The sequence below is a fragment of the Pollicipes pollicipes genome, unplaced genomic scaffold (genome assembly GCF_011947565.3).
Source record: "Pollicipes pollicipes isolate AB1234 unplaced genomic scaffold, Ppol_2.1 Scaffold_4002;HRSCAF=4701_pilon_pilon_pilon, whole genome shotgun sequence".
NCBI classification, from domain to species: domain Eukaryota; kingdom Metazoa; phylum Arthropoda; class Thecostraca; order Pollicipedomorpha; family Pollicipedidae; genus Pollicipes; species Pollicipes pollicipes.
In genome coordinates this window covers 44,786,290-44,858,378 of record NW_023596420.1, presented here as the reverse complement: position 1 = coordinate 44,858,378, position 72,089 = coordinate 44,786,290, and the positions used below count along the sequence as shown (strand labels likewise).

Below are 72,089 nucleotides of genomic sequence, written 5' to 3'. Positions count from 1 at the left end.
GACAATCAGCGTGATGTTTTGTATGGCTGATGGTTTACGGACATGACACTGTCTTAATATTGCCGGCGGGCAAAAGTAGTTATCACCTCAGCTTATCCTTGTCGACGGCGAGGATGAAAGGCGCGTCTCGAAGTTCGTGACGTCAGGGAAGCATATTTCGTGTGTTATTCAAAAGCAACGCTGTCTTCATCAAAATGCTAACGATCTCGAGGTGCGCTTTTGGCCTTTGGCGGCAGATCTGTGCTATACATTATGAAGGCTACAGTTGAGGGACATGAGTATCCACATTCACGGCACGAAGACTTACGCGGCTTGCAGACGGGGCCCGCAGGCGTATCCACACACTTCTCATTCTTTGCACAATTGAGAGTTTTGCACGTGGGTTTGTCTGAAACAGGCAGCATGTCATGTTGAACGAATGCTTATTTTCACACGCTTTCAAAGCAAACATACAGTTCAAAACTAAGGCAGCGCAAAGAACGAGGTTAGCGATAGAAGTCTGCCTTAGCATGACTGGTCGGGTCTGCCCGGTCGCGGGGCTCGGCATTCCCACATCACGGCAGGGACAGAAGTACTTGATCAGCCCGGCGTACACAATCTTTCTGCACCTGTGCTCGTCTTGGCAGCGATTTAGCGTCTGATGAGATAACCGGCAGACTGGTATCCATGGGTGTACATTTTCCTATGCCGCGCGCCACGCGTTTCCCGGCGCCTGGCGTCCGGCTCAGTCGCGGGGTCGTTCGGTGAAGTCGTACCTACCTTTGATGCAGACTTCGCAGCGGCACTGCTGCACTTCGCATGAGTACCCGACGTCGCAGCGCTTGCCGCACCCTGAAATCGACGCAGCGATCAGCTGACGGGAAGCGGCACTCGGTTGTTCGACACGCACGCGAGGACACGCACGACACGCACGCGAGGACGCCCGCAGGGCGCGGGCGGGAAAGGGTGACACCAAGGGGGTTGCCATGCTGCTGCAGGACCGCGGCCTCCAATTCCCTGTCCTCTCCTCTGCATTTACATCCGGCCTCTAAACCCAGCTGACCTTAACCTGCACCCGGCCGCGGGAGGGGAGAGTTGACGTCCCCGTACAGTCTCGTGTGTAGGCCATAATGAACGCTCCTAGCGCCACGAAATTTGTAGTACCTATTCATCTATCAATTTGATGTTCTACTTGATCAGACAGTTTTGATCTACCAAGACCAAAACTTTAGTGACCTAAATTAGGTCAAAGAGTTCGACCTCTCAAAAATGACCGCGCAAAACTTTTTGTGGGTCATTTGCCTTAGGTCAAGGTTGCTATGGTAGTAGAACATGATACTACCTGCGCTTTGCTTAGTTCACATTCTTACAAACAGACGACTTCAGTGACCTGAAGTCAGGTCGAGTTTTGCTATGTTTCGTAAATATTGCAAAGATGTACAGATTTTGTGTAGTTTTGGCGTTTATGTACGAGGAAAAGAGTACTAACTCAGATGCACAGCCGTTGTGTGACCACAGAGCACGTGGTCGTGGGCTAGGTCACGACTTACCTATATCGGTGCACTCCGCAAAACATGCTGAGCTCAAATAGGCGGTTTTATGAGGTGATTTTGGAAGCGGAATTCAAATACTGCACTGAAAACATGTGATATCAATCTAAAGGATAATTGGGTCACGGAGGGTCACGTGGGGACATGTAAGGTCATATAAAGTCATCCAAGGTCAGTGACCTATGTTGTCAGGAGCGGAGATGATAAATGAACGAGTGCAACACGTGCAACCACCTCCTTGTCGTGTTTGTGCAGTTGGTGACGTACAATTTCATGTACCAAAGTGCCTGTTCCCACACTGGCACTAATGCATTGTCAAGCGCCGAAGGAACCGTGCATGATGTAGGCAACAGTTATATTTAATTCCCATTCCAACACCGTCCGACACGTTGGTGCCCCAGCTATCTACTGGAGGGCGATGAATGTCCCCCCCCCCCACCCCCCTCCTCCCGTTTGAGCCGGCCTCGAATAGAAAACGAGCTAGCCGCCTAAAGCGAAAGGACGTGGGACGCGCGCTTGTCGTAACACACATGTCACAACCATCACACCGTACTTGATTATAAATTGATCGATTCTGTAATGCAAATTTCTAGCGCACTGATCATACGCATTTTCGTGGACTGCAAAAGGCGTGTGGATAAATTATCTTCTATTTTGGAGCCTCCCAGGATACTTGTGATATACGTCCGTGGCAAACTCAGCCATTTGCTATCGGGAGCTTTTGTAAGCTGTGCATCGCTATATACTCACTATCACCGGTGCCCCCCAGAGCCAAGGTGACCAGGTCGTTATAATCCTGGGTTTTGACGTAAGCGCAGATTGTAAGGAGCACAAGCAGCCGCATGTTGTCTGTAAAAGGGAGTAGAAGAGTGTTAACCTGCGATGTTCACACATTCACTGTTACATCGACATAAGCCTCAACAATGCACAGATGTTTGAACATGCTGCCTTAATTTGTGATGTGATGTAATGTTACTATTACCTCAGTGGAACGTAGCCGTTCGAAAGCTGTTTACAAGTCCACATGGAAACACGCACGGTCACCTTTATACTCTTTAATTACAAAAAATCAAGTGAACCATTAAAACGAAGGAACTGATAAACACAGTATGTGACTGGCACGCACTTGTTGGTAATGTCTGTAGCATTTTCTGAAGAAAAGGGACAAGGTAGTGCGTAGTGCGTACGTCTAAATCATCATCACTGGCTATGTGACTAGCATTTTTCCAGTTATTACTTTTCCTACGGAGCCGCTTCTTGTTTAACCAGCTGAACTCATCACGTTCATTGGTACAAACAGCGCTTCAAAGGTGAAAATATGCAGATCTTAACCAACTTAACTTGTCTGTGTACAATTATTTATTGTGTATGCATGCACAGTGCATGATGATTATTCTATAAATGCACGCAAATCATGGTAGTTGGGACTTGTGACAAGTAAAAGACCTGCACCTAAATGTGTTCCGCTGTTTCACGTAGCTCAACCATTTTGCACTGGTATACTCATCCACATCGACAGCGCAGACGTCTGGAACACACGGCACCGAGCGCGTCCTCACCAGTCTAACAGTGGCCGGTGTATAGAACTGCTTCTTCCAAAACTTGACTCCTACTGCGAACACCTGACCAGCCCACGAACGCTGCCGGGCCCCGGGTGCGGACGCTCCACCTGTCGTGCCGTCGCCAGCAGACAGCTGGCAGTAGCGCGGTCGCCGGCCTTTTTATATGGCCTCGGCTGGTCGGCGCCCCACTGGCCATGGGGGCGTTCCTGAGCCTTGCGACGGAGGACGCGTGCCAGGCTCCGCCGTGCTCGCGCAGAACATTCCTTGAATCGGTGCACCAGCGAGCCGGGATGGGAAAACGTTTGTTGACTGCGTGCTTCTCCATGCCGGTACCAGGGCCGGACGCCGCGAGCCCGGGCACGGTTCGGACATGCCCGTGTCCGTGCGGCACGCAGGCACGTCCGCGCACGCAGGGTCGGGGTGTTCCTTCGTGGCGTCAGGCAGCTGGCATGTGTCGCCGTGCATGCGTGTTATCCGTTACCCCATGGACTAAGCCCCTTAGCACGTTACTTTCCATACACGGAACTCACAGCAGGCATCCGCCCTTCCAGCGATGTGAAGTGCTTCGCGTCGTCGGCATGTTCACTAAAGGAAAAAATATTTTGATGTTACATAACACTGACGCTTCCGGACTAAGGCAGCACGCTTTCACCAACCGGATGGGCGCGTGTGTTCCCTCATTCGCATGATCCGCGTCCCTCTCTATCGGCTGCACGGAGCCGGCGGCGTGCACTGACGGACGTGCGGCACGGCCCGGACCAGGATCGCTGGGGCTGGGGGAGGGGGGGGGGAGGACTAGCTGCTGCGGTGGAGTGATGGCGGTCGAGGGGTCACCGGCCGCTGGAGACTCCGGCCTGACCTCTTGATGTAAGCGACCTCTCAGGCGCCGGAGCGGGGACAGGAGACGCGCCAAATGCGCAGTACTATGTCCAACGCGGATGCGACCAAAAAATACCCGTACCGTGCCTCTGTTTATAGGTGTGCGGTATTTATAAACTTACAAACCTGAACCTGATCAGCAATAGATGTTCGTTAAATTAAATGATTCTCAACCTTGCACCTCTCAGCACCCATGTAAAAAATGCCAACCACCTCGACCGATCCTCACGGCTGAATTCCAGGCTTGGAATATAATTTGAATACAATTAGAAGTAGAGTTTGGGTGAACTTAAGGCAAGACAAGGCTGCAAAGAGTTTTGTTTCATATCAGAGCTTATTATTTGTTGAAATCACGAGGCATTGAATGTCAATGAAGTTGCATGAAAACCACCCATTTTCTTGTATTAGAGTGCCGCACATACTAAAAGCGCATGGAAACATTGACAAACAAACATAGCGCATTGAGAAAAGCGCTTTAACACTTTTTAGTGCATTAATTCATCATGAAAACGAGTATTGTCGTAATATAGTGTTAACTGGTATTGGTAGCAAGAAGCGCTCTAGTTCCCGGTTCTTCGACGTGAGTTGGTAGTTCTTATGCTGGGCTATCGACCTTCAACATGCCAGGGGTACAGGTCAAACGACGTTATAAAGCAAGTATTGCTCAGATCTATTGCCAAAACTCGATCTTGCAAGCTGTTTAACGTTGTTCAAACCAGTGCCTCCTGCTAAATCGAAGGTCGATGATAGCATGAACGCTGAGAGCTCATAACATCCACGGGCCTCAGTTCACATACCTTCGCAGTAGAACGCGAGGGTCTGAGGTTCTAAACGCATCGATATCATGTCATCATAATTGTACGTCATCATTATCATTATCACATCCGCTTCAAGTGAGATGTCATAGCTGAACTTTAAAACAGCTTTGGGCCGAATAATTTTCACGTTATTATAAATTTGATATCAGGAAGACGAATCGAAGTGGCAGAAATTCAGGGAGAAATCGGAATATAAGTGAAGGTCAGGCCGATTTTTGGTTCAGCCCCCAGTCGATTTTGAAAAATGAACTCCCTCTGCCTCACTACTGTGACCGCCCTTCCCTTCACTATTAATGTCGATGTATATTTCGTGTCAAGTCATGCCCTTCAGGCACCTAATATTTTGATCATGCCAACTTGTTCATGTGTCGGGACAATCTGCAAATGTTTCGCAACTTTTCACATCGTAACACCTGGATTGTGGTGAAGAGCAGTTAGGCGCGATGTGCGGGAACCTCTTAGAGTACCAGGTGGCCTACATAGTTTCCCAAGCAGTGACAAGCGTGTTTACCCCATGATCGTGGCTGTAGTGAGCTTGGTGTCCTTCTATTGTAAATTGAATGACAAAACACGATCAGCGAGAGCGTGGTCATCAGTGATTTCACGCCGGTCAAAAGGTGGCAATAAAAGGTGCTCTAGATGGCTAACGTGCTGCCAGTAGTCAATTATCCGGTTGATCGTTCGCGGTGATGCCCCCAATGTTAAGTCTGAAGGTGGCCTCAAGCTTTTAAAGGTACGCTAGCTTGTCCACATGGACGTAGTTCTTAAGGTTGCCCTACGGAGTCCAGGGGTGACAGGTCGGGCGAGTGAGAAGCCACAGCACGGAGTCCAGGGGCGACAGGTCGGGCGAGTGAAAAGCCACGGTAATCTTACCCTGATGTGCGTCCCAGCGAAGTAGTGTTCAAATGCATCCAGTAAAACCCGCGCCATGTGTGGTGTCACCCCGTCCTGCTGGAGCCATGTGTGGTGTCACCCCGTCCTGCTGGAGCCATGTGTGGTGCCGCCCCGTCCTGCTGGAGCCATGTGTGGTGCCGCCCCGTCCTGCTGGAGCCACTCCTTGCCTCGATCGATCCTGTGAAGTCACCCCAGAGCCGTTCAGAAGGATATCAGAGAGTTGGCGATGTAGCGCTCTAGAGTGGTGTTGACAAGATACTCGTTCTCGTCCTCAAAGAGGCATCTTCTGTGGCGTCATTATTTCATGAATGTGAGAACACTGATGTCTACCGTTGTTTTGCCATCTCTTTTTGCCATTGACCTTCTTCATTGCTCCATTGCTTCATTGCTCCTTCATTCGAATGTCAGCGCAGTCTTAATTTTGCGAGAAACACACCACTTCCCTTATTTGTGGCTAAAGGACTGGGTTCTTAGTAGCCATGGGGTATTCGGAATTATTCTGCAGTATTATAAGGGCGGCTATGAGTTTTTTAAGACTTAGTCCAAACCCTTTGATTGGCTGTGTTTGTGGGATGAGCGCCCACTCTAAGCAGTGCTTGTTTGGCGAGTCATTTTCCGATCACGAAATTCCGGGTGAACGGCAGAATTTAGAGGCGAAGGTTCAGCATACCACAATACTTGGCACGGTCAATCCCGCCCTGTGACTCCACCTGACCCTTAGCGCGGCCGCTACCACAGGCCGCAGGCTACCCCAGTCGGAGACAAATACCAAACGCCTGAAGCGACTCGAACCCACCGCGCCACAGGTCTTTGAATTGGAAGGCAGGCGCCTGGCTAGCTGAGCTATCGGGATGAGCTTAAGTACATTGCTGGACGTGACGATTTAGAGTACTGTTCGGCGGTGTATACTTTATCCGTTGTCGCATACTTTACCTGTAAGTGTACCGTATATACTTTACCTGGTTGGTTCCATAACCAGGTGTCGAGATGTGAAATGGACGCGTCTTTTATGGTGTGTTTCTGAGTGAAAGACATGTCCGGGTGGTGCTGATCGACTTATGCAAAGGAATCTGACCATGGCTTCGAAACATAGCGTTTTCTCAAAATAATCAATGTTTTTATACCTTTTTTAATTACTCCCTTCCGATATGGCGAAGATCGATTCTTTTCAGCATCACAATCTCCAGCTCATCACCCCCAAACCCCAAATTCAAGGCCTTCCTTGCTTATACTGAACTCAAACATGGCTTAAAACACTAGAGAAACTAATTTCAAAACGGCCGTTCCGGGAAATTAATCGTTCACCAGGCTTTTCCCCACTCCGTCCTTTCAGTTATCGGCATGTCTGTTGAGAAGGTAGCACACGTTTAATTCTACTTTCATATATGGCACATCGTGGCAGTGTGATCGATAATTTTCCACAGGCTCTCGCCCTTACGTGTAGGGTCACGCCATTCACCATAAACGGTTTTTTGCGCCTTGGGCCCAGTGATGCAGGCGAGGGGAGGGTTCATGGGTTTTAGCCCCCCCCCCTCCCCCTCCCCCCGGTTCGAACGCGCTTTTTTACCACGACATCACTGGCTATCAGTCCGGAATTTGGTGATCATAGAACCTGTTTTGGTCCAAGACGTCATAAATACTGCCATGCGCAGTGGTATGTTGAGCTCAATAGCCGTGATATAAAAACAAGAATAGCAGATACCCAAGTGAACTTGTATGGAACGCAGCCAGTGATTGTTTAGGCACCAGGGCAAGCTATCACCGATCGCTTAATGACGCGCTGGGTACTGTACCTATGCGTCTGTGGGTTTTGTCTGTTTGCGGTACGTAGGCGCTGTCAGCGGAGCTGAAGCTCGCTCGTAAAACATCAGCCTACCCATGTCACAAATTATGGTAGCCTCCCACGTCGCCAAGTCTGACTGCAACCCAGCCTGGGCCACTTTCGGTGAGCACGGAGCGATGAGCGACACCTTTTTTCGTTGATCACAAAGCCTCGAATTACTAAGCTATTTGTGTCTGTCAATTACACCCCATTCTAAGCTTTTTACACTCCTGCAGCTTCACACCACCTTCCAATGAAAAATAATCCCTCCGCAGCAAAGTAATATTGGAATCTGCGAAATTTTTATCACTTTTTCACGATTTTGACATTTGGAAAACAAAACAAAATTGCCAAAATCAAATTGAGGAATAGGGCACGCCGAAAGCATCTCCATCGATGTCACATAATCAGGAAAGCACATAAAAACTGACCACATGTTCGGTCCCAGCCTTCAGGTTTCTTTTTTACGTACAACCCGAGAGAAAGCTGTGCGAGGGCCTAGTTCAATCACCAAAGTGGAAAATCCTAAGCCGAACCCACGTACTCCAGTATCTCGACGAAATCGCTGGTCGCATCGAAACCAATATCTTTAAGACTTCTCATCCGTGACATAAATTCACGGCGTGTCAAAAAAACGCGTCAGTAGCTTGCCCGCGCACCGCAATCATGGCCATGAACTTTCCAGGCCGGGTTTGTTGATTCGGGGTCTGTTGAGCCGAATGCGGTCATTTTCGCCCGCAAAATCCAGCAGTGGAGAAGCTGTCGGATCGGATCGGAGCAGCCTTGAACATCGCGCGGTATCCGGGAACCAAGTCCGGATCCTCGTCACTGGCGAATAAGACCAGCCTAATTCGAAACTTTTTTGTTTGTCAGGTCACTCAATTATGACATCGTTATCAAAGGCCGGTACGGCGAAAGCGAATTGAAGGCGGGAGCACGACACGGAGACGGGAGCACGACACGGAGACGGGAGCATGACACGGAGACGGGAGCACGACACGGAGACGGAATCACGACACGGAGACGGGAGGACGACACGGAGACGGGAGCACGACACGGAGACGGAAACACGACACGGAGACGGGAGCACGACACGGAGACGGGAGCACGACACGGAGACGGAAACACGACACGGAGACGGGAGCACGACACGGAGACGGGAGTAAGACACGGAGACGGAAACACGACACGGAGACGGGAGCAAGACACGGAGACGGAAGCACGACACGGAGACGGGAGCACGGCACGGAGACGGGAGCACGACAACGAGGCGGGAGCACGACACGGAGACGGGAGCACGACAAGGAAACGGGAGCACAACACGATCCGTCCGTTTATGTGCACCTAGTCCCGCAAAGACGTGCGGAAGGTGACTGTGTCGCGAAGCCGCCGCTCAGCATAGTCTCTGTGTCATGATCGGTAACCCAGGTGCAGCACTTTCGGACAGTGATCGATGAGCTCATAAAATCGAGGTTGAAATTCTGAATAGTTTTTGAAGTTAGCTTTTTGAATGCTTTCCCTGCCGTATTTCAGGCTCTTTGTTAGCATATGAAGTCTGCGTGAGCCCGGGCCCCCAAACGCATGTAGAATATTATTCTTGACATCATATTTCTGTCTCACGATGGAAGCCGTGCTTAGTTTCTCTGGGCACGTCGGTCAAACTTCAGGTTGTCTATTCGTATTTCCCTTTGTTATTTCCTTTTATTATTTCCCTTCATTATTTATCGTTTTTGCGCGCTTATGTTGCATGATTGCGACTAGTAGCAATGCTTGCAATTAATCGTAATGGCGATGAGCTCAGGACACTTGTTGATGCGCCAATAAACCACCTCTAAATTTGACATGGGAAATGTAACGGTCATGTCCCAGTCTGTAACGGAAGTTTTTGCTTGATAATTGTAAAGCGCAGTTCACGCTTGTTCATGGAGCTGCACGAAGCGGCCTTTACAACTGAAGCCTGGGCCACCTTCTCAGAGACCTCGGGTCGCTAATGGCCTTTCATGTCACGGCTTCGACGTTCAGGCAAAACACACGTGCCTCCGCGCAGGGTGATGGTTTGGACGTCGGTTGGGGCTCCTTGCCCGATAAATACAGATGCCTTTGATTTGCACCGAGCCTACGATGCCTTTAACTCCTCAGGAGATGTAACATTGGCTGCTAGTGCAGATCAGCACTGCATCCGTTACGCCAAGGGGGGAATTCATCATGCTTTCAAATGGAAGTAGCTCGAACCACTCAAGCGACTCAGGTTGGTTCCAGGTTCCCGAGATTGAACAGCGGGTTAAGGGGCTTGGTGGGAAAAAAACGGGCTTAAAATCAGAGTTGTCCTGGGGTTTGCCACAGCTGCTCGCGGAATTTCTCATAAACCTCATCAGCGCTGCAATGGGAAGAGACGCAACGCTTAACCCAGATGTTGCCGAACTCTTGACCAGTGGACATTTAAGGCTGTGCCTCACTGTCCCGGGTCTCCAACAGCTTTGATGGATCTCCCACTTAAAACTGTACTAACGGACGAAGGTGCCCAGAATTTGCGAAATGCGACATGGACTCGAACGACGCATCCGGTGCAAAACACACAAAAGAACTTGTTCTTGATGGCACAGCACTGCGTCATCTACGAAGCTTCGCAACAGTTCTGCGCGTTCCTGGACAGCACGACAACGTGTGGTGGTAGTAATTGGTGGGCGCACGCAAGACGGTGGAAAGTTCTATGAATGTGCCGTTTGTCGACTATGCCTTTACACATGTGGAATGTGGAGAGCACTGTAGCCTCAGTCGCCCAGACACGGTTGGACCTCCTCCCAGGACGTGCAGGGACCGCGCGCGGTGGCCAGGGACCCGCGGGAGCAGACATGCCGCGCCTCGACGCGTTACACTGAGGAAGTGTGCACAGCGCCCAACGCGACGGCCAGCGGGTCCAGATACGGCTGTTGCCAGTAGGAGTGTTCATTTTGCCACCGTCATTCTCTTCATCGCTTACATCACTACGATGCCTGGTCGTCGAGATCTGGTCCTGCGGTTTCGACGTGCGTGCTTCAGCCTCTTGTCGACTCGGAATTATTAATTTTGTTTGTTAATTGAGGCGTGCGGCGGACCGGGATGATTAAGCAATGCAGGCATAAAATACTGGAGTAATCCGATCATATGGAAATTCAAGTAGCAGAGACCCCTCCATATCCAAAAGATGAAGTGCAGAAGTCTATTTATATATATATATATATATATATATATATATATATATATGCATATGTATATATATATATATATATATGAATATATATATATATATATATATATATATATATATATATATATATATATGTATATATATATATGCATATGTATCTTAATATATATATATATATGTATATATATATATATATATATATATATATATATATATATATATATATATATATATATATATATATATATATGCATATGTATCTTAATATATATATATATATATATATATATATATATATATATATATATATATATATATATATATATATATATATGCATGAGCCAGACCACGAAGTTGAAACCTTTCTCATAATTTGAGTAAGGCTCACTTCACCTGTAGCCTCGCTCGCAAGCAAACCGGTAACACCCAACCCAAATTACTAATACAGAGAAATTGCGAGCCCGCCCCACCATGCATGCACGCCTAGCACAGTGTGCAACTCGCCATTTGTGTTGATAATGACCAGGCGCGAACTTGACGCAAGCTCCCACGGTCGACTTACTGCCATTCATCGAGACTGACGCAGCTAGGACGCACACAGTTCGCGGTGCAGTGTCCGAAACTTTCGCCGAATAACCGCAGACCGGCCACGGCAGCGCACAGCACGGGCCCAGACAGAGACGGATCGGCAGTGAAACACCCTCGCCGCGGCACACATTTCATTGCTGACGGCGCCGGCGCGGTTCGTGCGTTTGAGCGTATTCCGCGCGCGCCGATGAAGGATGCTGCTTGGAGAGCCGGGAGGCACAGAAGACATGTTAGTATTGAAATCACCCGGTAAGTTTATAGTTTGAGCAGAAAGCGTGCACTGAATCTGAGTGTCGATGCCTTGCAGGTCAACTGTGGGCTGCTGAACCGGTTCCCGGACAAATGGCCCAAAGACGCTTAACCGATAGTGCGAAAGGTTAAAAGGAGGAACTTGTTAAAGTCTATCACTTGTCGTTTGAACCATCTGCAAATTGTGGAAATGTTGCTAGGTAAAAAAGTAATTTGCCGCAAAGCAAATAAGACGAAAGATAACGAACCGCAATGGGATACAGCCAAATGACAATCAAACGAATGAAAAAGCTGAATCAGTCCATGAGGCCTTGATTGTTGCATTGCAAATCAAGCGCAACATCCAAATGTACGTTAGAATCATCTTGAACATTCATGCTTACAATGAAGCTGCAACCAAGGCCCTGCATACCAGGTACAGTCATCCGGCGATTTCGCCGCTAAGTCACATGGTCACGTGACGTCACTGCTCGTCTGCCCGGTTCGGAACTGCGCCGCGAAGTGCGCAGGAGCCGTCTGATTGGATAGGAGTTGACGACGTCAGTGGAATAAGTGGCCCTGTGGTCGTTGTAGGCATGGCAGGAGGCTGGCTGCAACCGATAAGCCACCGCAGATCGTCTGCAATTGTGACGAAAATAAGTCGCGTGCCAGGCATCCAAACATGCAACCAAAATTCCTTGGGATTTCCGTCTACGAAAGACTACACAGCGCGATCAGGCGGGAGATGGGGGAAGAAAACAAATCCTGCGCACAGCAGCGATTTCTGTTGAAACGTATGACACATTCAGCAGGAGGACGATGTAGGCAGATGCATGGTTTATAGCCTGAGGGTGTGTGTGTGTGTGTGTGTGTGTGTGTGTGTGTGTGTGTGTGTGTGTGTGTGTGTGTGTGTGTGTGTGTGTGTGTGTGGTGTGTGTGTGTGTGTGTGTGTGTGTGTGTGTGTGTGTGTGTGTGTGTGTGTGTGTGTGTGTGTGTGTGTGTGTGTGTGTGTGTGTGTGTGTGTGTGTGTGTGTGTGTGTGTGTGTGTGTGTGTGTGTGTGTGTGTGGCGCGCTGAAAAGGCGCTTGTGTGATCAGACATTTAAGCTGGCCGAACGGCTCATTGGAAGAATTCCTTTTGTGAAAATGTGGATATGAAGTATAACCTTTCTCTGAAGTGGCCCCAACTCTCACCCCCAAACAGACCAGAAAGGACCGCCCGTACATGCTATGACGCATTGATGGTGACGTGTTTGGTAAACTATAACCAATAGTGCTAAGGAAATGACGTACCCATAAAACCAATAGAGCAATGAAAGAGAATGGGGTAGAAGTGTCGAATTTGTGCAACCTACTTTATGAACGGCCCATGGAGGTTTCCACCGACGCCTAAACGGAAAGAGATGACGGAAAAGGAAGGAGAGAAAAGAAAAGAAAAGATAAAAAAAGAAAAGGAAAGATAACGGAAAAAATGACGATGATAAACGGAAAGAAATGGAGGGGAACATGTGAGCAGATTGTGAAAGATCACAAGAGTCTAAACATTCTCGTTAGCTTTTCCTGTCTTCCATACCTCGGGTATTTCGGTGGGGTCCGTTTCATCAGCCCGTTGCGGAAAAGTAAGCCGAGCCTCCTGAGTGGCGGATACAGAAATTCTGATCAACGGGGAGCATTTGCTTCCATTCGGGGTGCCTGTGCATGTGCATACCTACCTGCTTAGCCCACCTGGAGAAACAAGCATTCAACCAAAGAACATCTCGGCAGTTATATTCGACTTAAGAGTACCTCGGCGAATCAACGTCCAACCAAAGAATACTCCTTTGGGGTAGCTGGACGGAAGAGTGCCATAGCCATGCGGAGCGCCATGAGCGATTGCCACAGGTCTCCATGCGTTCATGTTGAATGCGGTTGGCAGGACCTTGAGTTAGAACAGCACTGGGCGTGCCGGTACAGGTCTGTACAGACAGTTCCCTGATGTAACGCCGCGGGCTGGGGCGGAGGTCCTGGAGGCGAATCCAGTTGTTAGCACGCGCTCGGGTGGGGTTGGGATGGGGGACAATTCTTCCCCCCGAGGGTTTTTCCAGAATAGTTTTCGAAGAGCATAACGTAAATGCGCCCAACTTGTAAAGTAATAGGCACTTGAATAACCGGTCTTTTGATGACAAATTTAGTTATGGTTCTTTAGGTCACTGACCTAGAGCAGGTCAAAGTCAGGCCATGGCTGTCATTAAGGACAGTTCCTACGCAATCACTCAATATGGTGCGACAACGGAGTGCTAGACGAAGTCATGCAACTTTGAGACGGTCTCTTAGACAGTTGGACAGTTGCAGTTAAGATCGCAGCTAACTCCATTGATACTTTGGGTCGGTTTGGGTATAATACATGAAGGTCAAAACCAAACCATATCACTACTGCACAAATTGTTTTATGCGGCAATTTTGGACGTGTAATTCGAATTTTTGGATTACAGCGATGTTTGAATATTACTTATTTTGTCTTCATGAATGTCAGGGAAGGCCACTTACCTAAATAATCTCACTCAACCTTTCGCTCTGAGGAATGTGCCGTGCATGTAACGCCGATTGTACATCCAAGTATACAAATTCGATGGTTTCTGGTAACTTGTTCTCTTAGGTACCAAACAGGGTCACTGACGTGATATGCTCATCAGTAATCTTTTGCTTATAAGCGGCATATACGTTAAAGATAGCCGTATGGGGATGTCATGAGGGCACCTCGGACACTGAACTGGAGCTTGACATGGTTTTGGGTAATTTGTCCCGAAGGCCACGGCCTACGGACATCAAGTTTTGACACAGATGGGTTCACGTACAGCTTTACCTACCCTGCAAATTTAGTGTGTCTAGCCCCATTAGTCTTACATATCTCGGCGGTCCAAATTGATCTCTTCTCCCGAATGTCTCGCATTCAACCGACCACCCGGGCACATGTTAAGACGGATGATCGGCGGCGGCTTGAGTTGCGTGCTACCAATTGCTCCCATTTTCAAATGCATGCTTGATTAAGTCTGCATTGTAGGGGGGCAAATTGGCTGACCCGGACGACTCAATCCCAGCTGAAATGACTTGGCCAACGTTCGTTTGCCATTGGCGTTTTTTGACATTTTTCGCACACATCAGGTCAAAACGAGTCTAAATGTTGCATTCCATTTGCACAATAAAACCTAACGTGCTTAGGCTCCTGGTAGCGATTTGGAAATACATTTTTACTAAGTGAACGTGACCTAAATGTGCAAACCACGAAGTCTTCTTAGTTCCTGTCAGAACTCTTTTGATGGCCCAACTATGCAGACCACGGAGGCTTCTTTATTCTTGGCAGACCTCTGGAGATAAAGGGAAGACAATTTTGGCATCGGTCTCATGCTACACCATAATATAGGGTTATATTTTTTAGGTTAGACACCACCATAGGGTTGATGATAGATTTTTCCAGCTGTAGGGAGGTAAGTTTTCCACCTGCTTCCTCCGTTTCCTCTAGTTCTCGTTGACAGTTGCTGTGTTATCTCCCCCACTGTTGCCACCAAAAATATTTGAGGGAGCAAGAGGAACAGCGAAGGAAAGGAAAATATCACTGATGCAAGGCTGAGGGCTCTAACTGTGCCGCCAGGGCGTAGCTCAGTGATCAGAAACACCACTGGACGTAAATGGAGTTTTAAAAGGTAGTGCATCATCCAGGCATTGCCATTGGGAGGACGGAGTGCTACACCTACACATTGGTTTTGTATGTCCCTTGACTGCATGCTGGAATTCTATTGCCTCCAATGCAGTGGCCGACTACATCTTCCTTGGCGCTGGTAAGAATTTGATTGCATGGATGGCTTAACCCATGGAATGAGCGTTATGCCTCCCATGGTTATCTGTTCAGGATCCCATAGTAGCACATGCCCGTGGCGTCAAATTCCTGCGAAGTCGTTGGTCCCCAGCCTGTCCGGGCGTTGCAGTGTTGCGAGGCCGCTGTTGTTTAAAGTGGTGGGCCCACGTGCGCAGCAGGTGCATCAAAATGTACCACCTAAGCTGGCTGAGCTGCCCCGTGCCGCCCTGCAGACCAAGTCGAACAATAGCGCCGTAATGCGATGCGCTGGTTTATGTCCAGCTAAAATTTTATCACATTAACCTTGATGCTGCACAGAAGGCTGGGACGTTGCCGTTGCTACCGGGGCAGTCACCTTGTGTCGAATCCCGTATCACAAGGAAGGCGACGGCGGTGGTGAATTTTTGCATTGTTGTTTTTCGTGCGAGCTTCAATTAGCGCCTGGTGGGTAGCGAGACCGGGCTTTGCGCTGTCTCTGGTTAAGGCTGGGACAGAACTGGCGATGACGTCAGCGCCCGCTGTACTGGTTTCGGTACTGTCAGCCGTAATCATCGATCATCTGGCTTCGTTGATACCTGTCTGCTGTTGCCAAAATGTGCAGCGGCCTGGGTAAGACACGAGTCACGTGCCTGCTGCATGCGACGCATTATTTAGACTGCGACAACATAACATGCATGAGGCAGGGGCATTGTTTAAACCATATATGCATGACGCTGAGGGCTGTGTGCTGTTCTTTAGTCCATATGTGCTGTACTATGCTGTCAATGCTGTTTGGATTGTCAATAGGAGGTTGATAGTGATAATAGTGCTGACAGCAAAAGAAAACCAAAGCGGGTGATTTTAAGGCCAGCAAAACAACACCGGACAACTTAGCTGATTTATAATGGCATCGCAATTTATTTCCACTTGCAGATGCAGGGGCCCAACTTGATAATATAGAATAACTCGTGGGGACGGAGTAAAACGTTTCAAAATTTCCCTGATATGAACTACGCTGGAACCTCTCCGCACCTAGTCCATGTAACGCAACCTTCAATCTTTTGTAAACATTTAACGTACGATCCGTATCTCATGTATTCAGTATTAGATTGCGTTGTTTGATGTTTACGGCCAATTTCGATCATATAGTTAGGCGGTGAAATATTTTGTAGTACAGTTTTTCCGAAGTCGGTTTTAACTTTCCTTCCTTGGGTTGCGTCCAATGTCTAGGTTGGCCATACCGATTTCGAGTGTCCATCACGTTGTTTGAATTCGGGTCTTCTGCTTTGATAAATTGCTGCATTAATGTTCAGATCAGAATTAACCGTTGACATAAATCAATTTATTTCCAATTCCGGGACCGATAACTGGTACGGCAGAACTCATACCAAGCGTTGCCATGGTGATACTTTCAAGTAACCCTAACTTCACTAGCTGGATGATTCAAATATTTAACGATTATTGCAAGTGCAACGTCTGAATTCCAAAGTCCTTTTTCGGCGTCCGCTACCTCTGATTTCGTGAAATAGCCAAGTGCTGTCTCTATCCATTTTAGACCGAATGATTATCTGCCATTAGCCCCAGGCGTTCATTGTTCGAAACCAACACCTGTTTTCTACTGTCGCACATGGTGTTATGGTAGGATGGTGTTACTTTATATTCCGTCGGAGGTAGCAGATTTATAGTTCAGCCGAGCATTTGTACTTGGGTTCTAAAGAGCAAAGCACAGCACGCTTGACAAATTTTCCATCGAGCTCCAGATCGCGCTGAAGCCAAACCTGGAACCAGATATGGAACCAAATACAGGAAAAACTTAGGCATCTGAGACGGCCTCCCAAACGTATGGAGACAGGCATGCAAATGAGCGGGACTCAAAGCCAAGATGCATATCTGAGGTCTCAGAACGAAAATCGGTTGATTACTTTAGGATTAGAATGCCTAAACTGCATTTCAGCCACGGCGTTCTTTTGTTCATGATAAAGTTGTGTCCATTTGAGCACTGAATGCATCTTACACGATATGTGATGCAGATGCATCCAGCGATATCTTATAGCGATACATCATGGGAGTAAAGATGCAAGTGACGAATCTAAACGGACCCTGTTGGTACACGCCCGCGAGCTCAGCCAACAAAGCTTCGTTTTCAGATATGCCAGAAAACGCAACGGCCGGTCAAAACTGGCAATCCGCACCTCGTAGTTATCGGAGGAAATGTTTTGCAAGTGAAAAGGTGTTAATCTAGCCTCGAAGGAATAACAGAGTGCGTGAACGGGTTATGTGGCAGGGCCTACTTAAACTTTGCCTGAGCCAAGCCCATCAAGTCGAGCACATTCCCCCTTTACGTGTCCAAAACAGCGCGCCGACAAAATGAACCTGCAGAACAATATTGTTGAATCATCGTGGCGACCAGCATAAAGTCACCAGGTGAGCATACGGAACTTAGACGAACCAGTTTACAGCTTCTGCTGCCAGCTGTGAGATATCAACGACATCTCTGATATGTCTGCCGCCGCCCACGACAGTTAATAACGGATTGGATGAGAAGCACTGGTGCGAAATTTCGCGTGCGCACTGCGTAAGCGTCCATGCTATCGCCGGATCATGTGGGGGTGTTACAATGCGTGGCTGATGACATAGTGCGGATAAGCCCGGAATCACCAGTGATTCACTGGACGAGCAATGCCATCACCTGGCTGCCCGTCCCTGAGACGCGGTCAGTACTGCCACACGGGAGCCGCCGAGGTCATATCGGGGAAGGAACCACAGGTCGCCAGCTGGCAAGACGCGCCGCTGCCGGAAGAGCGGGTCGCGGCAGCTGAATGCCACACTTAGCGTCTCTGCAGCTGCAGCGGTGACCGGCTCCGTAGAGCAATAAAAGATATTGACGACTGCGCCAGCGTTGTCTCCAAACGTGTTGTTGAAGATCGGCTGAGGTCGGCGCAAATGCAGCCTGACAGGCGCCGTGTCGGGACGGCTTAAGCCAGGGGCCCGCGCATTCCACGACTTCATGGCCGGGCGTCGCGAGTTCATCGAGGTCATCGAGGTCATCGTGGCGGGGTCGCGCCGATTTACGAGACGTCAGGTTTCGCATCGACGCCAGGCTGTACCGACGGGAAGACTGATGCGTGGAGGCACAACACCACACCGCACATTTGGATATTTGCGCGCGGCTAGATTGCAGTGGAAATACATTTGCATACCATTTTTTACTCGGCTTATGAAAAGAATGCAAATTTTTGATGGCATTAAGGTAATCGTAAAGATGGCTTTCCCATAAAGCATTGATGGGTTATGTAAGTCGCATGGTTATGCCGCCGATCATTGTGATTATACTATTCCAACCATGGACAGTCACCTGTCATGGGAATCTCATTTAAACTTGTCTCCTGGCATTTCCCTGACGCTTTTCAACCATAGGTTAGGCGCTACTAACGTGTGGCACAGGCGTGACTGACTGACGTCAGTGGCAAAACTGATCATTCGTTGTCATCGACCTTGGCTCGTGGACTTGACTATTTGTCTCCCGTGGCAAACCTGCAAGATGATTTGCATGCATTTGTCATGGACGGACACGAGAAACCTTAAACATTCGTGATGTGTTTAGGCTTGAGCATGCCTGAAAGTGCGACATGACTTAGCCATGACTTACGAACATCAGCATTTTTCTCTTTAACCGCCGCCCATGAAGAGGCAGTCAGAAGTGCCCCCCACTATCCCAGCGACGACGGGACTATGCGTGAATACCGAAGAAGATTATAAAAAACGCGGGGCGGCACGCCCTACTAAGAGGTGGGAAAACGTGTAACAAGGCGCGAAAAGACGAGCGGGACCAGTGTTAGGCATGCGTATAGTGTAACATAACAGAAGGCCGAATACAGTCATTGCTGAAGCCAGAAATTACCGCCCACTAAACCATACCAGGAGATCCACTGCATTCGTCATGTCATTCCATAGTGCACACACGCTCGGGTCAAAGGCGCTGGACTTTCCTAGTCATACTCTTGCTTGGGTGTTGTTTCTGCCGTCTCCAGTGAACCAACTCAGCTAAGCAAAGCTTTCTTCTGGGTGGGTTCAATGAGCTGGCACCGTTTGGAGGTAGCGTTCAACTTTATCATTATAATCGATGAGGTCTCACTATGACCAGTGATGTTGACTATGCATGAGATGCGATGAGGGCTTCTGGTTCTGCAGTAAATGTGATTGTATATTTACTTTCATTCTGAACAGCTTTGTTGTCGTTTAGTTAGACATAAACAATCCACAGGGAAAATAATGCCAGCCCAATTTTTAAAATGATAGATACTCGGTACACACAAAAACCTAGCCACACACAAACACATACGCATCATGCACACAGACACAGCGGTCATCAAAAGAACGCTTGACAAGTGCCAACGGGCCCAAATAAATGATATCGGAAGGATTTCGCTGGCTGGAAGAAGCCGGTTGAGGGAGAGTGTTGTGGGAAACGATCGCAGGCAACGCGTAGTCGTGTGACAAATCCATTTTTAACAGTGTTGACCCTTGCGAATGGCTTGTGGAAAAGACCTGCGTGCCGGAAGCGTCGGGCGGGTATGGCCGGAGCGAACAGTGACGTCAGGTGGGCGCAGCCAAGCCTGTGATGATATACGTTGCACATCAATGAAATGTCAGACTTCGTGAACGTGCCTTGATGGGTTCTGTTTTGAAATAGGCAAGGAAATACATAGAGAAAATACAGTGTTATCTACATGCTCATACTCCAGCGGAGGACACCCGGACTGGGAAACCAGTGTTGAAGTCGCTCGAACCGGGCAGAATGGGAAACGGCAGCACCGCTCCAAATAACGCTACCGTACTCTATCAATGATCTCACATGAGGGCTGAAAGCACACAGCGAGGCTTTATGGTTGAACAGCGCTTGGCGAGGACACGACGGCATTTACACGCTTCCCATGAGAAGACCTTTGAAGGCTTGAGAAGGATTCATTCTGTTTGCCTTTGAGACAGTCGAACCTGTGCGATTGGCAAAGTTGATTTTGGTGTCCAGGAGAACACCAAGATCACGAATCTGCTGGCAGCTATTCAAGTGGTGACCGTCCTGTGCGTATGAGTAGTGAGCAGGTGACGTGCGGATATTGAATGAGGTGGTGTTGCACTTAGCTGGCTCCAATTTCAGTCACCACTTTTGGACCATATGCAGAACGATCCAAATCCGCTCGAAGTTTGGGGGAAATTCGCTACGTTGTCGATTCGATGAAACATTTTTCATGATCAGCGTACATAAGGTAGTCACTCTCATTCTGGTCAGGAAAAGCGGCGAGAAAGCAGACGAACAGCAACGGTGCCAGGATGCTGCCCTCCGGGACACCGGATCACACTGGCACTCAGTCGGGGTGCCTGCCGTTCATCACATCGCATGGAGCGCGAGGAAAGGGATGCATCAAAGGCACGTGCATTATCCAGCTTTGGCAAAAATTTTCAGATATTAATTTATGGCAAGGCTGAAACGGCCGAGTATGCAATTCCCTTCAGGTCTTTCTAAAATGTCTGACGCATTGTTTTGTCTAAAAGTGACCATGGCGTTGTATTCCCTGTATTGTTTTTGCGTCGTACTTACGCCAGTGCGCTTATGAGAATCGGCCATGATTAGTCGGAAGACCTTGCATTTTTGCCGATTGACGTCCTTTACACTAAATCATCGAGATCCCCGACCAGGCGACCAACGCACATATAAAGGCATCGGTTCGGTCGTAACATTTGCCGAAAATCCCAGCTTAACCCGCGGGCTGCGCAGCGCAGGCATTGGACGCCCACGGAATTGACCAGAGGGCTGATGCAATCCCACGATTTAGAGCCGCTTAACAAGTTCCCGGTGTGCACGCCAGTCTATCATGAAGTCGTTTGCCATTCTCGGCACGCGAGGTCGATTTGAATGTCCTTATTCTATTTTATAGAAACGATGTCGCATGTCTGATTACCATTCTACACTGTGTGCCGGGCATAGCATGTGATGTGTACCTATGAACATTTCCAGAGCATCGTTCTATAGCGAAGGGCACTTGATTACACAACTGTACCCACATACAAAACCCTGCAGCTTCTCGGACAAGCTTGCACTGACCCAAGCACCATGATCAGGGACATTCGCCTGACGGTGAAACCTATTTCATCAGTTATGCACACGGATCTTTCCGCATTTTTCTTGCATCATTCTGACTGCATGCATCGCGGGCAGGGACGTACCTTCGCAAAATGACCTGGGCAACTAAAAAGGAAACTGCACCCTTGAGTGCATATGATGGCAGGCCGAAATTTTGCGGCAAACATCCATCCGACCCAGGAGCGGATCAAGGAAAAGGGGATGGAGCTGTGGCCCCCTCTTTGGGCCGAGGGGGCTCCAAAACATCATGGTGAAGAAACATCAAAATAGCATGGTGAAGGAGCACCAAAATCCTCACTTCGGATCCACATAGCCTTTATTTTCAATAGGAAACAAATTTCAGGGACACCATAAACGTCCCTTAATCTTCGTTCCAAAGGGCATCAAAGACTAGGGGCGCCGCAATAGGCCCCACACCTTCACATTCCAGGGGAACAACTATGTTGTTGCTTCCACACTGACAAAATCCTTGATTGGCCCCTTAAGATATGGTATACCAAATCGTTCATTTTGGGGCACAATTATCTTTATTTTCAACAGGCACTTTACCCAAGGGGGCATTTAAGGAAGTCGACACCTTTATTTTGAAAGGGGACCAAAATTCAGGGATGAGACAACTTCTGTGCCTTGCACCCTGACGGAATTCTGGACTGGCCCGTTCCACAAACAGGCACTTCACAACCTTTATTTCCAGCTATCATAAGCTTTATTTTCTAGAGGGGAAGGAGCGTGGGGCCATCCCCGTCCCTTGGGTCATATGAGCTTTGGTTTCCCGGAAAGGTAACCAAAATCTCACGCTGAAGGTGCACCAAAACCTGCATTTAGGGACTATATAACATTGATTTATATGTTGTATAGTCTATATAGCATGTAGCCCCAAATTTTAAAGGCACCACAAACGGCCTCAAATCTTCATTTTTGAGTCACCAAGTCCAAGCCCTCATTTATGAGTCATCAAATTTTAGAGGCACCACGATGCCCGTGCCGTGTCCTCTGATAAAATCCCGGATCGGCCTATTTGGCGAGGGAGCACCAAACCCTTCCTTCCTGGGCACCATAGCTTTTATTTTCTGGGAGCACCCTTTTCCAGAGGGCACCACAAAGGGACCCAAACCTTCATCCTCAAGGGAAACCAAATTGCAGAGTCATAACCATGCTGTATCTCTCACCCTAATGAAATCCTGGATGGGGCCCTTGGGAGAGGGGCGCAAAAACTTAATTGCTGGGCACCATAATTTGTATTATATCTTCATACTACAGCAAATCAAAGGGAAGTATTCAAAGGACCAAACAGTGTTATTTTCGGGGGGGGGGGGGGCGATATCCAAAGGCGCCACAGTATCTGTACCGTGAACCTTGACGAAATTTTGAAACGGCCCTTTCGGCGAAGTGCTCCAAAAACCTTCATTTCGGTTGTCGTAACCTATATTTTCCACAGGGACTGAATTCCATGGCCACCACAAAGGACCTGAAACGTTCCTTTTCAAGAGCCAACAAATTCCACGGGACACTGAATGCCCGTGTTTCTCCACTGGCCAAATTCCATCTTGACTCATTCGGCAAGAGGGTAACTAGAGGGTAAGAGGGTCCTTTCAGGGCACCATATCATTTATTTCATTTCTTTTATAGAGACGCAAAATCCAGGTTGGCCATTGGAACGGCCCAAAAGTTGCATTTCAAGGGGCACGAAAACCCAGGGTTACAACAAATTTCTGCGTTCTACGCTGATGAAATCCTAGATCGGCCCTTTCGGCCAAAGGATTCACAAAGCTTTGCTCCGGGGCATGACAATCTTTATTTTCAAGAGGCACTCTATTTCAGGGGCTTTTCTGCGTATTAGGCCCTGAGAATCCCGAGAGTCTCAAGGCCCCCTGGATCCCATGGGGCCGACGGTCAAGGGCCCCGTTCAAGAGTTCGAGGGACTGGCCGAATGTAACATGACAGCAAGAAACTCCGCACCGTTGCAACCAGGGGCTGGCAGGTCGAACTGGTGTGCTGAAATCGATCATTGAACTTCCTGCGTGGGTAACGGATCCTTTTGCATAAGTGAGGATCCCTGCGTTGATCTAGCGCCAGATGTCCCGGTCAGGGGGCCTGCCGCATCAGAGAGGGGACCGGTGTCATGATACATCCCTCCGATAGCCTCCGTACCGGCCAGGGGGCCACTATCCACGCACAGCCAGAATGACAGCCGTTAGGGACTCCGGGAGTGCACGAATGTCCTTCAGCTTGTGACCAGAACATTTTCACCCGTGCAATTTCGAAGTTGATGCTCTGAACGTATTTTTCAATAACAGCAACACGAGGGAGAAAGGTTATGGCACTTCGTCATGAGTTCGTGGTGCTGTACGTGGTAATTCATCCCGGGTGTGACTCGGAAAATCGCACAGGCGAGCCCTACGGCCCAAGATGTCCTCCACACTTTCATTTTGCCTGTCCGTTAGCCGCCCACAAATATTGCTACGAGGCTGACGCCGCGCGGCCCGCGGAGACTGCAACGCCAGGTTCCGGTGTTGTTTCTCCTGAACGGCGAGCGCACGTGCATCAAACTGCCGCATGCTAGTTGTTTCCCCTGATGGGTTCTTAAGAAAAGGGTGAACTTCCCAAGGCAAACAAGGGCTGGATCAATGCAACTTTTGGACCCTGTTTTGATCTACGTTGGAGTTTAATTTATGCAGCCTTTTTGGAAAACCATGAAAAGATTTGACAACGCCCTTAACTGTTAGTGTTAACTAGAAGGTGCAATTGACCAGTGTAAGTTTAATACCGTCCACTGTTAACTTGATGCAGTCATGTAATCCCTCATTAAGAATGCTATTTCTTGCTTCCGAATGCATGATAAGTTGTATGTTGTGATAGCTTTTGGCTTATCTTTTAGTAACAAAGTTCAACTTAAAAAAACATAAGAAAACCAGTGTACTAGAATTGCCGACTTTGGGTATAAAGCAACACCCTAGGAGGAGGAATTTGTCACTCCTTTACCCCATATTTTATGTGAATTTTTCACTCCTGCCTGACATTGTCTAATCGCACATGCCAAACCCATATTTCCCTTTCTGAGGTTTTCAAATGTCATCCAAAGCCGAGCTCACCTGAAACCACTAAGCATAAACAAGTTCCCACAGAACCTGGACAGCTATGGCTGTGTCCTGCCCCCACCTACATCTAAATCATGTCTATGTATGCACAGAGCATGGGTGCCAGGTACTTTCAAGCCCAAGACCTCCCCCCCAGGCGACTCCAGCCGCTTGCGCACATCAAGTTTGGTTTGTTTACAAAATGCATCACAGTCGGCAGCAGTGTGCCAAATGCAAGGTTTTCACGCCTCCCCACTTTTTTTGTTTCACCACCACACCAGGAAAGCAGAGCCCGGTGCAAACACCAGCAAGGCCTGGTAGAGAATTCTGTTCCACATGTTTCTTTTACTCGAAGAAATCTGACCATCAAATTGCATCACTGCCGAAATGCAGGAGTGGAAAATTCCAGAAATGTCTTCTAAATAAAGTTTACAAGACGAATATCACCATTTGAGAGCTTAATTCAACAGATTGTAAGCCAAATCAGTTGATTATTTCCACAAAAGTATCAGTCTTTATATCTATTTAACTACTTTAGCTTTTCTTGGTATCATACGAACGTGATGCAACTTTATTCTTTCTTCCTTTCCCATTGTCTTTAGAAGTACCATCTGTTGCTTAAAATGTTGACCAATTCCTGTGCAAGATGCTTCAACTGCAAACTTGCACGTATTTCATACATAAATTGGATTGATTCGCCAGCCACCTAAACATGCTTGATATGCACCCAAGGGTGAACAATTAACAGGGAATGAAGGACACAATTTGAAGCACGGAACTTACTTTTGCCGCCATTTTTGCCCCGTTAAACCCTCGGTTAACCGTTTTCTTGGTTCATGGCGGTGCTTGAAAATGATAAATCTAAGCCTTTCGAGTGTCTAAATCACCAGACTACCTGACAAGGCTATCTTTATGCTGCCACATAGAGTGTGGACGTGTTTATCATGCACACCTCTTTCTTCTTTCGTATTTTAATCTTGTAGGCTGGTGGACGTAATTGATATTTATATTTGTCCATTGCTGATATTTATACTGGTGAGTGGGCTGACTCTGTCTGTCAGCAAACTGTGCAAGCTGTATTACTGACTTTTTGTTTTGGCGGACCAGGAGAAAGTGTGCCCTGAAAAAGCCAGTAAGTCTCCTGTGGATCAAGTAATTGCTTACCTTACCCGCATTCATGGCATGATTTGCAACCAGAGTTAGCCATTTTCTGTTTTAATCCATTGAGTTTTGTCATAAGACAAATTATGATACCACAAGGCATGCAATGGGCTTATTTTGTTCCATATTCTTGATTGTTTGCCCTAAATTTCTTGAAGTGGTCCCTCATGGCTGCTTTAACCAAATGTTTTCCATGGTTGTCATGGTTTGCTGACTGGGAAATGACTGTACTGTATATATGCACTATATTATTAACACTGGGATACTTTAAACTGCATAGCGAATCTAACGTGAGGTAAATTTCAGCATTAGGCAAACAGTCACACCATCTCATTTAAAATAGGAAGCCAACATCTCAGACTTTGTCATTAAATATGAATAAGCGAGCTTAAATAGATACCCTTGCCGCAGCTGAAAAGGCAAACACCAAAACTGGCATGGTTATCTAAAAGTTATGTTACTTTTGGAGAAGAGTAATTGTGTTGTGGAGCATACCCGTTATTGCCCTTGACATAGGTTAACCATGGCAATCAGAATAAGTTGTTCAAAGTGATTTAAAGTGTTTTCATTTGTGTGCTGTCAACTTTATCTGATATGAGCAGGCATACCCAAGTGAACTGAATAAAAATGCAAGCTGAAACCAGCCAAAAATAAGTTTTATCATATTTTTATCACAGGTGCTGCTGTCAACAGATAAGTGAGTTGAGATAATGTTCAACATATAGGCTACTCTAAGTTAGGTTAAGTTGGCTAAGTGCATGGCAAGTGACAATAGGACTTGTACAGGAATCAGTAACTCACAACTGCTGCTGTGATACCAACAGGTTAGACCGGAGATGTAGGAGATGAGGAGATGAAGTAAGGCTTCTTGAGATTAGGCATAATTAGGCTGCTTTCATGGAAATAAGCGTTAGTTTTTTTTTTGTAAGAAACAGTGACAAAATGTTTGTTCTCTCTGATCCCATCTTAACAGAAGCCAGAGGTATGTGTTTTTTGTTTTACTTGGTGATAGGCTGATGTGGAGGAGTCCAAGGTTTTGCTTTGTTTGAGTGCTTTATGCTCGTTGAATTTTCTGTTGTTATTTTATTGTTGGATTCCTTTGCCTTGTTTTGTGTTAAGAATGCTGTGAACGGGAAGTGCAAAGTGCAGCATTAGATTGTTGGTGTTGCTGAATTTTTTATGCTCATTACACTGTCATGAAGTTGCTGTGCTTTAATGTATTCTGTTTCACTTTAATGGCCTTAATGTTCAAAGACAAAAGGTTTTGTCAGGTTTATTATGTTGCGTCCATGCTGAATTGAAATAGATGCCTTTATTCGCTGAAGCATTAGTCACTAGCTCATAAGTTCCATCTTTCGTAAATTGGATTTTTCCCTCCCGGACTGTCTCTTTGGGATGACATTTTTCACTCCCACCCTGGTTCAAAAGCGATTCTAGCTCACTGAAGAAAACTGATCGCCAGAAATCAAGTGGGTTATATCTAGCGGACCATTCCAACGGAAGAAAGCTTACCAATATAAGAAATAAGAATCCTGAAACGAAGTGACCGAAATCTTGGGACTTTTTGTGCCGGGGGGACGAGTTTCAGGAGACACTGCAATGGATCACGGCCCGCCGCTTGACGAAATCCTGGCTCTAGCCGTGATGCGACCTCGCATCAATGCGTCATCGCTACGACAAAGCCTCATCACTGACCACTTAAGCCATTATTTGCCCGGGCACGCCGTGTGACGGGGCGCTGCATCCAAGGCCGATGCTGATTGATCGAGGTCGGTGCATTTCAGGACGGGTATTTTTTTGTACAGTTCCGGCGGAGATTTGTGGATAAGTCGGGCGCTGGCGCGACTAACTACCCTGGCAAACCGTTCGTAATGCTGGACTTGGCTTCGTTGTCTATTCCTGATTTTTTCCTTGGGCTGGTGCCGCCTGCTATCAATCCTCAATTAATCGAGCGGTTACCGACATGGATCTGCTGCATTGCCAGGCAAGGCTACTGAACGACTTTTCCGTGATGGGAAGGTTTTGTTATTGATTTTCTTATCTGATGGAACAGATATTTCGAGAGCTCTGTTGATTCGTAAAGAGCCCTGGCTCAACGCTCGGTTGCGGTTGCTGACGCGTTACACGAGTTTGCAAAGAAGCAAGGGGCGGAAAAAATCGGCTGGAACAGCAGATGAAGATAGTCAAGCAGAATGCAGGTGGCAGCTAGTCAAGGCTGAGGAGCTTAGACATGGGAGAGCCCGTCATTTGCTGGAGAAGGTCATGCGCGCAGACTACCTTAAAAAATTACCAAAACTCCAAGCGGCTTCCAGGCCCGTTGCTAACAACACTAATGACCGTATAATTTTGTGCTGGGCACATAACGTATGAACATGTTGCTAGGCTTCGAGATCATAGTACGATGTTAAAAGGGGCCAATATCACGCTCAGCTCAGCTCAATATCACGACAGGTCGAGGCCAAACCGCGTCGTCGATAATGTTTTTCTATCACAAACCTAGATTACAGATTATTTGAGCTAAAAGCTGACGTTACATAAATTCTGATCATGGACTGGTGTGACGTTGTGTAGCGTTATTGGCCCGACTAGTAAACATCCAGTCATCCAGCCAGTAGACTAATTCCATTGAGCGATTTAAGGCAGGAGATGGAACTGCGCAGTTATGCCTGTGGACGCCAAAATCCCCCAACAAGCATTCGCTGCAGACATTATAACTTACTGACATTGCTAAACATCGAAACATTCGCTCCTTTAACACACAGAATGAATTACATGCAACGCGCTGAACATTTAGTCAAGCTGCATGTTCCGTAAGTTGTTAAGTGCATTTGCGAGGAGCATTATTCACTTCGATACGCCAGAAGTAGTAGCCTTATTCCTCTGAAAAGCGAGTAGAATAGGGCAACATTTCATTTCGGCAACATGCCTTTATCGAAAAGAATGGCAGAATCTTTCAGTATTTTGCTATTCGTTTTGATAAAGGCATGTTGTCGAGATGTCAATGCCTCTTATTCCTAATTTTGCTGGTTTTTCTCCGAGGAATAAGGCTATTGTTACCGTCTGTATCTAAGCCGCGTGCTTCTAACCCCACAGAGGGCTGCTTCAACACCCAGACGGCCACGGACTAACGCTTACACATTCCAAATATTCATGCAAAATCGGTCCCATTCAACCTAACATGACTACTCAATATCTCGCAGATATCTGCGAGATGTTGAGTATTGACGTCAGTAGCCACATTAAATCGTTGATACCCGCAAATTATCGTGATCCGTGTTGCACGATGCAGGCGTTTATCTATTGCAGATTCAACCAGCCCTATAGGTCCTCAGGTTTGGGAGATATCCAAGCAGCCTGAAGGTCCCGCCCCGTCGTGCTCAAGCTCCAACAGGATGGAGCCTGCAGATCGGCGACAGCTCGCAAATGATCCGAGTAGCGACGTTGAGACGAGAGTCAAACAAAACTCGCTCTATGGGGATATTCCACCTCGTCCCCATCCCAACCCGTTTTACGTCGCGCATCGTGCGGCGAATTAGGCCGAAAACTGTTGGGACGAGGGGCTTCGTTCGCTGGCTGACGGTAGGACAGTCGTCACTCCAACTGACGCCTTGCACAAATATGCAGTGATGTAGTGTCAGTTGACCAAAGCGATTCTGAGACCGCCAGACAGCCAACGTGTCCAGCGGTACCAACAGCCAGAGGCAGCGCCAGCAATGACGGCCAGCCAGGTCATGCTGTCATCCTAGAGCAGCTTATCTTGCGCCCCCGACGATCACACGGCCCAGAAAGCCCAAATAAAACATATAGGTTTAGGTTATATGATATATTATATTTAGGTATTAGCAGACTTCCCTCCGTTCTTACTAGTTCGGAAAGTGGGGGGATGACTGCTGTCTGGACGATGTTGGATGATCCCAACATGGATGATGGATGACGATTGGATGATCATCCAACATCCCACAATGTTGGATGATCAGCACATGAGCACCCGAATGAACTGCCAGGGCATTTTATGATGTGATCAAGAGCACCACAAAAACAGTCAGTTGTGGGAAAGGTGGAAATCGCGGCCATAGTCATGTGCTTCAGTCATTGGCAGTGGCATCTCTTTGGAGCTGGGGAGGGTGATTTTTATCAGGTTCCTTTCCATGCACCGCCCCGGGGTTCGGAGCTAGGCAGCTGCTTGCACCCCACGCCGCCCTCCCCCTATCCCCAATGCTTACTCCTGGCTTCAGCAACATACGCGAGGCCGTCAAGGACGAACTACAAGGACGGCACGGCTACACTCAGCTTCTTATGGTTTTGCTTTCCCAAAGTCAGAAGTCTACGAAGAAGTCAACTTCTTCTCTGACTAACGGTGACCATTGTCGTCAAATTCAGGCGAAAGTTCACGCCCGTCAGCCACAAATCAACCAGCCGCCGCAGATCTCAGTGGGTGACAGTCCTCGGAAAACCTTCAAGTTTCCACGGCATGATGCAAGTGATGAAGCATATCTTGACGTGACATTTAGAGAATGACAAGAACATATCGCCCTTCAAGTCTCGCCTGGGATTTACAGCGGTATTAGAAATGTAGTCAAAAATGTTGTCCAAACGTTGCTTTAGATGCTTTAAGACCACCACACGGGTCCCTTAGCTGGCTCATTTGGCTGCGTCTCATATCGCAAGCCTGGTTTTTAGCTGCCGACATGTCTTTGGGGCAAGAAACTTGTCATCGCGCGATTTGGCTGCGGCGATCCGATTCGACGACTTTAAACTTTCATAAATTTAACCCAACCCAACGTTTCTGATAGACTACGACCCTGCAGAGAAATGTCTGCTCTAATAAGGCACCTCGGACAACGCATCACTGTAGGCCGTTTAATCTCATTCGGCACTTAAGGCTGGCGGAAATCGTAAAAATGCATGCTAAGGAGCCCACGTGACGACTATTGCTATGTTCACGGTTTGCTAATAAAGATGTTTTTAAGTGCGTCAGACGCACGCCAAAAGCAGGTCACTTCATGATGGCACGTGCGACATGTAATACGTTATTACATAACCTTTGGTCAGGGATGTAGTTTCCTTTCCACTTGGGGGAGGGGGCGTTCAGCCCCTCCCAACTTGGGCTCAATCAAGCCCCCAATTTTTGGCAAGAAAGGGCCAAATTTTGGAAGAAATCTGCTTGTTGGCATATTTTGGGGGTACGTTGGGTCATTTTTACTGCTCAGCGCTCCCCAAAACACATTTTATGAAACTACGCCCCTGCCAGATTGCTCAAACCGGGTTCCATGACGGCTTGCCCATCGCGATGCTAATTATACCTAAGGTACAAATGTCCGCCTGAAGTTTTCTTTGATAGCCAGACATCCAACAAAACCGCAATAAAAAACATCCGTAATCATCAGTGCAAATATCCGAAAGACAAATGCTGTGATAATTGTAGAAACATGGAACCAAAGTTGCCTAATTTCGTCTTTTCGAACAAACAGCGGCGATGGCTGTCGAAAAGCATCAAGTAGGCTGATGCACGGTGTATATCCCGGGGATATGTCCGTGAATCAGATGCACCCAGAAAAACGCTTCCGAAATGGCCGTCGTAAAGCGCCGGCTCTCGAACCATCCAAAAACCAAGTTATAATTAGGCACTCCCCAACTAGGGTCAAACAGCATAGCGTAGAGGTTTTACAGTCTAAAACATATTTCCATACAGCATTCGACGGACCGGAGTGAGATTTCGATAGCCAAATTATCTGTCTTGCCCTAGTTATTTGACAACACCCTATGGTGTACGGAAAGTGGCATCCACCATCTTCTGCCCGTCGGGCCGCATTCCACATCACAAACGAATGTCAGGTGATACGCCGCTTATGAGGACCACGTGGTCACGACGGGCTTTGATATCTCGCGTACCGTTGCTCACATACCGCAACGGCCCAACGTCGGAGGACGTTTATGCCTGGCTGTCGAACCCGTTCCGGCATATCGTATCCGATCGGGCCGCCGGGGACGGACGCAAATGAGGCGGCGACGGATAATCTGCTGTCGCGCTGGATTCCCGTGCAAGGACGCTTGCGGTTAGCTGACGAAGATTTACTGGCCACAAAGCAAGGACGCAGTCAGGGAGTCCTAGCGGTCCCGGGACCCCCAAATTGCCTGCGTGGGGCCCGCTGGGCTTGGAAATTATTTTGACTTTTGCTTGCATGTTAGCTGAATTTTCTGTGTGATGATGTTTCATAGTAAGCAACGCTTTCTGTGAAATGCCCTGTTTTCGCGGAAGATTGAAGTTATGTAGCACTGCATATTTTAATGTTCTAGATGACGGCATTCACTCAAGTCGCGGTAACCAGTTCGAGAGCTATCAGGTAAGCTTTGCTGAAAGGTTGAGTGTTGCGGCTCGCGGCAAAATAGGCCAGTTGCCTACAGGTTCCCTGAAACTGTCGTACAAGTTTTGCAAGAGGCGCTCTTACATAAAGCATGGTTGATGGCATGTTGTGCGCTGAAGGGAACCCATCCCGACGGCAGTTATCAACATTTTAACCGGCTACAAAGCTCACTTGAATATTCCAAAGCGGCCTCATTTTGTAAAGTCCACGAAGTATTCGCCTGGAAAGGGATCACATGAACTGCCAGATTTCTTATCATTCAGGAGACAAACGTTTCCGCTGACGTCAGGAATGTAGACAAACTGAAGTGAAATACCAGTACTGAAAGCATGAGAGCATACAAATATATCCTGCATGTCTTCATGAATGTATGTCTAGGAGCGTATCTCTGGGAGTAAGCAAATCTGCCATGTAAGAGCACTCTGTGATGTGAAGCTAGTGCTTTCTCTTTTGCCCATCAAATGACACGTATTGCATAGTCAATATTTTGACATTGACATTTGACATTGAATTGCATAGACACCATCACACCTCTTCTACACGCGAAAATAAGTCCGCCCCTGCTTAAAACATGGCGTTAGCCCAGCACGAAATTAGGAAACGTAAGTACATTCAATAATGCAGGTAAAGGGATAGACGATCACTGCACAATTTTGCAAAGCGCACTTTCGATCCAGTAGATGAAGAGGTTTGACAAAGAACATTTACGCTTATGGTAACCCTCTTGTTTACCTAGTCTGTCCCTGCGAAATAAAGGACGCTTTACAGCTTAGCTGGCAAAGCATGTGTGTGAAGTTTGCATAATTAGAAATAAACAAAAATTCATAAACTCCCATATAAACATCTCTCTTTTCGGCGCTCATGGAACAGCTTGGACATCTTTGTGATATCTTACTTCATATTGGAACTTGAGAGATAAAAATACTTTGATATAAGTTGGCTGTTTCAGACGAGGATGAAGACCTTAAAAAACATCAAAGATCTCCAAGTGTTTTTACTTGCTCATGTCTTACATTGAATGTTCCGAATCTTCTGGCTTCAAATCTATTTTGGTGCATCCCATTAAAATTGGACGCACCTTTCAAGACACTTCGTGGTGGTGGTGGTAGGGGGGGGGGGACAGGATCTGCCGCCACAAATTAACGCAAATATGATACTCCATCGGAATAGGCTTAACCACCGTTTCGTGGTCTCTTGAACACCGGGATATCTGTAGCATAGGAAGGCGCACCCTCGCATTCAGTTGAAGTGGCTGGAGCGGCTTCGCCCCTCCCGGTAACTTTGCGGTCGTCCCCGTAGCCCCGAAGAAAGGTAGGTAAAATCAGTAATTTTGGGGGTAAAAACTAGGCTAGATTTAGTTCGTTTAACACGCGCTCGGATGGGAGTCAAATTGACCCCTCAAAGGTTTTTCCAGAATGGTTAACGAACGGCGCAGCGTAGCTACGCCAAACTTTGCATGGCTGTAGACAATTAAATAGCGGATCGCTTGTCACCAAAAATTTAGACGTACCTAGTAAGGTCACTGACCCATGACAGATCAAAGTCAGACCATGGTTTCAGCGAAGGTAATTTCTTAGAAATCCTTCAATCTTATCCAACAACGGAGTGTTAGACGAAGTCATACATATCTGAAATGCCTTCTTAGGCAACACAACAGTTGAATGAGAAAATTACATTGACCAAAGGTCAGATATGAAGGTCACACCAAGGTCAAAACCAACCTGTTTTGTTACTATAGGGCTTGCTGTATGGGATAGTTTCTGGTGCTCATTTCAAGTTCATTAGTAGCAGGAACTGCATCATATATCTTCCATGGACTTCTAAGGGGTCAGAATAGGTCATTGACCAAAATAACCATGGTCAGCATTTTGTTTTACATACTGCCAAGCGTAACCTTTGTCGCTTAGTCAAATGCAAAGCTCAAAGCAATCTTGCATGATTTTGGTCACCCTGACCTTCAAAAAGTTAAACAAGGTCACTGACCTTGAATGGGAATGCGACGTTTTGCTCAGAAACTCTTATTTAGGTTCTGGGGGCACTTTGGAGACTAACCTGAAACTTGACCTTGTTTGAACTTTTTTGACCCGAAGGTCATAACCCAGGAATCTGAAACTTTGACCTGAGTGGGTTCAAGTACAGGTCAACACACCCTATAAATTTAGTATCTCTAGCTTTCTTAGTTCCTGAGATATCAGAGGGTCAAAGTGACCCCCACCGGAGCAAAGGGTACCTAGGCGGCCACCCGGACGCGTGTTAACTTGGCTCAGCCACTATCAGCTGGCTTTGCAAACCTACCTTCTGCTGCGTGGGTTCAGTCTGTAGCAAACGTTCTATGGACATCCAAAGAACCTACAGAGTATATAAAGTGAGCCAAGGAATGGCGAATGTCAAGCCCACAATCCAGCCAGGAACAGCCGGGACGATCAGGAGCACAGACCTTTTATTTGAGGATTTAATTTTTCTTTCAAAGCGTACCTGGGTCTTTATGACGACGAGAAACACTTAGCGGAACGCTATCAAGACAAGGTGCATCTCGATGGCCATTAACATTGGATGGACGTGACAGTGAACGGTCGGACATTTCACAACTAAAATTTGATTTTGCTATTCACGAGTTGCAGCACCTTCAAATGAGTCCCAAGGAGTATCGCCCAAGTAGACAAATACTTGCTCGAAAGCGCAAACATAGTCCTCACACTTTTGAGACTCACGAATAAGAGAACAGGAATGTCAAAACATGTTGGGCCCTTTCCCAACACGTTAGCTAAAGGGATTCCCATTAACACGCGCCCGGGTGGCCGGTTGGATACCCTTCGCACGGATGGGGGTTCAGTTTGACCCCCTACCCTGAGATCTCAGGAACTAAGAGAGATAGAGACACAAAATTCACAAGGTGTGTTGGCCTGCACGTGAACTCACATAAGTCAAATTTTGAGAATCGTAGGTCATGGCCTTCGGGTCAAATATGGTCAAATAAGGTCATACTTCAAGTTGGTCTACATAGCGCACACAGAGCTTAGACACCTGTTCCAAACAAAAAATCTGATGCACATTTAAGGTCAGTGACCGTGTTTGCAATTTCGTAGGTCATGGTGGCATAATCATAGAAGACCGCCTTGAGTTTTGCATTTGAATAAGCGACAAAGATTACGCTAGGCAGTATGTTCTCTAAAAGCGAAATGTTAACCTGTGTCATTTTAAATCAGTGAACTATTCTGACCTCAAAGTAGCCCACAGAAGATGTTTCATGCGGTTCCTGTCACCAGTGAATTCAAAATGAGCTCAGAAACTACCCCATACAGGAAACTTTGAGTAATAAAACAGGTTGGTTTTGACCTTGATCTGACCTTCATGCGTGACACTAGGTCGATAGAATGTGGTCATTTGCTTGCTGTATTGCCTAAGAAAGCCTCTCGGAGATGTATGGATTTGGTCAACACTCTGTTGCTCCATCAGATTGAGCGATTCCCCAGAAACTGACTTTGCTGAATCCATAGTCTGACTTTGAACTGCCGCAGGTCAGGGACCTTACAAGGTGCATCCCATTTTTTGAAAGCACACAATCGGCTATTCAATCGTCAACAGCTATGCAAAATTTGACGCGGCTTAGCCGCGCCGTTCGCAAACTATCCCGAAAAACCCTCGGGGGTCAACCTGAACCGAGTGCGTGTTGAGCCATCTAACGCCCACAATCAGGACAAAATTGTGTCCCCAGGGGGCAGAAGCGTTGCACAGAATGATTTATTGCGGTGTTTTGTCGCAAAACATCTTAACGGTTGACAAACGATTGTCTTTTGCCAGCCGACAAGTGACAATTAATTTATGGAATGCTTCAGCCTCGTGGGATAAGCTAGCCCGCAGGTAAAATTATTTAGGGGTGGCACTGAGACAAGCCGAAAATTGTTAAACCACTCATTCGCCAACGTCACAGGGGAGTAGTTTCCTTACTCAGTTGGGGAGGCGGCGGGCGGGGTGGGGGGGGGGGGGGGGGGTCTTCAGCCACTCTCCCAACTTTGGATCTAGGCCCCCAACTTTGAGGAATGCGAGTCAAATTCGGGGAGTAGCCCGTTTGTTGGCGTACTTTTGGGTCATGGTGAGTCATTTTTTCACTGTTCAGCCCGCTCCGAACTCATTCTGCCAAACTACGCCCCTGCAATGTTCTGACGGCAAAGGAAACCAGGCCGCATTACGGCGACAGACACAGCACCTAAGCATTTTGATGCCACTGATGGGATGGTTTTGGGAATTCGTCCCAACATATTCCCGTTTTAAGTGCGGGAAGGGTTTATCGCATGCTATCACCGCACGCATTCGGGCACCGAGAAGGACGTTCGATCCCCCCTCCCCACACACATGCTCGAAGTCAGGCAGTCGTCGCGACGCAGAGGCTTCTTGCGTTGCCCCATTTATGAGTGAGCTTTGTAAAAATGTAATACTTCCGTGGTTTTATCGCCCATAAATTCAATCATCAATGTTAAAGAATGTCCTCGGCGGTACCACTCACCACAGGACTGCGGCGTTTGATGTCCTGATAGATTGGTGCAAATGGGCAGGAGCCACCAATGACACGCTGCTGGATGAGCCCTGATGAATACGTCCTTGGTTTCCCAGGTACTCGTTCCCGGTAGACCAACACTTGATTGCGTGCGGCGCGTGTTGGAGAAGGAGTCCGAGGACAAGGAATTTGGAACAAGGGACATCATCACCGAGCTCATGTTGGCTTTCAACATGGAGCCAAAATTATCACAGCAATACGCATGTACACGACTCTGTGTGCCAGTGAAAGGCATCTCACTCTGCGCTCGAGGCTCGTGAGTGCCTCGTGACAGCAGCCTTCCGCCGTGACAGACTATATTACGTTCCGTTTTTTTTTTTACCAAGAGCACGTTCTCTTCTGGCATCAGATGCCATAAAGGCATGGGTCACACATCCGGGCTTCCGCCAGCAGTGCCTGCAGTGCCGGCCTAGAAGGCGCCATGGGCGCATTAAGAGCAGGCCAGCGTGCAAACCCCGCGCCGTTCCCGGAAGATCATCGGATACGTCTGAACGTCATCTTTATTGAGCGTCATGTAGTAAGCGTCTTGGATAGAACCTTCATGAAATCCCAGGGTTTGTGGCACAAGCAGCTCCTAACAGACATGCCAGAGCCTTTGCCCTCACAAAAATAACGCACAGGAATTTACACTGCAAAATCATGAAAATTACTGGTCATTCAGTACTCTGTACTGTTCACACAAAACACGGCAACCCACGCACGGGTCAACTGGGCAATGGTGCGCTTGCTTGACACATCAGATGAGTATTGTCAAGTCAAAATGCGCTTTCAGTTTACGAGCATTAGCTATCACAGAAGCACTGCGCAAAAAACAGTTCATTCGAGACAACACCGTCCGCAGTGTGCAAAATACCTTGTAACGCAAATTGGATCCATACGGCACGGCACGCTTCAGATGGTCATGCGGAGGTAAAAAACGATAGGGACCACAGCGATGGGTATCGGTACATTTCACACAACTCCCGACGGGAGCCAACGCAGCATCAGTTTAGGGACAGTTGGCTCCGAAATTCCACCATGGCACACGCAAAACAGACTAATTATTTGACACCTGCAGAGAACTGGTAATGCACAGCTAGATACATCCTCGACCTGGGGACGGATAATTGACGACACGGATGAATCGCGCGAAAACTAGCCGCCAAGTTGATGCGCGTGAAAAATCACAAAAAGCTATGGGAGCGAGCAGGAGCGTCTTTTTAACCTTCATGAACCTGTGTTGTGCCACATAACGCCACGGGGCTGCCGCTAAGTTGTTTTACGGTCGGGGCCTGCCATCCCGTGTCCACTTATCTTTGTCACGCAGCGACAGCGAATAGGGAACAAAGGAAATATAAGCGGAATGCATAAAATAAATAGGAAACACGAACAGAATGTAAAGATAACAGCTCCAAAGCGCGAGGCGACAAATCAAATCATTTCGAACTACATGCCTACCCGAGTCGAGGCCAGGACCAAGTCATTGCGCAGGGACGCCAACGCGAATAACCTAACGACGCACTTGAGACATCCTTGCACTGCGCGTAACTATACGTTTGTACCACATCGGGCACTCACCGACTCCCACGGCCCTTCCAACTCCGCCCAACCCCACCGCCGACCTCCCCTACCCTACCACTACAGAGCCTCCCCTTCGCATGCAGCTGGAGAGTCGTTCGTCGCCAGCCCGCGCAGCTCTTGCGCCAGCAGTGCCACAAACGTCGCCGTCGGCGGCAGGCGACAGAGCGCCAGCTGCGCGCGCCGTGCCTGGCCGGCCCAGGCGTCGCTGGCAGCTGGCGGCAGCTGCAGCGGAGTCACGCCCAGCCGGGGTCGCGGCGACTCCCCAACGCCGACCTCAGCGTCTGCCGGACGGGGGCGTGACGTCATCGGGCGTTCGGCGCCGCGCGGGCGCGCTGGCCAGTGGCGGCCATAAATCCCCGGCAGGAGACATGCTCCTCGTTGATCGTCGGACGCGCTGCGTCATGCGGTTTACTGGAGGGGAGGGGAGCGGAGAAGGTCACGTCCGGACAGCACGATCGCTTCTTTATCCACCTTCTGGGCTATTTGGGGTGCACATCGGGGACACAGACATCGGCGGTGGAGCGGACGGGAGGTGACAGTCCCAAATAAACCAAGCTCGGCGCACCGCTTCGGTTGTTTGTATGCGTCTGGCAAATCAGTAGCTGTTTTCCGCATCACCTTCAATACCTACGTGTGTTTACCAACAGAAAGGATGGGTCACATGATCACAAACCTCAGGGAGATGTTTGTTGACGACGGTGACCTTGCTGTGCCTGGCTGCGAAGTGCCATGCGGCGCCGTTACCGGCCTTCCCGCGGATTTATCGCGCTGAAATGCCCATATCCGCAACGTATAATCCGCCCCCATAGCACAACCGGTTAGAGCCTCTGCAGCACAGCGTTTCCGCGGCGGGGCGGGGCGGGCGCGAATCGATTCACGCACACGCTGTTCGCTTCGGTCCGAAATGAATTGCGGGCGGGCGTCAGCGGCTGCTCACGATCAGCTGTGATCATAGCGCGGAATGGACTGCAAACGGGCGACAGCGGCCGCTCACGATCAGCTGTGATCATAGGGCGGAATGGACTGCGGGCGAGCGACAGCGGCCGCTCACGATCAGCTGTGATCATAGGGCGGAATAAACTACGGGCGGGGCGACAGCGGCCGCTCACGATCAGATGTGATCATAGGGCGGAATAAACTACGGGCGGGCGACAGCGGCTGCTCACGATCAGATGTGATCATAGGGCGGAATGGACTGCGGACGGGCGACAGCGGCCGCTCACGATCAGCTGTGATCACGGCCGTCGAGCACCACACAACCGTCAGGCCACGGTCGCAGAGCGTCGCGCCCCGTCAGGCCACGGTCGCCGAACGTCGCGCCCCGTGAGCCAAGGTCGCCCCCGTCAGGTCACGGTCGCCAAGCGTCGCGTCCCGTTAAGCCACCGTCGCTGAAAGTCGCCCCCCGTATGGTCAAGGTAGTCGAGCGTCGCGCACCGCCAGATCAAGGTCGCCGCCCAACACTCAAGATTCCACGGAATTTAACAGAATTTTCGTCAAATCTTCGCCGTAGACGGATTTTAAGTGATGAGAAACTCAACGGGCTGTAAGGAAAAGTGGGCGGGACCAAATTGGAACATAACAAATTACTGAGCCCAAGAATGGCATGCAGAGATCAATAATTTCATGTCACAATTACAGAGCTGTTGACTTGGTAGACACGTGCTTCGGATGGACGCCATTACTAGAAAGAAAGCCAGTGAGATTGATAAAATGTCACTAATCACAACTTCCTGACAAACACAGAACCACAAAATGGCGGGGGCATTTACGGCAATCCGTACAAGTCACTCGCAAATCATATAAAACACATAAAAAACGAACACCCTTCTGCGGAAAACAGCCAGGTCTGAAGACATCCCCGTCACTGATGCCTCGCAACCAAGGACTACCGACGGCGCATCAGGGTCCAGCCGGTATGCGTGACTCTCAGGCGGGCGAATCCGCTGATTGCGGTCGTCCAGCACGCCACGCGCGGCTCGCAGCCCGCCGAGACGCCCCATCTGAAGCATTCTCAGAACCGAGCATCGCCGCCATACTGTGCATACCCCTATGCATCACCTAGCATGCATGTAGGAGGCGCTCCGGAGGATAAGCGATTGGACTGGGCGGCAGCCCGCCTCAGTGGAATCCTCTGGCGCCAATCCAACATTGTCTGAGCTCTGCTCCAAGGCGCAGCAGCGGCGGAGCATTTTCACACCGCCGGCTGACTGGAAAGGCCGGTCACTTCTGGGAATAGCAGCGCACAGGAATGCAGGTCCCTGGCTGGGTGAGCGAAGCGAGACGCCGGCAAGTGTCACCCTCACGGCCATGCTCCGACTCAGCCGGCGTCGGGTGGCATAGCAAACAGCCCGCGTGTTTTGTCGCACCTGAGCAGGTTTGTGGTTGCTAAGATAATGCTTCCGTAGTCAGCTCGTTGTGTATTCAGCCTTCGCGTAGTGCGCGGAGACTAACTCCGCTTATGTCACGAGTTTTTGGAAACTAGGAGCACATATGTGTGCTTAGCTACACATCAAACCTGCCCTGATCCCCTGCATTGTTTTCCTAAAAAGCTGCACGAGGTCGACTACAACTGTGTTAACGCAGTCATACATACAGGTAACAGTCTGTGCTAAGGTCATATACAGACGTTTCTGAGAACAGCACGGGGCGAAACGAAAAAAGCCTCTCCGTATAAAACCAGTTCATCGATCATCGAGGCTTTACGATGCACCCAGCTGTTCAGGCTATATGGTGTCGCCTGCCTCTCACCCTGGCAGACAGTGCGGGCACCGCAGGGAATCAAACCCCGCACCTCTGGTTCCCCAGACGTGCAGTGGTTAACGCAGACACGTCAATCAGTACACTATCAGTATCCTTACAAAACCATTTCCGAAGACAAAACTATGTTCTTATAAAGCGCAACTGGAGGCATACAATTTGCTCCGACCAGAAATTTGCAGCGACAGACATCACATGTTGGTGATGTCTTACACGCGGAGAGGTGTACAGTGAGCCTACGGGAGCCACATCACACCACGCCACAGATCCCCGACATTCGAGGTCACCACAGATCCCCGACATTCGAGGTCAGCCGTGTTAACCAGGCGGATACAGCAACGATTACATAACATTCGGTACATTCCACCGCCTGCAAAGATGGAGAACAGAAATCGTGTCAGGAGTCTTGTCCAGCTGAATTTGCCGTAACTCACAGGCAACAGCGCTGCCATACATAGACGTATCTTTCCTTCCCGCAAGTCCTTTGTTGAAATCAAACGTCACAAGGTTTTGAGATGTTAAGTGCATTTGCAAGGAGCATTATGCTTATAGATAAGACAGTAGTAATACACTTATTCCTCGTGGAAAAGCCAGGAGAGTGGAGAGATAGACGCATTGATATTCAGGCAACATGCCTTTATCGAAACGAATATCAGGTTTTCACGGAACTTAACGTAAGCGAATGTTTGGGGATGGGAAACTCAACAGGCTCTTTGAAGCAAGGTTGGCGTTTGAATTCATTTCGATAAAGGCATGTGGCCGAAATATCAACGCACCTACCTCTCCACCCCCCTGGTTTTTCCACGAGGAATCAGGTTACCACTTCAGTTTTATCGCAAGAACGTTTTCAATATAAATAAAAAATACCTGACAAAAAGAGAAAAGAGTCGCATGAATCACGAGGTAATAGCACATGTTTCAACGTAATTAACTAGACAAGAAACCTTCAAAAGCCTGCTCTTACCTATCCTTAAAAACACTCAGATGGTTTATCAAACTCATTCGTCCAGACGCTTCTCTCTCGGAACGTGCATGATATAAGACAGAATGATACACATCCATTAAGACGGACAAAGTTTCAGCTCCAACCCATTTTTTGGCCCATACCTATTCTTAGTCCTACGGAAATCTCCTTGCCTGAGGATCCGTGTCATGCGGCACTGCCACACGGCACGGCACATATGCCGAAATCCATCGCGTAAGGTCACGCACTACCGGCGCGGTTCCCTGACGTTTTAAACCCTTGCCGCGCTACCGCCAACTCGAGGGTACCGCTATGAAGCTTAAATGTCCATTCTGAGCTCTATAGAGCTTCACAAATAGATGGCTCTAACCATACATTTAAGACCTTGGCGTACACTCCAGGCGTTTTCGTTGGGGTTCTACGTCCCTTTCAGAATGACAGTGTTTTCGTGAATCCGAGTTCCATTTACGAATTGTGAAGGACCTTTCCTAGGCCTTGGAGACTCCACTACCCCTGGGAATACTTCTTCAGAATCCCTATACCCACTTCCACGCGCTTCGATAACCTCACAAGGCACGTACTCAGTACGGGCCGTTTGAAGCCGTCCACATTGTCGCGTTGTCTCAACCCAGCCCCTGCCCAAAACAGTCACCTACCACACGCTCTTTACATATCGCCGTTTCTTCGCGCCCCGGGCCTCCGCTCCGCTTGTCCGGACATCTGAAGCCCACGTACGCCCCAGTGAAGCGGTGACGCACCGCTGGAATGCAGCGCCGGCCTTCCGAAACTATTCTGCATTTGCAGATGCAAGAGGCCGCTGTGTCCGGGCACAGCAACCCTCTACGGGTTCGAAGGACATACGTTTGTTGCGGAGTTTTGTTTCTTGTATTGTTATCCGGTGAAAGAATTCGTTTTGGACAAAGCAAAGCACCCGTGGGCGCCTAGCCCTATAATAAATCACTGAAGCCCGAATGTTAAATGGTCGACGGCGACTGCGCCGAAGACCCCCTCACAGCTCCCGTGCACGAAATCACCACCTGTGCACCCCTCGGTCCGCTACCTCTCAACAAAAAACAGATGCTTAATTTCTTTACGCTTATAAGATGCTTTCGAGTACATGTAACCCAGCAGGTTGATGGCGGAGCGGTGTGTTTTGTGTTCTCGGCCCTACACCTTCCCGCGAAGCGTGATTGTGAGCATGGAACACGTAGCACACCATAATGTAGAACCTGCTTTGGAGCAATATTCAACATCCACTTGTAAAATCATGCCGGCTGCGATCATGGCAGCGTGCTGAGCCTTTTGTCCATGTAATATGACACTTAATGCGAGGGTGCGATTTGCAAAGTTCTCAGTAACGCAATGCAAATACATTCCTGAGATTCAATCCAATTCATTTCCAAGTGAATGAGTAGACAAATCCCTTGGCGATACCGTAAATACAGCCATGGATAATAAACGACAAGCACCAAACCAGTACGTCACAACGAAAACGAAAATTTTCACGCACTCGCATTCGCATCACCCACGTGGTGCATATACCATTAGCCCTAACTGCGTAGCCCTTACCCTTTTCCCTTCACACAGAAAACTTAGGCTTAGCACCTGCGGCTCACGAGCTCTTCTCAGCATGTTCCCAACCCTCCCTTATCTCTACAATTATCGATGGGTGAAACAACGATTCCAAGTTGGCCGGGAGGACAATGCAGAACCTAAAGGACTGCCTCACCCTAATGATGCTTTGGGCTGGGACTTGTGAAACATATCTATGTTGCAACGAAAACAGGGAGGGATGAAAACCCGTAGTCGCAAAATCGCGAGCTAAATGCCCCGCCTTCTCCCTTCTTCAAAATGGCTAACAGGCCGCCCATAAATTTTGTTAAAGCATCTCTGGCCATTTTTCAAGCTTTCTCTCCGCTGTTTACGCAACGGTCACGCTGGGCGAAATTCCCTTGATTATGCAGTGAAAAACGTAGCGTCCGTTTGGCGTCTGTTGGGCGAAAGGGGCAAAAAAGGCGGGCACATTCTTAGAATACTTACGGGCGTGCTGCTTATCATGCTAGGCATCTAACAGCATACGGTTCTAATTTTTAACCTATTAAAAAAAACCCGAGCACCATGACGTCTAAGCGTAACGTAACGCTTCCCCCCCCCTCCCTCCCTCCCCTCCTAACCTCCATCCGCCTTGTCACGCTTCGGTCATGCTCCATCACGCCCCCTCTCTCCTCCATGTGAAACGTATTGTATGGTAGGCTGCTAAACACATACCTTTATCCCTCACATCTTCTATATTTACTACATGTAGCCGATCCGTTTCACCACAATCCCCGGCATCCCAGCGGGTGCATTAACAGCTACCGACACACGTGAATTCATCGTGCAGCCAAAGCAAATGCCATCAGCATCAGTGTGAAAACCCAGTAAGTCACAAATGTGCCTGGACATGCCCAACGCCGGTTTTCGAGACGGGAAGCGATCGCTTTAAGCGCCTGTCTGGGAGAGGGCGGTAAGCTGCAGGTCACAGGAATGCCGCTCGCGCGGATCCGTGGCAGACGCTACCACATTTCTCCAGCTGATCTTCTTCACTGGCTTTGAAACGTTCTGGCCACGCTGGGGATCAGTGGCAAGCATGCGGACAGGAAAACAACGACCTAGAGACTTCGAAACAGAGTGTTGGATCACGCAATAAATAGTAATTTATCTAAGCAATGCAGTAAGAGCGTGCGTTTGGGAAGGACGCGGGCGGGAAGAAGAGTTCACTAGATCATATCTTAGATGGAGCGTCTACTTAGAAAGCTTCGGCCCTCCATCGATGTTTGTCCCTGTTATCGAATAACGTGTAAATACTCCAAGAACTTTAAAGATGGTTAAATACCGCCAAATCCAGAAGAAGCAAGAGAACTAACTTTGGTGTATCCACCCACAAGAAAAAAAGACACAAAAACAAGGGTAACTAGCCACATGGACCAACAGCATTTCTAATCCCAGCTTGGCATATCTAAAACCCTCAGTCACTGCCAACGCTGACTAACTTCACAGCCGGCGCCGGCGACGTGACGCAGCTGCCCTGGAATGGAGGTCCGCGCCCGCGGGACAGCGTCTTCTCCCGGCGTCTCATTCTTAGGGGGCCAGACAGTGGGCGGATCCCCCACTCAGTTCGACCTTCGACCCCTATCCGGCCACGTCGTTACCCCTCTGTCGGAGGATGGATGGGGCCGGCTTCGGCCGGGCGCCCGCTACGTGCAGGATGGGGCCGGCTTCCGCAGAAGAACGCGAGAAGAACGGAAGGAAAGGAAAGTAATCCAACATCGCGAAAATGCCTGACATGCCTGACTGACAAAAACATGCATGCCTGACCTCAGATGACCGCGTGGCCACTTAGCAAACTTCGTTCTTTAGCAGATAGGCAGACTGCTGGAGTTTTCCGGCACATCGATTGCCGATAACATTTTGCCCCGATAACAGGTCTTTAGCAGACCGACCCCTGTTAATATGCTCGATGAGTACCGACGGAGGGTACCACACGTGTCGAGTCTGTAAGTAAACGCAATGAGCACGCGTGTTAACCACTCCGTGCCAAATGCCCTGCGTCCCGACTCTAGTGCGTCCAAATGAAAACAAATTGTCTGCAGCAAAGGACACCATTCACGGACGATTTTGGGCTCAAAGTGTTTCACTCCTTTTGTAATTCGGTCTCCCATTCACACATCGATGCAATTTCCCGCTGATTTCGTTCTCCCTCAAGGCTTTGTAAAAAAAATTCGGTATCCACACCGACATATTTTACAGGCGATTTTGACATCTTGCCAGATCCGACCTGGCCACTGCTTAATGTAACACCTTGCCAACATCACAGTCATTGAATGCAGGATCGACCTTCATTTCACAGCAGTCATCAGGCTAGGCCAGGACCTCCCGGCCCATCCCGCTGGGTGCATAATGCTAAACAAATATTTGCAGCTTGACTGCTTGACCTGTTTGACTCGCCCTTTGAGATCGAGATAGGTATAGCACGCGGGCATAAACGGCAATTTGAGAACTAGCGCGATCGATCAGCGTCTTGAACGAAGGCCTTTCGCCGAGTGCATCGTAAAGCCCCACTGACGATGGGCTGTCCCCCCCTACCCCCCTGATGACTGCATCGGTTGCGTAACAGTTGGTCATTACAGATAATTCAACACATTGATGTTTTGTGTATTAAAAGCTTCGAGGTAATTGCAGATCGACGATTTCTGATTGGTTGTTTGTTTGGACATTGGCCCTCACACACTTGGCACATGACTGCTATCACCTGGGAATCAAGAAATCCCCCCCTCCCCCTCCCCCCAGCGCTATTCTATGAAAATGTGGTGATCCTGGCGTTCCGTTGGTGCGGCGAGAGCAGCAGGAGGTCGATGAGGCGGAAGGTTTACTTTCCTCTCCCCTCCAGGGCGTGCCATTCTGACGCGGTTTCGGCATGTGCAAAACAGATCGCACTAGCAGATCAGCCTCTTTAGTGTCACACACCAGTTCTTCCCGACCCCGAAATTCGTTAGGAAGCTCCACTTCTTCATCATACAATCCGCAATCTCAACGTGGAAGGCAACTCACACGCGCAGTGCCTGCTGAAATTATGTCACATCATTTCAACATCGCACGTACACGGCGCATATCATGGCAAACGGCACTTACCTGCGGTGGGACTTTTTGGAGAAACCAGCAATACCTGAAAAAACAAAGGTCTAAATATTCTAAAAGCCAACATAATACAGCAACAAACGCGGATCTTTAGTGTGATCGCTATGTACGTGGCCAGGTGCGATGCGTCGAGAAGCTTCAGCAGCACACCTCGAGCAGGCAATCACCCACAATTCCAAGCTAACTAAAAGTACAACTTACAACATTCAACTTTCGACGTTTATTTTACATGACAAATGGGATGTGAATGCTAACACGATTACCACAGAGTTCACGCGGTAAGCATAAAAGAACATGCAGCAGCTAGTTCGCGCCCTGTTATAGGAAGAATGGGAGCTGCCCCAAATGCCTGTCAGGATCTTTAGGGTGCATTACAATTTTTATCGGACCGCCGACCAGCATGCACCAGCCCATGCGTGCCGACGACTTCTGTTTTGGGAACCATGTTTTCAAATGCAGGCTATTTTCAATGTGTGTGCCGTCATTTACAAAGATGCCCATTAGCCTAGTACGTGCTGCGAACATTCTACTGGAATTTTAAGATGTGCATAACAAAACACTCTGTCCACGACAAAGGAATCTGAGGAACTACACCACGAAGTAGCTGCTGCGATCTGGAACATGGACGCCAAAAAGCGAACGCACCCAACATCAAAAGCCGACATTCACCTGACCGCCCTTAAAAAAGACCAGCACCAGGCATCGGAATCGATCGGAGCTGCACACGGCAGGGCACCCACCCGTTTGCACTTGACGCCATCCCGCTGCCGCTCGTCGTCGTCGTGAGCGCGGCGCTGTGCCAGCTCGGCCACCGCCCGTCGCAGCCGCTCCTCGGTGCGCGCGGCGTGCGCCGCCCGCCGGCACAGGCGGCCACACTCGGCGCACAGCCGCATAGTCTCATCGGTGGCATCGACGGCACCGACGGACGCCGACCAGCAGACGGACGCGCCGCGGCAGCGGACCGCCAGGGGCGCTGCGATCGCGGCAGGCGGCGCAGCGCCCGCCGGGCGCGCCGGCGGCGGCGGCGTCGGCGCCCTGCCGACTGGCCCAGACGCGCACCTCCAGCTCGGCGGTGAGCCGCTGCGCCGCGTCGGCCAGCTCGTCGGCGCGGCTCAGACGCTCCCAGCAGGAGGAGCAGACGGCGGCGCGCGCGCTGGCCGGCACCGGCAGCTGACAGCGCAGCGCCGTGTCGGCCAGCAGGTGGCCGGCTCGCGTGCGGCCGTCCAGCGCCGAGCAGCGCCGCTCGCCCGTCGTCGGTTGGCGGCACACCATGCACTGGCGCCGCTTCCTGGCCGGCAAAGCAGCGATGGTCAGGGATCGAGTCGAGGAGAGGTCATGTCTGAGATGGGCAGCAAGGCAAGTGGTGCAGTCTAGAAGCCCCAGAGAGGTGGATAGGGTCATCAGCTTTTCTTCATTTGGTTTTTGTTTGACCAACTTACTCCCCATGAGCATGTGAATAGTGACCAGTGCCAAGTCTGGCACCTGACAGGCCACTGACAGCACTGCCTATGCACTACAAAACAACACCTTAAGTTCTGGACAGCTTCCTTCATAGCAAATATTTGCCATGTTATTGTGTAACCATCTATTTTTCCATGTAGAAACCTAAAATGGAGATGCTCTATATGATGCTTCATCTCATTTAAAAATTTTAATAAATGCTCTATCTATGACAAAATTCCAGTGCAACCATACACAATACAGATACACTATCCTGCACTTTTGCTGCTTGCCAATCATTTCATTGCAGCTTCCCAAATATGATGTTATCATGCATTCTTTCATAGCTGAATGACTTTGCATAAACACTTGCAGGCTAACCTGAGAATCCACTTGCAAAGCAAGTATTGTGCTTATACAAAGAAGCCACACAATTTATTTATTGATACCCCTTGCAAAGTTCAAAATCCTTTGGTACATCTGCAGTTCAAGCTTAACTAAAGCTAAAACACATCTCACATCAACACCTTCAATGATTGACATGCTCATCCCAGCACCTTTCACAACTCAATTTGCACTACTGGAAGCATTGAAATATATTTGACCACTTCACTTTCTGATGAATTGCAAGTGTGGAAATACTCAATAGCTTCATCATCAGACCAAAGTTAACAGACATCAATATCATTTTCATGTTTCCACTTAATGTGATCATAATAAATAAAAAATTGTCAGCAGTAGGAACTTATATTCCTACAGTGTCAGAGTTCCACTACTACAGAGTGCCACAGCTGACCATAAATGCACAAATAATTTAGGAACGTGAACACCTTTTAAACACAACCAACAACTTCGGGCCCAACACCGAACAGACAGCTTATACAGCACTGTATAGATCTTAGAAATAATATATGAACTCACCATTTTCCTTCACATGCTGTGATTCATAAATTTGTTTCAACCATATTTAGGCTCCTGGTTACCCAGAATGTTCCCCACAGACCCACTCAGAACATTTCTGATGACAAGTTACCCCCTGTAAACTCACTGTTTACTTTAGAAAGTTATGGGTTTGTTCTTGTTTATGTTTAAACAGCGGTACTTAGTGAAACATGGAGCTAATGATTGAAATGACAGCTCATACGAGCAGAATAAGCCACATGACCCTTCCAACCACAGCAAAGTACCTTTCACATTCATAAAGATCAAGGCCTACCTGTCCATTTGCAGAACATGTGAGTAGCGAACTTTTTAGCTGAGCTACACAGGGAAGTCCACAACCGCGAAGAAGCACCAAGGTCCGAAGAAGCCCTGGCGGTCCCTGGGTCCTCGCGTTAATTACGACCAGTGTTTTTCACCAAACCTTGGCTCATGCCCTTGTTTTGATGAGCTTATTTGTAACTGCTGCGCCACGACCGCATTGGAGAAATTGTAACTTTTACCTTTTGTGAACAAATCTGGTTACCTGAAAATCTTCACGGAAGGAAGATAGGTTTTCAGTTTACAATATCTTTGGAAGGGCTTGCCATACGTTTTACAAAGCAGATATTGTTGTGGAGGCCCTGAACCCACCATCCAAGGCGGTCAAGTTGATGGAACGATCTGAGCTCCCGAACTTCTTCCAGGCAAGACCCAGGTTTGGAGACCTTGACCTGACCAGAGACCTCGTCGGGGACCTGGCAGTGAGACGTGCCTTACGGTCCTACGGGGAGGAAAAAATTAAATGACTGCCAATGCTGTTATTGCAAACGTTGGAATTCACGGATGGAATAATGTTTCGGAATGTCATTCTCGCCTAGCTGGTCAAATACACGACGTTTCGGCCAGTAATCCTCCGGCCGTGGTAACTTGTTATGGGATTCTGAGAAGGACCGGATTATACTTGTCTACCAGCCGTGTGTGGGTCGCAACCGGAATTCCTTAATTGGAATTGTTGCGATGAAAGCCAGGATTTCCTTGATCGCGAGTCTAGTGCCCTACCATCTGAGCTAACCCGGAAAGACAAAATCAGCTGGTAGAGAACTGAACTCGCATCCAAGGAAATCCTGGTGCCGCTTCCAGCAATTCCAGGCGGAAAATTTGCGTTGTAACGTATAAAAGGCTGATAGTCAAACATAGTCCAGTCCTCCTCGGTACTCAATAACACCTGGCGACAAGAGCGTCGTGCAACTAGCAGCGAAAACGAAGAAGATAGTCCGAACAATTATTCCATCGTCATGCCAATCTACCTCGTCTTAATCCTTCCCTGAACTTGTAGAGCAAGTGTAAGTCCTTAACTGGGAATTTTTCTCCAGCCACAGCCTATATATATATATATATATATATATATATATATATATATATATATATATATATATACAATACAAGACAACATGTGCCCAAACATACCAATATATATATATATGTATATATATATATGCATATATATATATATATATATATATATATATATATATATATATATATATATATATATATATATATATTGGTATGTTTAGGCACATATTGTCTTGTATGCAAGTGATGTAAAAAACCTTAGCGTAGGCGCATTTAATAAGCCTTTATGAGTGCAATAAGCACTTGCTCCGGTTTTCTGATAACGGTTATCTGTTCATTATTGAGACTAAAAAGCAACTCACCGATGTTTGGCATCTTTTGGTAGCGGTGACATTTCGAAATTACGCCTTCCATTTTGAAATGTGCACACACACATCATACAAGCGACGAATATATGTTTACATGCTACAGTCAGGTATAACCGGCAAAGTATAACAATAAAGTACAATCAAGTTCAGTTTGCTCGTCAAACTGTAAAGTCTAACTTCATTGGTTGACATTTAAAGGAGCATGTGATTTCAATCGTCAAAATGCACCCCTATCTCCGAAAAGCCTCTTAAACCCTGCTTTGGCTTTAAACATTGTTGGCTTTTTGTGCACTGTTACCACGAATCGTTCTTGGTCAGCAGTGATATATGTGTCTAAAAATGAAATGCGGTTATTGACGCTTAGTTCGCAGGTGAATCGGAGAACGGAAGTTTATTCCATTGCATTTTTTAGTTTGATCAGATGGTTTTTGTCACTGACGTCGATCAGCTGGCTTTCGTCGCTGATGTCTACGGAAATGTCATCGACATATCGTGCGTAAAGTGCGGGACGGAGGGATGCATTTTAAAAGAGTTTGTCTTCCACTTGGCCTATGTAAGCGTTGGCAAAAAGCGGTCTCAGGAGGAGCCCCGTGACCATTCTATTCTTTTATCGATAGAGCTCGCCGTCTAGTCCATGAGCTGGTGCCTCTGTCGTACATGCTCGCAGGAAATTCTCCAGAAGGGAGGGATTGAGCTTCAGGAGGACGGATGGCTGGATAGTGATACATGCTTTCAAGTAGGATTTTTATCGTCTGTCATACCGGCACGTTTGCAAATAAACCCTCACCGTTCAGTGATGCTGATAAGCCAGAAGACTGCGTGCTTTTTAGGATGTCCGAGAACTGGTCCGTTGGCTTTAGGCCATATTTCATAGGAGTGTAGGGTGCGCTAAGGCAGTTGAGTTGCTTGACCAGTTGGTAAGCTGGCGTCGGGCACTGTGAAATGATCGGGCGCAGCGGGTTCATGTTCTGCAGGCTGTCACGATTAAGACATCGTCACCGTAACTGAACGGACTAACCAGCCCCTCATTCACCCTTCACCCTATTTAGAGACGATCGATACCATCAGAAGATGGTATATCGTATTATTCAGCACGTACTTTGCCGCTTGAATTCCTATGCGCCTAAAAATGTTTACCACCTTATTTAGACTATATTATTTGACGATCGAACTGAACTTTATTATGCCTAATTATTACACCTTTTTGGTCATATGTAGCGGTGGACCATGCCCCGGGTCAGTGTGTCAGCATGTAAAGCGAGTGGGGCGATGACTCATGTCTAAGTGAGGAGAACAATCACGGCTCGGGGCGGTGCGTCACGGTGGCGCCGGCCAGTCGCGCGCAGATCGTGTTGCGGGTATGAGCCTTGGAAGCAGTATAAGGGGTGCTGTTCGGGCGCGTATACATATATATATATATATATATATATATATATATATATGCTGTGGCTGAAGAAAAATTCCCAGTTAAGGACTTATATTTGCTCTACAAGTTCTTGCGCGCGCGGACGGATTAGTACTTGCTACGGGTCTTTCTCTGTCGGCGTTGTGTGCGGCAGTTCGCCGGTGTGTGTGGGGTGGTCCAACCGAGATGCGACCACCGAATAGATCATACCTAACTGTAACATGTAATCATATATTCGTTGCTTGTATATTGTATGTGTGTAGCTTTGAAAATGGAGTATGTAATTCCTAAACGTCAGGCTAACCAAAGGATTCCAAACATCGACAAGTCACGTTTTAGTCTCAATAATGAACAGACGACCGCAATCACAAAACTAGAGCAAGTGCGGAAAGAAACATGAGAAAGGCACCTACGCCAAGGTCTTAAACAAAACTTACATATATATATATATATATATATATAAATTCCCAGTATATATATATATATATATATATATATATATATATATATATATATATATATATGCGCCAACACATATATCTCCAAATTTTGGCAATACACTGTTGCTTATAAGCGTGGTATATACATGGTACATGCGTGGTACAATTCTCGCACAGGGCGAGCAATGAACAAACCCATTCGGAGACCTGGCAAATTTCCGTACTAGGCTACGTTGCGTGTAAGTGCTGTCGATGATAACTAGCGTGGCACATGTACTGACATGGAGAAAAACGTGGAGTGCAGTGCAAACATTCGGGTGATCTTCAGAGAATTATGAAGACGGCTGTCAGAACCGAGTTGGAGACAAACCGCAGAGTTACCGACAGCAGTTGGCAGCTCCCCTCATGATGCAAAAACAGCCAATTCCTCGCTTGGTTACGCCGCTTAAACCCGCGGGTTGGGCGTGCACTCGAAGCACTGGCCCTAGCCACGCGTCGCCAGGCCACAGAGTGGAAACAGAGCGGTCGCCGCTTGTTAGGCCCCACGCCGCGCCGTGCCACCAGGACTGAGCACGACCGGCCCACCGCCTCTCGCTTCTCGGGGTGGACGCCGGATTCGACGACGCGACGCGTTCCGAACACCCAGATGTTCGTGCGGAGGTCGGATTAGTACTTGATTTAGAACTTGGTATGGTAAAGTGGTGGAAGGAGGTCTTGCTATGGTCTCGGCGATTGCCTGAAGTTTTGCTCTTTGCTTCTTTTCAACGGACAAATAGCGCTGGGCCTCTGATGCCGTCGCTGTATAAATTAGGCATATTTCTTGGAAGTCCGCCATGACGTTTCAGTCAGATTTATGGCCGACAGCGCCGACCCAAAACCTGCCGCAAATGCCACTGTGGCTGTCTCCACTGAGAATATACGACCGGGGCCAGAACTGTGTTTACAAAACATGTAGCCTAGCAGAAGCTTGACATTTTCAGAGGCTGTTTCTTGCAAGTAGGAAGAAGACGTGCCGCCGTGACTCCAAGGTTAGGTCTTGGTCGCTGTTCATTACATAGTCATCCACCCTGTCCTGCATCGGCACAGGCACACCCGGTGGCGATGGCGGACCCAACACTCCGGAGCTGGGCGGAATCGCATCCGCCTGTTCGTCGGTCTGTCTGGTGGCCGTCCAGCGCGACCGCGGCGCGACCCCTGCGTGACCTCGCCCACAGGTCACCACAGGTCACGTAACAGGGGTTTCGCCCGGGCGACCGTACTCGCGTCCGTCCTTGCTGTTCAGCGAGCTACCTGAGGCCAACGGGCTGACGTGTTCTGCCTGCAGATGTGTGATTGCACATTCATTGTATGTATAATTTGACGTTGACGTATGTACAAAAACACCCCATAAACCAGCAGCGGGCCTGTTGACGCCATCGCTAGCTCGCCAAAAGGGCTGGCGTAAGCGCCGACCGAGCCCGTGACATAACAGCTGGTAGTGATATGGAGAACAGTGTTGGGTGCTTACCCTCACTTTCTTACTCACGCTGCTGTCACAACAAAGCGCGTCCTCGCGCGTCAGTTTGTAACAATCATTATGGAGCACAGTAATTGAGATTGTGATAAAACGCCAGAAACATTTGATGTTAGCAGAACGAGCATACGAACGCCTGCATATTTGGTATATAAACTGTGACTTAAGCATTTTCGTTGCGTGCGGTATGATCTTACTGATGCTTCCAAAAAAGGCCTTTTGAATCGTCACAACGCATCAAAGAGTCGTAATTCACAGCGTCATTTGCGGGATATGCGCCAAATGGCTCCTTTTGACTCGAAACCATCGCAAAGAATTGATCCATGACAACCTGCGTATTGCAGCATGGATCAAGTCCGACAGAGACCTGCGGACGACGAGTGTCAGTAACGGCCGCGCTCGTCCGCCCCGCTCATACCGGCTCGCGGTCCGACCGACCGCGGCGTGTCCGCTTCCGCCCAGCAGCTCGCATTTCACGCTGTGGCGAGTTGGGTAGGAGGGGAGGGGGCACGGTGCAGTGTGGAACGGCGTGGTTAACTCGGTGACGGTGCCCCCGTGCTCCCAGTGAGATGTCGTGCTCCGCCGTGCTCTTCCTGCTTAGTTCAGGTGACTGAAGCATTAGGTTTGAGCGAAAGGAGCCCAACAAACTATTTTGGTCATTGGAGGGGAACTCCAACAGGTCATTGGGCATTTATATGGCTGTGCCTGTTGCCGTCTCTCGCCGTCACTGGGGAATGCTCGTGTCCTACAGTTCGTGTGTCTGCCGTTGGGTCCCTCCGCCTAGAGTATTTCCAGCTAGTTGATATGTACGGTCGACCGTATGCGGTTTTATGACTGGTTCCTCTTAACCTTTCTGGACCGTTTTACAAGCCCATCTTAGCGTCGCAAAACATCGTGAACGGCTTACATAATGCAGCACAATGAATTCCGGGCTCGTTCGGTGACGGTACTTGCCCATCATGGGTATAAGTCCGTAGATGTAGTGACGTCATTGGTCATTTATGAGATACTTGAGTGACAGCGCTCTTAAACCACAGCAGACAGTGAAAACAACTCAACACATGGTCATGTAACATTCATCCCGGCCCAGTTAGGTGTCCGCAAGTCAAAGACCACTACTTCAAAGTCATCACAGCTTCGTGACACGTGTGTTGCACGCAGTGCTGGCCGCGGGCCCCACCGCCGCCTCGCTCAAGTCCTGGGGTCGAGACTTGAATGTGGACACGGCCTCCAACTGGGCAGGAGCGCGCACCCCATGCGCCGGACAGGTGGCCCTCTTCTCCGCCAACCAGGCACTGGCGGTGAGCATCGTTTTGTCGTTGTCTGTGTTGTGTTGTCTCTGTTGACTGTGTGAGAAGAAGCGAGACCCGTTGCAGGGTGGGTGTCAGGGTGTCAGAGCGAACGACCGTCGCCGCCGAGAACGCCAATCAACGCGAGGCGCTGGATCTCCGCGGAGTACGACATCCCTCGCCACTGGCGATCAACTTCATGGGTCGAGGTTCAGATCTCCGGGAATCGAGGGCGAACCGGCCGAGCCGGCAGCCTCACTTTCGCGATTCTCAGAAAAATCCGTCGATGGTGCCCCACACATACTATCAGCACGCGAGCCTCAAGTGGCACGCAGCAATTCAAATTGAGAATTGGTCGTGGAAAATGACGTGATTTACGCACGATTTACGGCCCTTATTTTTTAAACCCCTTTTCGTACCTTTGGACTTCATTCTTTGCATAGCCTGAAGTTTCTGTGAATTTCGTTCTCCTTCGGGGCTATGGTAAATACGCTTCAGTCTCCACTGGCATCTCTTGTTGATAAGTTTGAGACACACTGGTGAAGTGCAGCAGAGCGAGCATAGCCTTTTGTCTGTCCGAGTTTCGTTTGAGTCGCTTCCACCGCGCCATATGAGGTAACCGTGGACACTGCCCCTGCCAGGCGTGCCTCGCAGCAGATATAAATGCTGGCTTCACACTGGACCAAAACTGAGCACGACAGAGATCAAAGTTCTCATTTTAGTCTCCACGGCAGGGCTCAGCTCCCATTTTAGTCTCCACGGCAGAGCTCAGTTTTCATTTTAGTCTCCGCGGCAGAGTTCAAAGTTCCCATTTTAGTCTCTACGGCAGAGCTCAAAGTTCCCAGTTTAGTCCCTTTTTTGACCAAGCTCCTGCCACGGACGGCGTATATACGACATACAATGTCAGATGCCTTTAACAACATCTAAATCATTTCCAAAGCCATGAAAGCTACTTGTCCTTAGTGTGCAATGCAGCATAGGAGTGTCGCTGCCGTCATCTTCCCGCTAATGTATAGAACCATACGAATGATTACAGCAGCTTCTATGCCATCACGTTAGCAAGTTCATGTGCTCTAGTGGCACAAACACTTAATTATCACCAGAATGAGCCTGCGCAAGGGTCGGCAGCCGGCCGCAAGATATCATACGCGTTGATATGAATGAGCTCTATCGCAGCTAGGCAGGTAACCGCTTTGTCAATGTTGAAAAAATGGGCCTTCCTTCTGGTGGTTTCTTTCTTATGATACACCACTGAGGTCAGCTAATAAACAGACAGCAAGGGGGCTGACTGTTGTCGCTGTCCGAAAGTACCATAATGTTCAGCAAAATTGATGTCATTCCTTATAGCTGGTATGCTTAACAAATATTGAGATGAATATTTCCTCCCTCATGCCAAGTCGATTATCTCATTTTTGTAGCCCTCACGAAGAAAATCCTTACAATGCGGCCCTGCATGTTTCATCGGGACGATTTCTGCAATTTCTTGAAAAGCGGCTTTCATCACTGTCTTGTCGCCTGGAGCAAAAACAAAACATACAAATACATTTTGAATTCAATGTATGCTGAACGCTAGAATTATCAACGCTCTTGCAGGAGGTATCGATCGGCGTTGGCACTCCATGCATGAACCAGCTTCCACACTTCCAGTAAAACATGCACAGTTTGCGCCTAGCATTAGCGTTTTTTACGATTTCAATTTTGATTGGATTTAAACATGTTTCCAGTTTTGCCTATTTCGTTTGTTTCTGTGTTTTATTACATGTTCTTGCTTTAACTGTAACTCTTGGCGACATCCCTCATGCTGGCTACCATTATATGACGTGCGATATTTTTGCATATAGTTGTTTTCTTCTACATTATTTTTGCCGTCCGCGTAACTAGGAGCAAAGGCTTCCCATTTCTCATCAGTATAATCATGATCACGCGACGGATTCGCCACCGATACAACCGGCAATTCCGCGATTCGCATAGCCAAGTTTGCATAAAAGCAAAAAGCGCCGTGACTGACTTAGTAATGTCGTTGAAGTTCCTGTATGGTTTTTCTGAAGTAACGTAGCATTACATAACGTAGTGTAATGTGTGTTTTAAGCACATTTTTCAAATGATAATCAGCAAGGTAGTAGCGCCACTTTGTCGGAATACCCACATTTTGTAATTTATATTGAGTTCAGCTGTGCATGTCGTAAAGACTGGTGGCATTTTGCCCTCATTTTGCCGCCCGTACTTATCCTGTCACTGGGGCTTCACGACGCGTCAGCTCCTCAAACCGGGTGGCATCTCCGGCCTATCATTCTGGCATTGAAGACGGCCACCTCGGGTTAATAATAGCCAAGAGATAGCGACTGTTACTCACTAATAACCAACCTCACCGAAGGGGCGCTGCTTGGGAGCAATCCATTTGAAAAAAAATAAAAACTCATATTTGCTTGGATTAATCATGCACGCCGCTGTTAATCGCGGCTATTGGGTAGCCGACTCACTGTATCAACTCGCGGGTACCCAGCAGCGAGGCAATTCCCTGTCATAGACCGGCCAACTGGGAGCGACCGCAAATGATGGCGAAAACATTGACTCTCCGACAATGTATGGACTTGTACGAAAAAGATGCGTTCGCCCTAACATGCTGGACAGTAAACGCCACTTGCCGAAATTCCGCAACTGACATTCACACACTCACACCGTCTCATGCATGATTGTTTACTGGCCATATTAAGAGAGGTCCATGGATTGGCGTCTGACGCACAATCTGTACGTCATGTTCAACGATCGGACCCTCTCACTTTGAGCGGGCACAGCCATACACCGCGCAAACCGCGTAATTTGTCCCCCAGTAAATAGAAGCCACCTGGTGTAAGGCTCACCGCGGCATTGGCACATACTCCCCCCCCCCCCCCCCACATATTCTCTATCGTCACTGAACTATGCCGAAATCACTCGTCGGCCCGCTGAAATTTCTCATCGGGTCACAGCACTACACTCTACCTGTGAGAAACCCTTGCCTATGTGACGCGTAAGTCTCTCTCCATCGCTACCTGCGAGGAGTCATTGAGTGACGCATTTTTGACGCATTTAGTCCATCGTGAAGCAAATTTTGATTGAACTCGTGAACGTTTTACAGTCGCCCCCAAGCTGCACACAGCACATAAACCTTGTAAGATAAAAATATTGACGTAGAAACATGAACCTGACTATGACGCGTCCTGCCTCATCGAACGGAAATTCAGGCTGCACGGTATTCAATAATCTACTCTTTTCTTGCGGACTGTTTAATGGGATGCGTAGAAAAACACCAGGCAAGGGCCGGCACGCCACTGAACGCCACACATTAGCGACAGAGTTATAGGTTAGGCATGCTCGTTAGTACGATACGACGCAGGTACGAATGGAGTACATGACATATAACAGTTCTGAAATCAGGTACGCGCACGTAATCTCAACAATGCTGCAGAACGCTCTTTTCATTATGGTACATTACATAAAAACCATGGTTTTAATAATATAAACATAGAAAAAGGCCAGGGATCACAAGGACCCGCCGAAGAGTCAGCGATTCCTGGGCCGGGCTTACATTTCGTAGAAGCGTATGCACCGAGCAGGGTAATGGCGCCAAGTGCCCATCTGTCAGAGCGCACCAGGCCAAGAGGGTCTCCGTATGAATGCCCAGCGATCCCGAATTCACGTTTCTATGAATGCTCCCATCCGCTGGGGTCGGCGCATTGGCCCGGGATTGCAGTTGCAATCGGCGCATTGCCCCGGGATTGTAGTACTGCCGGGATCACCGTACTTGCACATTGAAAAGTACCATGTGGTCAGTGGCAGATAGATACGCCGCGCGCCACAGTTGCGTAACGTCACCCAGCGTAACATTTAACGCATCTTTCACCAATTACGAAATGAAATGTGAAGGGCGTCAACAGAAAAGGGGCGGATGTCTATCAGAATATGTAAGAGCGTTTGTAAGGTGATTTATAGACGTTTGGCCACTATGATCATTGTTCGATCAATCATCCACAGATTGATGATGATAATTGGCATTGTGGAGCGCGTCGGCTAAAAGCAGTGCGTTGATTTCTCGCGGCGCACACGCGGTGCGTGAATTGGGGCGTAGGGGGATTTTTTTAGGGCGTAGGGAGAAATTTTCGGAGGAAGCAACCAAGTCACATTGTAGAGTTATGCGAATGCGGTCTGCAATTGTCGTACACCGTGCGCCAGATAGCTCGTGAAGGTATACGCTCAAACGTCGAATGTATACGCTCAGAGGTCGGTCTCGCCTTTTCCACGCGTGGTTCACGCGTAAGGCTTTTGTCGCCTGTTTCGCTCGAGCAAGTGACAGTCAGATAGGCGACTGATCCACGGCTTACTGTGATTTAAACGGACTCACCAAAATAGATAGCCGCTCAAAGATGCAACCGTGCATGTGCAATCATTCTGATAATTTGTCAATAGTTCTAGCTCTTGTTTGTTTCAGATCAACATTTTCTGGTAGGCACATGCTTCTAAAATGGTACTTAGGAGAAGGTCAGGCGCATGACCTCCAGGCCCCTTTTAGGCTCGAATTATGTCCTATGTTCATACGTTTATGTAACGCGAAGATTTGCTTTTATTTATTTTATCAAACACACGGTGGCATAGCCTCTGCGGCATTGATAGCTTGCTCGCGGAACTTAATGCTGATTTTGAACTTGGTTCGACTTGGTTGGGGACCTATCCGGCAGCACTGACCAGTGCAGACCTATGGGATTAAAATGAGAGAGGACTGGTAGAGTATTGCCTGCGAACATCTGGAAGATCTTTTCCACTGAACCCTTCCACATATTCAGCGCCCACGCGTTTACTCAGGCGGGACTCCGGCTAGGCCGGCCGCTGGATCGCCTCATGGCTGACGGTCGCGGCTTTCTGCCAATGAAGCGGGGAGTTCCCAGGATCTAGGACGATGTAGTGCATGAGGAAACAGGGTGGATGACTCAGATTCGCCATGGTCACGTCAGATCTGAGAGCATCACTGAGACATGTCGCTGCCTCTTAGTTCGATCCCATGGACATGACACCATCTTTCCGCCACCAAATGCGTTCCTCCAACAGGTGTACGTTCATCAGAAGATGGTGACGCGACAACTGATTTTGCCGAACAACGGTGAAATGATACTCGGAAATGGCGCATACGTCGCGTTCGCCGATCGCGTTGCTCCGAAGGACAGCCGCTGCAAAGGAGCTGGTGAGCAGACCCATGTACTGGCTAAATTTTATACTGCAGATTCTTTCCTGTGCGGTGCCAGGTGAAGCGTTAGAGACCACGTATTCTACATTTCAAGCATGTTTGTGGACTTCCAAGGAGTGTATATCTCGGTCAAAGTCTCCCAATTTAAGACTTTACTGTCCGGAACTGTACTGAACGCACGGACCAGCACATTCCACAAACTCACTCATCGCCACATTTCGACAGGTGGCAGCACAGTCGCCTTCCGTCGCACGCCAGGTGACAACTGGTTCGACGCCAGCTCGTGGCACCAGGCCGCCCTACCGTCGCCGGTGCCGCACGCCGAGCGCGTGCCGTGTCCACAGGACGCGGTGCTCTTCCCGGACAACATGACGTACCGGGCGCGCGTGGAGCGGCCCGTCGCCGTGACCGCGCTCACCATCGGACCACACGTGAGGAAGCCCGCGGGAGGGGAACCCGGGGTCAAACGTGGCGTCATCATCAAAGGATAAACTGAACAATGAATTATGCGGTCTTTGAGTTGATGTTGTGCAGTGCTGTTCCGTCTTAACCGTAGTTGTTGTAATCTACAGACCCTTTCGACCTTTACGGCCTGCAGACCCTTATCCATCTCTAAAGTCACATGTACCCACTACAACTGCCTACCGCGCACCTGCAGCCCCCACTGAGGCGAGGTATGATCGCACAGCTTCTCAATCGCAGGGGATGAACAACGACAGGTTTGGCACGTTCCGCAACAGCAGCATGGGTCGCGCCCTGTTCGACGTCCGGGACAAGTTCAGCATCTCGGCCGCGCCGCCGTGTGACCCCGAAGTGAGCCATCCGGAGCGAGCTCATTTAGTAAACACGATCCCCTCCGCACTCCCCTATGATCTGTTCTGGTTTGTGCTCTGCCCGTCTGTCATACTCCAGAATAGCGTATGTCTCTCGTCTGCTTGAGCTTATTCAGCGCAAATGACCTATGTATGCGAGGCTGCACGGGTAAAAGCTCGTACTTGACACATCCTTTAGGCTCATGAACTGCTGCTCGGTTGCAGGGCTGTGTTTGCGGCAATGACCGCCAGGCGGTGCTGTCTGCGATCTGCGCCGCCACCACGTGTGACGAGGCACTGTGTGGCGACGCCGTCCAGCCAGCCGGGCACTGCTGCAAGATGTGCGGTCAGTCCACTCACCAGTCAGATGAAACCGTAATCTGGAGCGGCGCGGTTTGTGGATAGCAAGGGTGCCGCAAGGAAGTTGGCGTGTGCCGGGTTAGAAACCAGGGCGCTGCACGAATTTTTCGTGAACGTCTATGATTACTAAATTTCCATCGTGTTCCACAAACCGCTCATTCAAACTTGTTCTTGTTGGAGTACATCACATGATATGTGCGGCTCAACACAGATAACCTTTGGCTAACGGTGCGTCGGAAAATGTTTTTGATTACAATTGCAAATAGTTTTGCGGGTCTCGATCCTGTCCGGCTGTTGCTGGCCTGTCGATGGTTTCACAGATATTACACTGTACTACTCTGCAGGCAGTGTGCTTCTCTTTCTGAAAGAAGTGAAAGAACGCATTGCAAGGAAAACGACCCCAGGCGATGGCAACTGACTGCACACATCCATTATGCGTAACAAAACGCGCGGTCCATTGCATTTCACACGAGGGGCATGCGACCCAGCGCGTGATGAACCCCACCAGTCGGCCCTGTACCACGTGGCCTTCTCCTGCACGACCTCGCCTGACCGGCACCGGGCGCGCAGGGGCGTTCGTGAGGGCGACAGCCGACGGCCGGCTGCGGTCCGCCGAGGTCAGTGACCTGGTGCAGCGGCTCGGGCCACCGGGGCGGCTGCGCTGGCACGTCAGCCGCACCCACGACCGCCAGATCCAGGTGGTGCTGGTGGACGTGGCGGAGAGCCGGCAGGACAGCCGCCGCACCGCGCGCGCCCTGTACGACAAGCTCACCGGTGAGATAGGCTCGTTAAGCGTTGAGGTGGATCTGCGGCACCGATGCGACGGTTGGAGGCTCGCGTGAAGGTTCTCGGAGAGAGAGGCGCGAGAGAGAGCCGGCGCCGACGGCAGGTCTGCTTGCCATAGCAACCGACGAACCACATCGGTCAGATGTGTGACCTGTACAGTCGACCTGTGTGACCTGTACAGTCGACTGTGATCCTGACCCCTCCGACCCTGCTTCAGTCTTGTTCTGTGTGTGCGCGTGCTATGGCGCGCGCACATGCACGTTATTCTGCAAGCGCGGTGCGCAGTCGGCTGAGATCCCGCCCCCGTGGCTTTCCCGACAGGCTCGGCCGAGTATGGTGTAAAGTCAGCGGTGATCCAGGCGTCGGGACCACGCCACGCGCCGCGGACTGGCGGCCCCGGCTCCGGATCCGCTTCCGGGGCCGTCATCGGCGTCCTGATCCTGCTCCTGCTGGCGGGACTGCTGGTCTTCGCCGTGTGGACCAAGCGGTAAGCGCCCTTGCAGGATCAAGCGCCCCAAGCCAGGCCGCGGCATGTAGGCCGCGCATGCAAACTCATGGGTACAAAGACAGGCAATGGAGGGCCAACGCTGCGCGTCGCCCGCGGTGGCGCCACCGGCTAGCTGTGGTAAGGTTGTAGGTGTATCAGGATGATAGGTGACGCCCCTTGCGCTAGCGATCGGGAGAACGAGGATAGATCAGTGTGGATAGGATGGCGTCACCGGCTAGCTATGATAAGGTTGTAGGGATATCAGGATGGATAGGTGGCGCCCCTGGCGCTAGCGATCGGGAGAACGAGGATAGATCAGTGTGGATAGGTGGCGTCACCGGCTAGCTATGATAAGGTTGTAGGGATATCAGGATGGATAGGTGGCGCCCCTGGCGCTAGCGATCGGGAGGACGAGGGTAGATCAGTGTGGATAGGTGGTGTCCCCGGCTGGCGGTCGTGGGAATGCATGTAGATCAGAACAGACAGTATCACAGGCTCTTTCTGTCTACTTGGTAAATGTTAAGATCGTTGGGAACAGATGCCTCCCCGCGCTGCCAAACCAAGGTCCGTCACTCAACATTGAAGGATAACGTCGAGGGCCCTACATGAATGGCTTGACTTCTAATGTTAACGAGCATGCTACGTAACTAATCTATATGGCTGTTCAGTCTAAACTGGGCATTGCATTCAGTCAGGTGTGTATGTTTAGAACGAGAGCCTCCAGTTCCGTCGTGGGCCCCAGCCCAGACGCCCGGTCTGACGCGTCACGTGACCGCAGACTGCCGCTGCCTTGTCGTGATCCGGTGCACCTGCCGCCGCCGTCCGACTGGCACGTGGCCGAGCGCGCTGCTGCGCTGGCGGCCCGCCTCCCCAGCCTGGACCTGCGTCGCAGGCTGGGCGACGCGACCGGCGCACGGTTCCACTTCGCCCGCTTCAGGAACGACGCGTCTGGAGAGGTCAGAGTCGGCGGATCGCAGGGAGGTCGGGGTCACGTCCGGCACGTCAGGGGAAGGTCAGGGGCCGTGACCTACGTGTCAAGAGAGATCAGGGCGGATCGTGTCAGTGGAAAGACAACGGTCCATCGCTGAAGTAAAGACCATCTTGGTAACAGACCAGGGACATGCGTGGAAAAAGCTGAAAGACATCCTGCTCCCTCGGCACCGACTGGAACACATCAAGGCCGTGGCTGCGCTTGGATCCCAGCAGTTCGCCCATGTCTGGTCTTTAATGCAGGGGATTGACACAACCTTGTTCCCAGCAACACCGAACTTCGAAGGCAGCAGACTTAAGCCATTATCTTTTTTCACACCGTTATTGGTGACAACCTCAGACTTTCTAATGAAGAATGTGTTGGCATTTCTGTGCTACTGAGTTTAATCGCGTTTGCAATGCGTTGGTGGCTGGTGCGCACATTACCGTAATGAAAACAAAACCACGAAATGCCACTTCGCCGCTGCGGCCAAGAGATGGCGCTAGCTCCCGTCTCCATTATTAACAGGTGGAGCTGGGGCAGCGGGCCGAGCTGGAGGAGGTGCAGGATTCCGTATCGATCGAGACCGCGGAGACCGGCGCGTCCGTCGAGCACGGTGTATCCGAGCAGTCGACGCCACCTGCAGCTCGCCCGCCGCCCGTCACCGGCCGCTCCTTCGACAATCCCATGTTCAATGACCAGAGGGTGGAGGACGAAAATGTGAGAAATGGGACGCATCGGGAGACACCGGGCGGAGGGAGACGGATGCAGAGGGAGGGGATCAGGGTAATTTCACCAACAGCTTCCACACAAACTGACCAGACTGTTCATCAAGTGCAGAAGACGTTCCTAATGTTGTGATAATATTCTGCCCGTCCAGCGCCTCTCACCGTTGTCCGAGGCACTTAAATGTGCACATTCGCTTTCTTCGCGTCAAGTTTTCCAATGATAGACTTACGCCACAAATGCCAACATTGCACATTGGCGCATGCATCGCTCACACAACTGTGGCTATCTCATACACACGTACTGCATGCGCAACACGCAGGCAGTGACGACTAGCGAGTAATGAGTGATCAGCCCCCATCCCTGGTGCCCCAGGTGCCGGCCGGCGCCGCCATCCTCCTCACCCCGGACGGCAAGTCGGTGGCCAACCCCTTCTTTGGTGTGCCCGACATCACCGTCGACGAGGTGGACGCAAAGGTGGGACTGTGATGGGCCGCCGCGGGCGCGCCAGAGCTGGCACTGTCCCCGCCAGGACAGCACTCGTTGATCATTTGGCACGAGACCTGCACGTCGTGTGACCATCGGCTGTAGCCGAGGCTCAGCCTGCCCAGCCGCCAGGGCCGATGCGATGTGTGCTAAGCTCGTGTCATAATTGGCGTGCCTACAAGCACTTTCATTGATCAGCTCCGCGGAAAGAAACAGACTATATACGTTGGTACGCAGCGGGGGGCGATACTTTTCTGCTATTTCGGGACGGGAAACCAAATCCCCTGTTTTATTTTACCTTTAGCGCAGACTTAGATAAGACAGTAGTATTAGCCTCATTCCTCGGATAAAACCACGAGAATGGAGATATGCGGTTGATATTTCGGCAACATGCCTTTACCAAAACAATGGCAGAAGTAAGTCGCAGAAGTGAACATTCACTTCTTCCATTATCTAGACCAATGAATGTTACCGAAATATCAATCCAACTATATCTCCATTCTCCTGGTTTTTATCAGAGGAATGAGGCTAATACTACTGCCTCATCTATGTGAATAGTGTTACTCGCTAATGGCCTGAACAACTTACGTAACTTAGCACAGGCTTATGGATGTGTTGTGCAAATTCGCCTGAAATCGCGAGGTAGTTCCAGCGCCTTTGAAAGGGTCCAGCGCCTGGTGCGCAGTCTCGCCCACGAGCGGGCGCCGCCGCATCAGCGCGGCAGGGGCTCCAGCATGCGGTCCCCCACCAGTGACGCCGCCGCCGCCAGCAGGCCTCCACTGGCACCACCCCGGGAAGCGAGCCGGCGGCAGCGGAGCCAGGCCTGAGCACCGTCGCCGCGCGTCCGGACCCGGAGCCGCGCGCGGAGGCGGGCGGGGCCGCCGCCGACCCGTCTCAGGAGCGCGTTCTGCTGATCGACATCGACGACTCGGATTGTTAACCAGCCGCGCGATGTCATCGGTGGGACGCAGACTGTTACAGGCCTGCTCACAACGTAAAACGTGCGTGGTGCTCTGTTGTGTTGATCAAGAGCTGAGTCTACGAAGACTTTACTACAGGTTCGACGGCTCGTAGCCTGATATTCTACACCTTGCGTACGCATTAAACCTAACATGCAAGGAATGTACACCATTTGATTATTCACTTGCCCCCTGTCCAGTGAACCACATATCCAGTTATCTGCTTGATATACCGGTAAACTTATCACTCAGCTTCATTCTCAATACTTGACATACATGATTGTCTCTTTAGGTGTATCATGTCTTGTGGAATATACCTATTATTATCATTTCCTGTGCATGATCACGTATAACTCGGGGTTGAATATCCTGGTTCCGTCTCCGCAGAAGACGCTTACACGCACCGGAATACTGCAGCAGGTACGGGTCGCGCTGCTTCCAGCAACTCCCACATTAGCACGGACTTATTGTGAAACAATATTTATTGCGGCCGTAGGCCGATTAACGCTAAAGAACAGGACGACACACCACGATGTGATTCGGAATTAGCGCACGTTCTCTTTAGCATTATCTCCTAGGCGCCCTACGCCTTACTCAGGTCCTCCTCGCCGTCCTCCCAGCTGGTGAGGCGCTCCTCCTCAGGGAGGATGCTCCAGTTGGGCGACCGCTGCGCCTTGGAGAGCCAGTTGAAGTCGTCCACGTCATTCCAGCTGTTTCTGTCGGCGCTCAGACCGGTGGTGGCCCAGTCCGCGCGCACGTCCTCGCCGCCGAGGCTGTACGGGGCAAAACGCAGCCGCTCGCAGTGCTCCACCACGGCGCGGCTCGTCACGTGCAGGTAGATGTCGCAGTCGGCGCTGGTGTGCGCGCGCAGCTGCTGGCAGGCGACGGCCAGCGTGCAGCCGCGGCAGTCCTCCAAGAACACGGACGTCGCCACCGGGCCGAGCAGCAGCCGGCAGTCGCGCAGGTGCGACAGGTGCACGGTAGCCGGCGCGCCCGTCACGCGCACGCGGCACCGCGTCAGGCACGTCAGCGTCACGTCACGGCCCGTGACGGCGGCGCCGCGCAGCTGCAGCGGCGCGTCCGACCGGTCACGGAAGCCGCACTCATCGGCCGGCGGCGGCGGCGGCGCGGCCGGCGCCGGGGTCGCCTTCGGCTGCGTCGTCACCTCCGCTGGCTGGGCGCGGGCCGCGCGCTTGCCGCGGAAACCGAACCGCTGGCGCGGTACCAACTCGTCTTGGCGCTGTCGCACGTGCTCCTGCAGTTCGTTGGCGCGTTGCTGCGCGCGCCGCAGCTCGTAGGCGGGCAGGAAGGCGGCCGCGTCGGCGATGAAACGGTGCACGGCCTGCAGCCGGCGGCTGGCCGCGTCCAGGGCGTCGCCGATGGCGGCGCGTCCGGCGTCCGGCGCCAGCGCCAGCTCGGCGCGCGCTGCCGCCTCCTCGCGCTCCAGCGCCGCCCAGAAGTGGTCGGCGCGTTCCGACTCGACGGCGTCGGCGGCGCGCTCATGGCGCCGCTGCGCCTGCGCCTCCAGTCGCTCGCGGTGCCGCTCGTCCAGCCGCTGGTTCAGCTCCCGCTGCCGCTCTGAGATCGACTGAGAGGAGCCGATCACGTCGGCGGGCGGCAGTGGAGGCGCCCCAGCATCGCCCGACCCAACCACGTCTGTCATGACAGGAGGGCACTGACTCCGGCAAACAGCTGACAAAGTGATAGGGTGCTTGGTGATTTGCAGGTATCAGCTCAGTGCCTCACTGCTAGCTTCAGAGAAGGTGTTGCTTTCAGCAGCCAACAAACTTGCGACTGAGCTCACTTCAGGGCAGTCTGAAATTGCGAGATGATAAAAGTTGGTAGCTATCCACATTATAGTAATAGTCTTGAAACACAAGAACATCACTAGCCAAGGGTGCCTGATTAAGCAATTAACATCAAAGAACATTTAAAAGATAAAACAACTTCACATACCCTTTTATTAAACCAAATAGCCAAAGGCAAATTCATTTCTTTGATGAGCACATATTCAGTGCCGAAAATATTTCACTCTGCTGAAAGGAACTAACTCAATGCAGCCAGTGCATCCAGCAGAACAATGCTTTTAGCATCCATTGATCCATGCAAACACCAAATTGGAAGTTGATGAGTAAAGCAAAGAAGTAGTTTCACACATTTATTCATTCTTGAAGTAACATTGGTTATACTTACAGAAGGATACAGTGAGCACCAAGCTACCAATAGTGGCAATGGTCATTTTGCATTTATGCACAATGTCAGCTTAAACTGTTGAGAAAGTACTACAATACCATACAATCAAATGTTCACCTTTCATAGTTTACAAGCCAAGCCCTGGAACTTGTGCAGAAGGGCATACCAGAATTGCCTGAACATCAGTCATACAGTGTTTTGCAGTGCAATGCAAACCAAATACCTCTGGTTCTCCAGACTCAGTTTTTCTCACTGCACAGTGCACCATCCCACCCCTTTTTCCGACTCCTGATCCAGGTGTAATTTGATGATAATCCTGCCACCTTTAACAGACTGGTCAAAATGCCAGAGTTGTATTGAGAAAATACAAGGTAGCCAAAGCAATGTGGTGCAAATATGTGTAGATGTGGTGCAAATTGACCACAAAGATGGAAGTGCTGCATTCAGATATCTAATGTACCAACATTTCATATAATTTTCCATATCTTCTTGGTCCAAAATTCCTTTGTGCTCACCTTCATTCATGGATGGGGAGGGGGTGGGGCTCAGGCCCACAGAAATAGACAATATGATGCCCCTGGATCTATGCCTACCAAGTCAAGCAGTCAGGGTGTACTTTCCTACCTAACTGTTAGAAAAAATCATTGTACACCATTCGTCGTGTTTAAGGCAGGACATATCGTAAATAATCTCAAAACAGGTAGAATCATGCTCCTGCCTTCGAATTTCAATAACTTCGATGGCGGGCTCCCGAGCGCCGCGCGCACCCCTCCGCCTCGACTACCCAGCGCCGTTTCTGCGTTGCCGTTGCGTAAATACAATATTTCTGCTTACCAAGAACTCTACAAAATGTACGGGTCCAAGGTAAACCATTCGTCGTGTTTAAGGCAGGACACATCGTAAATAATCACAAAACAGGTAGATTCATGATCTTACCTTCAATTTTTTATAATTACGATGGCGAGCTCCCGAGCGCCGCACACACAGCACCCGCGACACCGGCGCCATTACTGCGCGGGTCACAACATTACTGCGCATCAAGCAGCATCAAGAACCATAAAAATGTACCGGCCAAGGTAACAGGAATCCATGAAATTTGATCCTCGACGCCAACGGGACCATGGGTTGCAGGGGGATTGGGTGGGGAATGTAAAGCAAAATGAGAACATGGCAGCTAAATAAAAGCTCACTATATGGCACCTATACATGGCATGGAACATGGATGCCAATGGGATGCTGGGTTGAAGGGGATATAGGGTGGGGAGGTTAGGTTAGGTTAGGTTAGGTTAGGTTAGGTTAGGTTAGGTTAGGTTAGGTTAGGTTAGGTTAGGTAAGGGTAGGCTAGCTTAGCTAAGCTTAGGTTCTGGTCTATTCTCAGGTTAGGTTAGGTTAGGTTAGGTTAGGATAGGATAGGTTAGGTTAGGTTAGGTTAGGTTAGGTTAGGTTAGGTCAGGTTAGATTAGGTTAGGTCAGGCTAGCTTAGCTTGGCTCAGCTTAGGTTCTGGTCTATTCTCAGTTAGGTTAGGTTAGGTTAGGTTAGGTTAGGTTAGGTTAGGTTAGGTTAGGTTAGGCTAGTTTATGACATTTTCTGGACTATTCTGGCCTGTGTGTTTCATAAATGTACCTAAACTTGATAAGAAACAATTTTGGTTGCTTTATTATTGTTACCTTGGTCCTGTACATGTTTTATGGTTCGCATTTACGATATGTTCTGCCTTAAACACGACGAATGATTTACCTTGGTCCCGTACATTTTGTAGAGTTCTTGGTAAGCAGAAATATTGTATTTACGCAACGGCAACGCGGAAACGGCGCTGGGGAGTCCAGGCGGTGCGGTGCGCGTGGCGCTCGGGAGCCCGCCATCGAAGTTGTTGAAATTCGAAGGTAGGAGCATGATTCTACCTGTTTTGAGATTATTTACGAGATGTGCCGCCTTAATCACGACGAATGGTGTGCAATGATCTTTTCTAACGTTCGGTAGGAAAGTACACCTACACCAAGTCAGCTGTAGCAGTGGCACTGACATGCAAAATGCAAAATGCGAAGAGTTGGAAGCACATGATGAGGAAAAACAGAAAGAAATGCTCCATGAGCATAGAGCAAGCAGATCCGAAAGACTTATACACGCATATACGACAGAACTCCTGATAGTACGTTACCTCCTTCCACATTTCCACTTCCTCACCCGCGCAACAACTGCACCCACGGACCACTCCCAAAGCAAACAAATCTATTTCAGTTTGTCATGACCCAGAAAATGAAACTTGTGCGCCATGTTTGTAAAAAACTTCCACTCAATTACCACGCAAAATTGTCTAGGAATCTTTAGAGGTTACCAGAATTTTGCTGTGTCGTGCACTCTGCTTGCACTGTGCGCTCTCATCCATTAAAATGACGAAACATCTCATTTTGTTGCCCAAGCTGATTTCGTACTACAACTGCTAAAATTTGCACTCTAGATTGAGCGCCGCCTATCTCTCATTCTAAGCATCCGATCCACAGTGATACCTAGAGGAAACGTGAGATATAACCCAGCGGATTGCTGCAAATGGCATTCAGTGGGCCGGCTGCTACAGCCAGAGGTGTCAATTTCTGTAAATTATGTGGGCGGCTGAACCGAAGGCTCGACAACCTACGCTCCCCCCATTCTTTCTCACCGGTCTTAGCCCACTTTATTTCGGTTAAACGCGACATGTTTTTAACCTTTGTATAAATTATGAAGGCATTTTATTTAAGCAGCATATAGGTCACGCAGGGTTGGATCCAGGGAGCAGGCACTGAACGCACGCGTCTCTTCTAATCGGCATGTAAAGGCGCCCCTTTAGAGGCCACCTTTAGGGCGCAGATGGTGCTCATATGTGGCGGTCGTGGGAGGCAGCACACATTTTGGTTGTGGGGACGGGGACGAGGTTAGCTATGAAGGACTTAGATAATTCCCATGTTCCAGAGTTTTTTTTCTCTTTAACCTCGCAAACCATTGCGTGTCTTCTGGCGCCAGGTATGTGAAGTAAAAGCACCTTTTATTTGCTCCGCTGTTACGATTTGTATCTGGTGGTCAGAACAACCATAACTGTTTGTGATGGGAGTGGTACGAGATGCCGCTACGCAGAAAGATCAAAGAAGATGGTCTTTGTGTTATGATCATCGTTTGTTTGCCCAGGTTTTCTTGTAGTGTTCCAGTCAAAAACATTGGCGTGGGGGGGGGGGGGCAAGCAAACATTGAGGGGGCCAACTCAACATGGGGGGAGGGAGGCAGGGTCCTCACAAAAGAATACATATCGACACCCGTGGCTACAGCAGGGCCAGTCCGGTGGCCGGCGTGAGCCCTACGCCAGCCGCTTGGTGAGAATTGAGGTCAGCTGAAGCTGAACAAGAATTAAAAGTTAGAGATGCACTGTAGCTTCCGTGTGACGAACAACGCAAAACTCGATGGTTATAAGAGCACCACGTCGTCATTTGCGTGCAAGACGTCGGTCTCGGCTAGCTCTGATTCTATTTACCCTATTTACCCAAGCACTCTGCCACCTACAGGTATAAAAAGGCCGTAGTTGGCTGCTTCTTATTGTATTTACAGTTGCATCACGCACCGCATAAGCACAATTATGTGTGATAGGTAACTTCCGACTGCGTTTTGTTCGGACCATCATGCTCAGTACACCTACAAAATTCGAACAAGTTTTGTGCGATTGAATCGTACAATTGAACGCCGAAATGCAGTGGAGTACGGTAAAACTAAACGCTGTTTCCTTGGTGAGAAATGGCGCAAGGCGTGGTGTTCACAAACAC

General features: G+C 49.3%; 3 protein-coding genes and 1 long non-coding RNA gene across 4 annotated transcripts in view; 1 reads left to right on the top strand and 3 right to left on the bottom strand.

Annotated features, from left to right (window-relative positions):
• Positions 1 to 3,217, bottom strand: part of LOC119093170 (spore coat protein SP60) — a 4,675-nt gene extending 1,458 nt beyond the window's left edge. Inside the window, exons 1-4 of the mRNA XM_037216084.1 lie at positions 3,089 to 3,217; positions 2,280 to 2,378; positions 760 to 831; positions 308 to 388 (exon numbers count right to left, since the gene is read on the bottom strand). Of these exons, the coding sequence (XP_037071979.1) occupies positions 308 to 388; positions 760 to 831; positions 2,280 to 2,373 (247 nt within the window). The 5' untranslated portion in view covers positions 2,374 to 2,378; positions 3,089 to 3,217. The remainder of the gene's footprint in view (positions 1 to 307; positions 389 to 759; positions 832 to 2,279; positions 2,379 to 3,088) is intronic.
• Positions 3,218 to 37,424: 34,207 nt separating this feature from the next.
• Positions 37,425 to 47,392, bottom strand: LOC119093690 (uncharacterized). The gene is made up of 3 exons (XR_005093658.1): positions 47,315 to 47,392; positions 46,569 to 46,602; positions 37,425 to 38,457 (listed from the first exon to the last, which is right to left on the bottom strand). It is a non-coding gene; the product is annotated as an uncharacterized LOC119093690 (long non-coding RNA).
• A 7,161-nt stretch (positions 47,393 to 54,553) lies between these two features.
• On the top strand, positions 54,554 to 66,439 carry Amnionless (amnion associated transmembrane protein). The gene is made up of 12 exons (XM_037216856.1): positions 54,554 to 54,623; positions 55,179 to 55,318; positions 60,389 to 60,521; positions 60,750 to 60,955; positions 61,227 to 61,337; positions 61,562 to 61,682; positions 62,267 to 62,470; positions 62,804 to 62,969; positions 63,748 to 63,925; positions 64,468 to 64,659; positions 65,041 to 65,142; positions 65,924 to 66,439. The coding sequence occupies exons 1-12, from the start codon at positions 54,587 to 54,589 to the stop codon at positions 66,089 to 66,091; spliced, it is 1,758 nt and encodes a 585-aa protein (XP_037072751.1). The 5' UTR covers positions 54,554 to 54,586; the 3' UTR covers positions 66,092 to 66,439.
• Positions 66,440 to 66,606: 167 nt separating this feature from the next.
• Tbcc (Tubulin-binding cofactor C) lies at positions 66,607 to 67,500 on the bottom strand (the record flags this gene model as incomplete). Its single annotated transcript, XM_037217620.1, has 1 exon — positions 66,607 to 67,500. A coding segment is annotated over one exon (807 nt), but the record flags the coding sequence as incomplete, so codon positions are not given.
• Between the last annotated feature and the right edge of the window lie 4,589 nt (positions 67,501 to 72,089).

Excerpts from the sequence above, each read along its gene's own strand:
- Amnionless (XM_037216856.1), top strand. The coding sequence starts at position 54,587 with ATGTCGTGCTCCGCCGTGCTCTTCCTGCTTAGTTCAG. Across the intron at positions 55,319-60,388 it reads CCGCCAACCAGGCACTGGCG|GTGTACGTTCATCAGAAGAT; the intron begins GTGAGCATCGTT and ends TTCCTCCAACAG. Across the intron at positions 65,143-65,923 it reads TCGACGAGGTGGACGCAAAG|GCCTCCACTGGCACCACCCC; the intron begins GTGGGACTGTGA and ends CGCCGCCAGCAG.